This window comes from Ciconia boyciana, chromosome 26 (assembly GCF_034638445.1).
Source record: "Ciconia boyciana chromosome 26, ASM3463844v1, whole genome shotgun sequence".
Taxonomy (NCBI): domain Eukaryota; kingdom Metazoa; phylum Chordata; class Aves; order Ciconiiformes; family Ciconiidae; genus Ciconia; species Ciconia boyciana.
The window spans coordinates 17,524-78,471 of NC_132959.1; the positions used below are offsets into that span (position 1 = coordinate 17,524).

Genomic DNA, 60,948 nt, shown 5'->3' on the forward strand with positions numbered 1-60,948 from the left:
GCTCGAAGGGTTTAGGATAACAACAGGTTTGATTGGAATGTGCTAGATTGAATTTATAGCTGTTATTGCTGTTTAGCTATTCATCGCCAGGCTCCTGTGTTTGCCATGGGGCTTGCTTGCCTTACTGTCTAGTGCTCGTTAGTGGCTGCTTTTTGCTTACGCTGCTTGCTGTGCTGCTGATCATCTGACTCTGCTGTGCCTGGGAACATTGTGATAACAGCAATGGCGATGTGCCTGGGCTGGCAGATGGCCATGGTATCGCTGCTGTTTCTGTGCTGCTGCACTGGACAGGCTGGAACTCCAGTGTGAACTCAAGTTGAAGGGACTGTGACGTGGATGAGTCTACACAGGAGCAGGACACCTCGAAGCATCTGTGGCCATGGTTATGTCTGTGCCGCAGCATGTTTCTCTGAAGGGATTGTGGCCCCTGGAGGAGGCCATGCTGGAACAGGTGCACCTCAAAGCAACTGTGGCTGTGGATAAGACTATGCTCCAGCAGGTATACCCCTGGAGAGACTGTGGTTCATAGCTAAGGCTCCACTTGGAGCAGGTACACCCCTAAGGGACTGCAGTCTGTGGATAAGTCCAAGCCAGAGGAGGGGCAAGGGGAAGAGTTCATTGCAATGTTAAACCTGATGGTCTGGTCCAAAGGGAGCAGGGGTGGAGACTGTAATGGAAATACCTTTAAATTGTTGTAACCCGGGATTTAGGTTGCATGTTATAGGAGTTTACTATAGCAGGAACCACCTGAAACAGAGGAGGACAGGTCTTACAAGAAGCAGTACAAATGCAGCAGTGACCTGACCTGAGCTGGCTTTGATGCCAAATAACTCCATGCAACACACCATCTCTCCTGTCCTGAGTGACCACCATAACAGATGGAGCCCAAAGTCGTGGACTAAATGAACTCAGTGGACATTTTGTGGACATTTGTGGACATCTTATGGGCATTAACGGACATTTCACAGGGGTGGTCCATAGACTAAGGGAATGATATCTGTGTATTAGATCAAAGCATCGGAAGGGGGGTGGTGGTTAATGAGGATGTATTGGATAGTGCAGGACCTGAGCATGACATAAATGGTATGGAATAAGGGGTGGAGAACATGCTGGTTTTGGCTGGGGTAGAGTTAATTTTCTTCACAGTCACTGCTATGGGGCTGTGCTTTGGATTTGTGCTGGAAACAGTGTCGATAACCCAGGGATGTTTTCGTTCCTGCTGAGCAGTGCTTACACAGCGTCAAGGCCTTTTCTCTTCTCACCCCACCCCACCAGTGAGCGGGCTGGGGGTGCACAAGAAGCTGGGAGGGGGCACAGCTGGGACAGCTGACCCCAACTGACCCAAGGGCTATCCCACACCATATAGCATCATGCTCAGCATATAAAGCTGGGGAAGAAGAAGGAAGGGGGGGACATTTGGAGTGATGGCGTTTGTTTTCCCAAGCAACCATTACACGTGATGGAGCCCTGCTTTCCTGGAGGTGGCTGCCTGCCCATGGGAAGGAGGAATTAATTCCTTGTTTTGCTTTGCTTTCGTGTGTGGCTTTTGCTTTCCCTATTAAACTGTCTTTATCTCAACCCACGAGTTTTCTCACTTTTACTCTTTCGATTCTCTTCCCCCATCCCACCAGGGGGGAGTGAGCGAGCGGCTGGGTGGGGCTTAGTTGCTAGCTGGGGTTAAACCACGACAGAGATAAAAACAGTTTAATAATTAAAAAGAAACAACAACAAAGTGTAAGGAAAAGAGAAGGAAAAAAAAAGAGAGAAAAATAAAATCCAAGAAAGACAAGTGATACAAATGAAAACAATTGCTCACCACCAACCGACCAACGCTCAGCCAGTCCCTGAGCAGTGATCCCCCCATCAACCTCCCCCCCCAGTTTTATTGGGGTCCCAGCTGTGTGCCCTCCCAGCTTTCTGTGCACCTCGGTGCTGAATAGGGGGAGCTGGAAGGGGGGCAGAGGGGAGAGAGGAGGGAGGGGGGAGTGGGCGCAGGAGATAGGAGGGCAGGGGATGTGGGGGGTGTCACGTGGGAAAAAAAAACTCACATGGGGAAGACTCACACTTGCATGGGGAAAAGACTCGCATGAGGCAAAGACTCGTGTGGGGTACGTTTCAGTAGAAAGGGGGACAGAGAGACACGCGGAGGGGGACAGGGAGACAGGGACAGGACAGGGAGACAGACACAGGGGGGGAACGGACACGGATGGGGGGAGAGATGGGGAGACGGGCAGGGAAACGGGGTGTTGCGAATGAGTGATTTAGATTGCTTAAAAAATCACCGTCAAAGGTATTAGCAAAAGTGGGTTTGATATGATGTTATAAAAGTGCGACTTAACACAGCTCAATGGCAAGGTTCACTCTATTAATTACTGCATGGAAGAAACACACAAAGGAAAATAGGGTTACACTCGAGTTAGAATTATTCACAGAGAGACCAGGGGTACAAAAGGTACGGAGGACAACTCCTGTTGAGTCACAAGGTTCAGAGTAGACCCCCTTGCTTTCTAAACCCCTGATGGAGCTTAGGTGTGGCTAGGTCCAATCTTAGTTTCAGACTTGGACAACGGTTTATGTCTAAGGGATCACATATGCAAAATTTATCAATTCAGCATGGAATCAAAGTTACCAAGACAAAATCAAAGTTACCATACTACAAGGTTATACATGATATCAGTCACTTACCAAAGATCTGCTGTTGGTAAAAGGCCTCTCTGCCTCAAGGAGCAGCCTTGAGAGCTGTCCCAGCTCAAGGGGAAATCACCGCCATGCAGCCACGCTGCCTAGCAGGGAGAGCTCAAAGGTTCCCTTAGGCTGTCATATTTATAGGATAAAGTGGTTGGCTCGTAGTCAAATTACATGCGATAGGAAAGATATGCATGAAGCTCCTTGTACCCACAACTTACTTTGTTCCTCGATAAATGAGTCTTGGAAAAGCCACCCGCTATTCGTGCATGATCGGTGTTCCAAGCTCATATGGACCGATGCTCACTGTGCCACTCGGTGTCTTTGTGGGTTCTCAGAGAACAGATCGGAACCAGAGGAGTTCTTGGCCCAGCCACGGCTCAGGCCTTTACCTCTTTCGGAGCCTGTACCAAACTATTGCTAGTTTGGTTAAGAGGTCGAGTGCATCCATCACACAGGGGGAGAAATGGGGGGAGGAAATGGGGGCAGGGGGAACAGGGTGGGGGAGACAGGGCACATCTTATCGGATGGACCTTCTGGAGCTGCATCACCTCTCAAGACGCTGGAGGGAAGGGACAATCATCCCACCCCACCAAAGCTGTGCAGGGCCAAGACCCCGAGATGGCTGCAGGGAGTGTCCTAGAGCCAGGCTGGGGGCTGTGACCGGGCAGGTCTTTTTCTGGTGGTGGGCAGGTGCCAGGTTTCCTGCACTGGCATTGGTAGGACAGACCCAGCTCAGACATCATACAGACCCTCTCACCCTCTCTGTCCTGCAGCTCCCACCAGATGAGACCCTGGGAAGACAGAGGGCCCAAAGACACAGGAATTTCTTACCTTCAGTGGAAACGTATAAAACCCAAGACTGCCTTTTAGTTAGTGATGAAAAGGAGCAGTGGTACCTGCCAATGTGGTGGGTCTCAGGTCAGGAGATGGAATGCTGCTCTGCCGGGGCGTATCGCATAATGATGCCAGCTCCATCTCTGTAATACCGCACCGAAGATGTGTCCCCCCATCCCATCCCTACCACTGCATGGGCAGCAGTTCCCCCTTGAACACCGTGTACAACAGGACCCAGAGGATTAGCCAGTCTGAAAGAGACCCCGAGAGCAGCAGCTGAAAGGGGCCCTGGAAAGAGGGATGCATTTTGCAGAGGAAGGGAGGAAAAAAAGCCCCCATAGCCCAGCTTGCAGCACCCCAAACCCAACAGCATTGCCGTCGTTAACCCCACAGGAGCTGCATTTGTCCCAGGGCAGGACAAGTAGGTCCACAGCGAAGCCCAGGAGTCTTGGGCAGGGGATAACAGGGCTCATCCCTAGGTCATGTCACTCACCACAGGAGGCAGGGTGACGTGGTTGCTGTGTGTGGAGCCAGGGCTCTGGCATTCATTCTGTGCATTTGTTTTTGCCTGACATTTCTGATCCTGTAGGTGTCCATGTCTGTGGGTGCCAAGAGCTTGCCATTGTACCAAGCCATGGGGTGCTACTGCAGCAAGTGGGAGCCCCAGCACCTAAGGGTCATGCTCTCTCCTGGAAGTATCATGCTCCAGGGCAGGTCCAGGGTCAGCAGGGCTGCCTCTGCAGCCGTGAAGGTCCAGGCAGGAGGGAAGAGCAGGACAGAGCAGAGACGCAGTGCAACAGCATGCATGGTGGGGAGCCCTCAACCCTGAACACATAGGCTGGGATGGGGGAAGAGGGCAGAACCCCAATGCTCACTGGGGTTTCTAGGACATTGGTGGGATTTTGGGGGACTGTCTAATCTTTCAGAGGGACGGCAGAGCTGGTGCCCAGTGCCCAGTGCTGCCTGGCATCTTTTAAGCCAGGCGGCATGTGGAGGGACAGCAGAGTCACACCATGCCCTGCTGCTGCTCGAGGGGGCACCAGGGCCTATTGCCTTGTTCAGCAAGAACTGTCCAGTGCCCCAAGGGCTGTCATCATAAATCTGCAAGCAAAGAGACTCACCAGCAAGGACAAGGGCTGGAGCTGAAAGGACGAAAAGAAGAAGGGATGAGGACTCCTGGGATGTGCCTGCCAGGTCTCCTGCAGTGTCCCTGGCATAGAGAGGAGTGATACTGGCCTTGGACATGAACCGTCCTGTGCAGGGTAGGGTTTGGCAAGGCCTGCTAGGTCCCCGAGACACCCACCACCAACTCCTCACCGCCCCAGAGCATGGCATCCCCATCCTCACCACGCTTATACCCACCAGCCTTGCTGGACCCCAGTTTCCTTCCTCCTCAGCAAATGGGACCACCCCAAGGAGAAAGCTCTGAGCCTACATTGTGACAGGGACAACCACTGCTCCATCCAAATCTCCTCAGCCTGGCAGGATAAACGAAAAACTCCCTTTCCCTGGGCAGAGCAAAACCCCATCCAGACATGCCTCAAAGAGGTACAAGGGGCAAGTGCCCAGCAGAGCTTGTGCTGGAAATGGAGCTTCTGTCCTCCAGCCCCCAAAGCTCACTGGGTCACTGGGGCTCTTTGAGGACACGTTACCTCCTGGCATCCACATGGGCTGTCCATCCCCTGGGAAGACAGCAGGCACCAGACCTCGCCATGCTCCCCACCAGCCCCCTTTGCCACACTCACCCAGGAGGAGCAGAGCTCTGTTCCCTGCCATCCCAGGCTGGGGGTGCAGCACTTGGTGACTTTCCTGCAGAGAGCGACGGTGACGTCCATTACGCACAGAGAAAAAGAGGAAGGAAATGGCTTTCGTTATTGTTGTTGTGATGATGATGAGGCAAAGAAACAAGCCCAGCTAACCAGAAGTTTCTGTGTTGCCATAATGACTGTGCCTGAATGCACTTTTTTTTTTTCCTCACTTCATAGAGGATTCCAGGGCTCGCTCTGTCCCTGGAAACCACAGCCCCATAAAGCCTCTGCTTCATGCAACCCCTCTGAGATCCCTCCTCCACTCCCTTGGGAGACTCTGCTCCTCCTGGGTGGCTGTCGGCATTTGCTGGGTTTTTTCCACCCAGAGAAAAGGGGATTTGACAGATCCTTCCCTCATAAGACTTTTTGCTTTCCCTCCTTCCCCAGCGTCTTGGAGTCCGTCCACAAGCCAGCACCTGCCTATCCCTCAAGCAGCTGGAGTATCGGGCTCCTCTGGAGTCATAACTGTGATTTCTTTGGAGCTTTCTCCCTGCCTTCCCAGGAAAACTTTCCCTATGCTGGAGATCAGGCACCAAAGGGAAAGAAATAGGCTTGTTTCTGCTGCTTGTCCCCAACATGGATCAGGTTGGATGGGTTGTGACAGGCACAGGGCTAGTTATGGGACCCTGTGCACCATGCAACTTCTTGTAGAAACCACATTTCAGCAGAGCTGCCCTGAAACATGTAAGAGTGAAGCACAGACCAAGTCTGCCCCACGGTCTTTGCCTGCATCTGATTTATCATTTGAACATGTCCCATTGGCTTTGGGACAGACAGACTTGAAACACAACCAAAAGCATCAATGTAACCCCTGAACTTGAAGCTCATCTGCACTAAAGAAGCCAAGTCCTTGAATTTATCAACTTTCCAAGAACCAAGGTGTGCTACAGGGAGCTCCTCCACACCTCCAAGAGCCTTGCAGGAGGACACACAGTGCCATCACAGAAGGACAAAAAAAAAAGAAGAAAAGCTTATTCTAATTTTTGACACAGGCTGACTTCCTATGAGGAATTTGTAAGCTTGGATGGAAGGAAAAGATCCAGTATGCGTTCAGGTACTATACTGAGGGGAAATTCTATTACCGTTTTCTCTGTCCTTTTCTGAATTTGATTCTTGGGACATTGATTTTCCTTCTGCTTTTTGGATTCTTATTTTGCTTTCAGCCTGAAGTTCAATTCTTACCTTCTGTTGCAAGAGCTCTGAATGTGGCAACCAAGACTGCCCAACGGATGAAGCCCCAAGGATGAGAGGCCTGCCATGAAAGCGGCTCAAGACGCCCAAGCCCCATTACCTATGAAGCCCCTTATGCAATTACAGAGGTGGTCAGCTGATGGGAAAAACCACGATGGCATGACATGGCGACTCAAAGATCTAAAACAGACACCTTACAGCTACAGAAATGGGTGCTAAAAAACCACAATAGATAAACAAGGACAAGAGCGCATAATTGCCATGACTAATACTAAAGCAAGCCTTGTTGGAGAGTTAAGGGAAAAAAGCAAAACTGGGATAATAGAGAAGGCTTGCACGCCTAGGGACTGCGATAAAGAAAAGACTCCTGGACAGAGACCGTTACAAGCAGGGATAATGTACATACTCTTCTCCAAGAAATTCCAGGGAAGACTGTGCAAGAAATCTGCCATGGACATAAGCGCCTCATTGATGCCTCTAAGTAGCAGTGACCATGACAGCTGGATGGGTGGTGAAGGGACGGACGTGAAAATTAAGTCAGGGAATGTGGTGACTAAAAGGTACAAGGAGCAGAGACCTGAGTTCTGGACAGTATATTTTAATGTACAGCTCACATACCAAATGAGCAATGGATGCTATTCCCTCTGCAGCCTGCTTTGGTCGGCTGATCCTCCTACCTCTCTGGCCCTTGGTGTCTCTGAGCCATAGCTCTGACAAAGTTTCCTGTGCTCACACCTAAGCCATGATATGTCCCTGTTAAAATAGCCTTAAACCACCCTATCCCCTCCATTACCACTTAACTCCAAACAGCCCGTCATCCATTTCGGCTCTATCATCGCCAGAGCTTGTACTTCGGGGCCTCTTGCAGGGATGAGATCCATCTGATAGTCAGCCCCATGCACGGTGACGTAGAGGCTCCGATGGCTGACACTGCATTTCTTGTAACTTCATTGTACCTTAGTATTGGCTGCAGAGTGACTCAAACAGAACAGACCTCATCGACAGCTGAATCCAACTGCAAAACCAACCTGAGGACAACTGATGAACCCACTGCCTCCCTTTCCCAGCCATCCCTCAGTCCTGAAACTTTAGAAACCCCTTCTCTTCTTTTGAACTGTCAGGGAAGGAACCCCACTCCTTCCCAACAGTTCCTGCCCTATATTTGCACCCCTGAACCCCCTGCATCGGCTGCTCCTCAGGAGCTGCTCTTCCAAGCCCTGCCCTGCCTCCTGCAGGTACCTCCTATCCTCTGACATCCCACAGGCTTTGGGCTCTGCTACAGGCCCATATAGTCAGTGAATTTCAGACACCTACAGCCTGGAAGGGCCCTGCTGCAGGCTGCAAACGCTCTAGGGACAACACGGTACTTTATGGGTGATTGGGAAAGGCAACAAGCTGTCCCATGCCCTGAAAAAACACTATGCCCAGTATGCCTGCTGCTTTCTTGAGAAATGCTGAAACTCCGGATACAGAGGCATACAAGATGCTCACCCTAACCCCTGCTAGATAATCTCACCATCAGTCCTATAGAAAAAGATGATGTCAACAACTTTAACAATATCCAACAGAACCAGTGAAAAAAACAAGGTTCCTTCTACAGTGAACTCAGAAACGCCAAAAAAAAACGCAATGCACCTAAAATAAAAAAAAACCAAGAATGCAGAAGATTAAACCACCTTGCAGCTCCTGAACACCCCCTATACCATCACTGATCCAGGAACAAGCTGTGCACAACAAGTGTACTTTCTACTATAGACACTGCTCAACCTTGACTCACCCGGAAGCTCCTACCTCAGATGGACACCTCAGCCTCTCTGCACGTCAGAACGGAGCTGCCCAAACAGCTTGGCCAGCTCAGAGACGCAGTTGCCTGAAGGAAAAGAGCACCCACCCCAGAGCAGCCCAGGAGCAGACCCAGCTCCCTGCAGGGCAGCCGGTGGCTCCTGCCCCCCGGGCCCTGCCAACTGCCTTCGCACAATCCCCCGGGAAAGGGCGGGTAGCAGAGGCAGCGGGGCAGCCGGGGCGAGGCGGCAGGTGTTCTGCTCCGTGCAAAGCGCCGAACAAAGAAACGGACCATTACTGGAAATTGTGAAACCTGCTCTTTTGCTACAACTTTGTCTATCACACCAGCCGTGTGATCGGGTCAGTAGTTAAACTTAATTTGACTGGGACAAACACAAACTTGTATTTAAATAGATTAAAATAGCTTAAAGTCATACTAACCCATGTGGGAAAGTAGTTCATTAAATGCAGTATCAACATTATTAGCAGAAACGATGTGCTTTAGTTTTCTATTGAAGAAACCAAGCACTATGCGGTTACAATTCATTTCTAGCAAGAGCAGACATATTTCCTGACCTCTAGCAGAGCTACATTCTGGATAGGACTGAATGACAAAGCAGAACTAGATCCCACACAAATCCCTTAGCAAACATATCTCGGGTTGCCAAGTGAATTATTTACTGTAAATCACCAACAACTCTGAGTCACCAAGACTCCTCGATAGTCTCTCTACCTCCCTTAACAGAAAGAGACGAGGCCCAAAGGATAGAAAACACCCCAAAAAGCATGGAAATACAAGAAATGCATCTCGTAGGAGGACTACAAAGGCAAGAGAAGGCTCTCGCCTTCTCTGAAAAACCCAAGAGGAGATCTGAGCTGACCAGAGATATCTTCGGGGTACTAGGGACTGAATACAAAAGTACTATAAGCCACAGAAACAAGACGACTGCTCTGGAGCACAAAGATGGCTTCAGAAAAGGTTCTGACAGAACAGGAGACATCATCACAGGGATTAGAGAGGTCCTGAGGAGGCCAGAGAGACCAAGTAAGTCCTGGGGACACAATGAGGAACTCAAAAGGGAATTTAACAAAGTACTGATGCCCTCAGGGGGCCAGGGACCACATGGAGGCATGCCAAATGGATGAGAGGACAAAAAGACTGACCTGGTTAACAGACATGGACTCAGGAGGGGTTCTGAGGAAACAAAGGGGTGAAAAAGTGCCCTCCCAGGCTAAAATAGGGCTCTGGGGATGCCTCAGGAGACCTCAGCAAAGGGAGCAGAGGGGTCTTGAGGGGGGCAGAGAGACCAAAGAAGCCTCAGAGACAACAATGAGGAACTCTGAAGGGGATTTCAACGAAGTACAGATGTGGGCACGGGCTGAACGGAGGTACCCTAAATGGCAAAGAGGGGACTGAACAGAGGAATCCTAGATAGCGTAGAGGACAAAATGCATGTTCTGGGCCTCAAAGAAGGCATTAGGATTGGTTCTGAGGGAGCAAGACGGGTCCAAAGCGCACTACAGAGATAAAAGAGGGCTGTGGTGCCCAAGGAAGGTCTCAGGAGGCATTGTGAAACACGTTCCCTATGGCTTTTGCCAAGCTTTGCCAAAGCCCGCAAGAGGCCCTGCTGCCTTCCAGAGTCTTCCACAGCCAGGCTTTGCAGACACCTATGCAGGGCTCTTCTGCCTTTCAGAGCATCTGACAGCTTTTGCCGGCTTTGCCGAGGCCCACAAGGGGCCATGCTTCTCTCCAGAGTGCCCCAGGGCTTTTGCTGGCTTTGCCACGGCCCATGTAGGGCCCTACTCCTCTCCAGTGCCTGATGCCTTTTGCCTTTGGCTTTGCCAGAGCCCACGAGGGGCCCTGCTTCTCTCCAGGGTGCCCCAGGGCTTTTACCACACTTTGCCGATGTCCAGACAGGGCTTTGCTTCATTTCAGAGTGTGTGATGGCTTTACCCAGGCTTTGCCGAAGCCTGCAAGGGACCCTCCTGCCTTCCAGAGTCTCCAACGGCTTTTGCCAGGCTTTCCTGAGGCCCTTGTGGGGCTCTTCTGCCCTTCCAGAGCGTCTTGATGTTTTTTCCCAGGCTTTCCCGACCCACAAGGAGCCCTGCTTCCCTCCAGAGTGCCCCAGGGCTTTCACTGGTCTTTGCCAGTGTCCACAAGGGTCCTGCTGCGTTCCAGAGTGCCCCAGGGCTGTTGCTGGGCTTTGCAGACACCCAGGCTGGGTGTGGGGTGCTCAGGGGGGTTGTGTGGCTGGGTGCAGGGGGCTGGAGGCCAGATTTGGGGCTGGGCGTGAGTTGGTGCTGGGTGTAGGTAGGTGCAAGGGGAGTGGAGGGGGTGCAGGGTGGGCGCAGGGTGGGTGTAGCGTGGCTGTGGGGATCGAGGGTGGGAACAGGAGCTTAGCTGTCCCGGTGCCCTGCAGTGCTCGGTCGAGTGCAGGCCAGGGGTGCAGCACAGGGTAGTGGTGTGCCTGGCCAGGGATGCTGAAGGGACACTGGCAGGGACACCAGAGTGGATGAATGCAGCCCCCTGGAGCGGCCCCCAGCCCTACAGCCCTACGCCACCTCCATGACCTCTCCCACTGGTTCATCGCTGCCTGGAGCCCCCAAGTCCCCATGCCTGGCCGTGGAGTGCCCTGTGTCCCGTCCCACAGGTGCCTGACTGTGACGTGCCCTGTGTCGCCCCTCACCATGGATCCCTGGCCATGGGGTCCCCTCCGTGTCCCCTATCCCCATACATCCCAAGCTATCGGGTGCCCCCAATGTTCCCAGCCCCACTGTTCCCTGGCTATGGGGTGCTCCATGCCTTCTCACCCCGCCCCATCCTCAGCACAGTCCCCATGTCCCCACAATGCTCCCAAGCGTGCCGGAGGGCACCCAGGCATGGGATACGCAGTGCCTGACCCCCAAGAAGACCCTCAGCACCCTCTGTGCCCCCCACCTCAAACCCAGCACCAAGCACTCCTGCAACACCCACCCCTGCGCCCTGGAGCTCAGTAAGGGGCTGGGTCAAGGGAGGAGAGGGGCTGGGGTGCCAGGACACCAGGGTCCCCAGTGCCCCGTCCCTCAATTTCCCCCACCAGCAGACAAGAGTTGCAGGGAGACATACCCCAGCTATGCAGTGGTGGTCCAGACCCAGCTCTGCATCTGCTGTGCCACCTGCGCCCACAACCCACCACTGCCACCCCCGGCCCATAGCTCCCCAGGACCCCACGGCCACCCCCGTCCCACAGGACACCTCCAGAGGGACAGCAGCCACGTGGGGCAAACTAATTTGGCATCTCATCTGCTTCCCACAGAGACGTGGGGGGATGGGGCATGCGTCACCCATGCCCCCACTGGGGGCTGTGCTGCTCCACAGCCCGCCCCCACTGTCCCCGCAGGCACTGTCCTGCTCGGGGACACCCCAGTGTCCTGCCTGTTCCCTGCTCCACTCCCAGGCACCCCACGGGATGCGTGTATCAGTGGGGTGTGGGACTGGAGGTGAGCCAAGTGGGATAGGGCTATTCAGGGGTGCTGGCCACGGGGCTGTCAGCAGCATGCCAGATGCAGGGCTGGGGACCTGGTGCTGGCCATGGGCATGGGTGCTGCCAGAACATCGTGTCCTGCCAGCGCATTCCTGCCTGAGTCACTGCCGATTCCTGCCTGGGCAGGTCCACGGCCACAGCCCCACAGCAGCCCCATGCTGGCGCCACACAAGGCCCACACCAGCCCCACTCCACCCCACACCCTGCAGCTGGGCTAGCCCCACACACACGCACTCAAACCCTGCCCCCCCCCCCGCAATCAGTGCACATACACATGTATAAGTGCCCATACCCCCACTCACCCCATGCCCCCCGCACCTTATAAACCCTATAGCTGCCGATCCCCACCCACAACCTGTACACCCCCTCTGCCCTATACGCCTTATAACCCCTGTAGCCTGTACTCCCTAAAGCCACACAAACACCCCTGTATCCCAGACTCACTGTTTACACCCCCATACCTCAATACACACACCCTACAACCCTCAAAACTCCCATGCCGGGGGGCAGGGGGGATGGGGACTGAGGCATCCACGCAAGGAGGAGAAGGAGGGGGCCAAGGCCTGGGCCCCAGGGCCAGGCTTGTGAGCTGGGGGAAGCCGGGAGGGGTGTCTGCTACCACCTCAGTGTCACCCCAGGGCCTGGGAGGGGGATGGGCCGCACCGGACGCCTGGGTTCCTGGAAGAGGCCCACGTGACTTCCCCATATGCTATTAGCAGCCCTTGTTGCTGGGCAGAGCTTTGCGGGATGGGCCAGAAGCCAAGGGTGCACCCTGACACCCGGCCCTAGCACCCTGAGAGGGGCCGGAGTGGGTGGGGGCAGTGGGGCCCAACCACTGGGCTCAGCCCAGGGAAGGAAGGGGATGGGACCCCAGGCGAGCGCCCAGCCGGCCTGGCCGCACACCCTTCCACTGGGAGCTGGGGGGATGAGTCCTGACAGGCTCATGACAGGAGTGCAGTGACATCCCCCGCCTGCCGAAACCGACAACCAAATTATTTGTCATCTCAGCCCAAATGAGTCACCCACCCCCACACCCGGCAGCCTCCCCCCGCAGGGACAATCCCAGTGAACTTGGCGCGGGGGGGCAAAATGGTCCCCAGCACCCACCCAGATAACCGCAGAGCCATTTCTCTGCTGGGGGCGGGGGGGGACGGACGGGGGGACAGGGACAGGACACAACAGTTGCTGCTCCAAAAATCCCCTCTCCCCCCAGAGCCTCCTGTTTCAAGGACCTGTCCCCAGTGTGTGTGTGTGTGTGTAGGGAGGGTGTCCTGTCCCTGCCCAGTCCCCCTGGCTCAGCTCCCAGGGGCTCCTCATGGACCCAGCTCCACAGTGCACACACAACCCTCCCCCCCCCCCCCAGACACCGGCTCTGGAAGGGGGCTGCACCACCTTGCCCCACAGATGGGGGGGTGGTGTCCTCCCTAGGGCAGGTTGCAAGGGGAAGCACTGTACCAGCAAGATAGGGGGGAAGCTACCAAGCAGCTCCCCAACCGCCTGAAACCCCCCCAGAAAAAAAAGACACATTTGGGGAAAAAGCAGCCCAGGCTCCTGTCACGAGAAATAACATGAAATATTAACCGAGCCCTCAATGCAGGATTGGGGCCACCAAGGCAGAAATAGGTAGGAGTTAGGTTTTTTGCCCAGCCAGGGGATTTTCTGCATTTGCATGTGCCCCCACCACCACCCACGAGCAACGTCAACGCGAGCTTTCGAACTGAACTGACGACAGAGGCAGCAGGGCCAGATCCTGGTTCAGCCCCGTTTGGTGCAGAGGAGGCAGGAGGAGGGGAGGGTGCTGCTTTTCCAACACTTCCCCTCCTACCACTGGGCAGCACCCAAAAGCCCAGCTGATGGTGAGAAATACCCACCTGCCCTCTTTCCCAGGAGTACCAGGCAAAGGGGGACCTCAAGTCAGCCAGGCCACGTGCTGAAGATGCCCCTAACCTGCAACTCCCCCACACAACCATCAGACAGCGGCCGCTTTAATTCCCCCACCCCACCCCCCACCCTCTTATTTACACAAGAAGTTCAGAGAAGTCAAAGCCAGCTTCTGCGAAAAGCCCTCACTGGAGCGGAAGAGGAAGCCCCGGTTTATCGGCACTGAGCCAGGCATTATCAGAGCGCTGCGGCCTCCAGGAAGTGCTAGCAGCCCCTACCCCCTCCGCACCCGCCAGCACCTTTGCATATTTCCATGGCAAAGGCCCAGCTTTGCATGAGGGCCCCACCACAGCCCAGGGGACTGAACAGGCCCAAAATAGCCCACAAAGACACAGCATTAAAAAAAAAAAAACAAACAGACAACAAAAAACCCACACCAAAAAAACATTTTGCAATATCCACATAGCAGGGCTGAGCCACCAGCTTGTTTTCGGTAGCAAGGGCCTCGCCAGCTCTGCAGGAAACTGTCACCTCTCCCCTGCCTCACCCCATTTGCAGTAAGGCTCGACGGCCCATGGGGCTGGAGCCACCTGCACAGTTTTTGGGGTAGGGAAGTGCTTTGCCCCTCAGGAGAGGGATTTCCCAGCCAAGGCTCCCACAGCAAAGCTGGCCCCAGCAGGAGGAAGCTGTTCATCAAACCACTGCCTGAACGAGGTCTGCCCATAACCGGGCTGCACCCTCCAGCCCCAGGCAGGCCACATGCTTCCTCCATCCCCGACCAGGCAGAGAAAGGACAAGACTAATGCTGGACGACCAAAGCCACACAGTGTCTCCCCCGCCCTGGAAGGGGTGAGGAACACAGCTCACCCCCAGGCCCCAGGAAGAGTCCCCCTCTCCTTGAGGCTGCAGGCCCCTGCCTTGCTGACGCAGAGGGTGACAAGCCCCAGCTGCCAAGCACAGGCACCCAGGGGGCCACAGCACACTTCGTGGCGCCGCAAGAAAAGCTGTTTCTGAGCGTGCAGGCACTGAGCACAAGGTGCCTCACAGACTTTCCCCACCCACGTACACAGTGAAGGAGAAGAGCGTCTCAGCACGGAGCAGCTCCGGGGAACCCCAACGGGTGACACAAGACACCCAGAGCAGTTTTCCACAGCGGCTTTCTAATAACCAAGAGGCTGTGGGGCAGCATCCATGCTAATAGGCCCACATCAGCAAAGCAGAGCAGGAACATTTAGCACATCAGCATCTCATTACAGGAAATGGGAAGTTTTATACTAGAGGATTGAGAACAAAAGACATTTGTTGACAAAACTAAGTGCTTGTTCAGCAAACAAGCAGGCCTGACAATATATTTCAGCTCTCCACTTGGGTTTCCATCAGGCATCACTCAGGCTGCCGGTCAAGCACCATGGACGAGGATGTTCCTCACTGTGCCTCTGTCCCACAGAGTAGAGCTCCCCAAGAACCAACCGATCCACGGTCTGAGGGCACCAGGCAGGTGAGCGCTGCAAGCCCACCAAGAAGCAATGCTACCAGCTGGGGACCAGGGCCAGAGCCGGCACCAATGGACTCACACAGTTGCAGTCCATTGCCGACAAGTTTTATTCTGCTCCAGAATGTTTACATTCAAACATCAGCTTCGTTTGACTCGTGGCTCATCAAAATGAAAGGAAGACAAGGAAGCAACTGATACAGACTTCCACAGCTCCCCACCCACTAGAAGGGCTAGAATAACCAAAAAGATTAAAATAAACAGAAACATCAACTGTTGCCAGCAAGCCGTGTGCACAATGAGAGTCCACCAGGCCACTGATCCTTGCTATGCTCCTTGGCAATGTGGCTCAAGTACATCAGAGAAAGTCTCGCTTGGAGTCAAGGCAGGAGAAGGCTTTGCCACAAAAATGCTACTTCACATGAGGAATGAAGTACAGTGCACCCATAAGCAGTTCTACCACATTCAAAATTCACCCTTTTTGTATCATTAGCTCTGTAAAAATGTACATATCCTACAGATTTATATTTACAGGTTCTCTACAGCCTCCCCCCTGCATGTGGGGTTTTACATACTTACAAATGCACTCCCTATTTTTAAACTGCCTGTGTGTGGTGAGTCGCATCAGTGTAGCCAAGATCAGCCAGACAGGCCAATGCGGCCGCGCTGCAGCTGGCTGTGGTTACTGCCCTGAGCCACGCCGAGCCCGCCCCCAACACTCCTCTGCCTGCTCAGTGACCTGTCTGAAGCCCTGCTGGGAGCAAAGGGGCCATGCAGGGCTGCAGCATCCCATGTTCTGGCAGCGAGCTGCATGTCTCTGCTGCTGGCGTGGCTCTACTACTTCCAGAGGGCGAACGTGTGCAGAGCCGGCAGTGGCCGAAGGCCCGCTCACCAGCACACCTGGGGGCAGGCACAGGCTCGCACAATGCCCAGCATTCAATGCTTCTGCTCCAGCAGAAAAGCCACAAGTTTAGGCAGGACTCCAGCAGCAGAAGATGCTATTTCCAGAAGCCCACAACCACAGCCCTGAAACATCTGCTCCACGCACAGCTGCTGTGCCAAGCCCAGGAGGCTTCAGTCCAGACAAGAGCTGCTGGTGCTCACTGGCTTGCTGCTAAGCAGATCGGTTCCCTCCGGGATAAAACTGAAGCAGTCCACTTGAGCTTTCTGTCATCATCCTCTTGAAGGAAGCAGAATATCAATTCTTCCACTTTCTGTTCCCAAAGCAATAATTCCTCATGGGTACCCACAATCTGACCGGATCACACCTTCCTTCTTAGGAAAGGATTGCTCAGGGAACACCTAGATATTCTCCTCAGGTCACTCAAGTCCAGCTTCATAAGTACTCACAGGAGGAAGTGATCAGCTCGCCAGCCCCAAACAGAGCCAGTCCACCCAGAGTTTTGTCCCTCTGCTGCATACCCTGGCTCACCGGAACATGTAGGCCAAGCTCGCTCCCAGTCCAGCCACGCCTGCAAACGCCATCAGTACATTTCTGATGCTGCCTTCTAGGTCCTCGACTCGAAAGAAGTCAACAAAGCCCTCCTAGGAGAAAGAAGGGAAAGTCATTTCCCCGCCAGCCACCCTTCTTTGGCAGGAAGGCATGGAAAGCCTTTTTCCTTGGCAGAGCAGGCTGGGGCGCAGCCTGCCCAGCACATCCACCGAGTGCGCTCCCCCAGACTCATTACAGCCACAGCCTGTCCCACAGAGGCGGCAATCAGGAGACAGCACCAAAGCAGCTGTGGACCAGCTTCAAGCAAGCTCAGGGCACCCGGGATTGACTTGGCTGTGGGAATGCTGCCCCTCTGCGCTGGGCAGGGGCACATTTTTAGGTCAAGACTGCTTCAGGCAGCTCATTGTAAAGAGCTCCTGGAACATCAGAACTCCGGCTAGATGTTTCAGACTGTGGTTTTAACTGGAGCAGTGAGTCATCTCTGTGCTTTGCTGACACACGTGGTTGTCAGTGAGCAGGTCACAGAAATAGGAAAATACTGGATTGTTCTGAAAAGCTCGCAGCGTTTGGGACAGGCAGTGACTCACCCAGCCTCCCTGGCTCACTAGCCACTCGCGCTTAGATGAGACGAGCGCATCCGTGATGATTCCTGCCAGCGAGCTGATGCACTTCTCCTGGTTTATGCTTTTCAGGTGTTTCGCAACAAAGGCACCAAACGAGATGAGCGTCACCACTCGACCCCAGTTTGTTACTCCATCACTGAACATGTGGGCAGCCACTTCACACACCAACTGCAGATCTTCCTCTTTCTGGACTTCCAGCTTCCGAAACATTCCTGCAAGAGATGCTGGTTTAGAGGCAGGCACACACATGACACTGAATACCCCGCAAGGCCACCAGTGAGAAGATGCAGTCCCCATGCTCTACGTCCAAAAGCTGTTAAGAGTCACTGCTGACTGTCAGTGACAGAGAGCAAGTACCTGCCTGCTTCTGCAGAGGGCTCTGCTGCTCACACTTGCCTGGGCCAGACAAAAAACAGCCCGTAACCCATTTCTAGTTCCTTCCTCCCCACCTGAGGCACAGCTTCCATCTCTGTGCACGTCACATTCCCCTATGTCACAAGGGCTTTAAAGCCCCACCACGTCAGAACCACAGCACAGAAGTCGGTTTCCAGCCTGGCGCAAGCCCTGCCCCTCCAGCTGAAATGAAGGAGTCACCTACAACCAGGCAGATGCATTGCCATTTTATTAATGTGGTTTTATTGACTGCATCAACAGAATTCCCCAGTTTGGCCTGCAGTGCTGCCTCATGAATAAGCAAACAAGACAAGCCTTTACAAAACTGAAAGGCATTGCTTGTTATTGCTCAAACTAACAGGAAGCCTTCCTGAATCCAGTTCCTCTTCTGCACACACAAAGGTAACCATCCCTACAGAAGCCTCAGATACCAACGCCAGCCCACGCTGGTCTGAACATTCCTCCCAAGTGTGGCTCATTCAACAAGCACGTCCATGAATTTGGCCAGGGTAACTGAACCCACAGTCAGCACAGCTAAGGATGCGAGGAAGAAACTGAAGCCCTTTGCATTAAAAACAAAAAACTAGAACATCCTCCTGCAAGAAGGCAGGCATTTCACTGTCTCAGGAGGAAACACAGACACTACCCTTCTGTGTCAGGCACCATCCTGATCTGAGATCAGATGTCGTACAGTGTGCCAAAAGCAGTCCCAGCACGAGCCCACAGGCCAGCAGCTCAGCCCCGCTACCCATGGCTCAGGCTAGCCTCAAAAGAGCTCGTTGCCGAGTTACATGAAACCAGTCAAAATGGTCAGTTCTCACTTCTAGTACATTCCCAGGACACTCTGCAGTGAGAACACCTGCTCATCCAAGCCCAGGCACTGGGGTTCAAGTTTCTACGGCTATTCTAGGACTCATCAGAAATGAGCAAAATGCATTAAAACAGCTATAACCCAAGCACATTGTCCAGGAGAATTTCTCCCCCAGAAACCTCATTCCACCTGAGCCAGGGGTGTGAGGAGTTTAAACTCCTGAGTTAACTAATCTTGGGGCACTTGGGATTATTTGCATATAGTTATGCTGAACAAAGCAGGATGCAAGGAGGAACTGGGGCTAATCTGTAACTAAATTATCTCCTCTGCACACGTTACCAGCGGTTTTTCTGCCTCCCAATAGAACAAAGTTCAGTTTCATTTTTCATCACTTCTCAGCTGTTTTAACTCCCTCGAAACCAGGGCCACATCCCATCCAGTAAATGACCGGACCGAGAGCTCAAGCACCACCACCCCCCCTTCCCCTGGCTGGGGGGGTGGGGGTGGCACAGAGGCCTTGCTCCAGCCCCAAGGGCCAGCTCCAGCCTAGGCCTCTCCCAGCCGCTGCTATGCAGCCCCCACACACGCACATGGGGCAAAGGGAGCAGACATGGGGGCAGGATCTCCCGGCGACCCACATCCCTGTACCCCTCTCTTCTAGGAACAAGCCCCCAGAGACCCCCACGACTCCACACTGGGAAGGGACAGGACCGGAGCCCATAGCTCGCCTCCAAAGGAGGGGAACTGGGTCCCAGGCACCCCCGTAGCCTCACGCCCTCCTGCCCAGGCGGGCCCACAGCAGGGCCCGAGGCGCCCCCACCCCACACACCGCCCGTTCCCCGCCCCTCGCAGAGGAGCTGGCCGCCAGTCACCCTGGAAGGCGAGCTCGTGTTTCTGCATGACGCCGTCGCCGACTCTCCGCAGCGTCTCCAACGCCTTCTCCATCACGGCATCGCCCGACCTGCCAGGCCCGCTTAGCAGCCCCGGGAAGAACTTCTTCACGCCGGGCTCGACCTCGCCGGCCACCTCCCGCAGGTACCGACTGATGATCTCCAGCGAGTCCTGCCGCAGCCCATCGGGCGGCTCCAGCAGCCCGGGCGGCGTGCCGGGCAGCGAGTCCCCCGCCGGGCCGCGCTCGTCCTCGGGCTCGCAGCCGTCCAGCTCCTCCTCGGGGGTCCACAGCGCGCCCGGCCGCGCCGCGGGGGGCAGCGCCGCGCAGGGGGCCGCGCCGCAGCCAATGAGCGCGCGGGGGACCTCAGGGCGGCCGGCGGCTGCCCAGGACCCCGCGGAGCCAATCAGGCCCCGCGGTACCTCAGCGGCGGCCGCCGCGCCGGGGGCTGCGGCGGCGGGCGGCGGGGCGGGGCCCCCCCCCGGCGAGGCGGGCGCCGAGGCGGGCGCCAAGGCCGGGCCGCTGCCGCCGCCGCAGCAGAGGTTGAAGCCGATGACGGCGTTCCGCTTCACTGCGAACATGGCGCCCAACCCTCCACGGCAGCGGAGGCAGTGTCGCTGCCGCTTATATGGCGGCGGTGACGCCACGCGGGGTGCGGCGGGGCGGGGCGAGGCCGCGCCGGTTCCACTTCCGGCGGGGCCCCGTCGAGGGAACGGTACCAGGGGGGTGGGGGCCACGCCTCGCCTGGCCGCGGCTTTTTGGGGGGGAAAAGGGGCGAAATGGTCCCCGCCTCCGCGGAGGTGCGCTCCCTCCGCCGGGTCTTGCTTCGGCCCCACGACACCGACGCCCTCCCCCTCCCCCAGGCCCTGCCAGGCCCCACACCGAGTACCCTCCCACCCCGGTGCAGCCGGGCCCCGCTGTGGGCCCACGGCCCTTCTTGGTCCCCTGCAACAGCCCCGCAGTAGTGCAGGGTACCTCCGTGCTGGTACCCCGCCCCCCCCAGCACCACCAGGCCCTGCCACAGCCTCCTCCGGCCCTACCAGGCCCTGCCATGTCCCCCCGCCCCAGCACCACGGGGTGCTGCAGTGCCCCAAGTCCCCCTGGCAAAGCTGAGCCCCACCGTAGCCCCCCATGGCATGGGGCACGCAGTCCTTGCAGCCTGCACCATTTGCTGAGGGGCCGTGTGTCCCTCCCCTGCCTCAGACCTTGCTTTCTTTCTGGTTTTTGCAATACAAAGCATCCCCCGGCAAGGCCGTGAGCACGCAGCCAGCAGGACTGAAGCCCTGGCACACGCGGGGAGCCAGGATGCCCTTGCTGGTGTACACCAAAAGGGCTGCTTGGAAGTGGGGAGCGTGATGTGCTCTGGTGAGACCTCCCCCAGGGCACTGCGTCCAGCTCGGGGGTCCTCAGCACAGGAAGGACACGGACCTGTTGGAGCGGATCCAGAGGAGGCCACAAAAATGATCAGAGGGCTGGAACACCTCTGCTGTGAGGAGAGGCTGAGAGAGTTGGGGTTGCTCAGCCTGGAGAAGAGAAGGCTCCGGGGAGACCTTACTGCAACCTTTCAATACTTATAAGAAAAATGGAGATGGACTTTTTAGTAGGGCCTGTAGCGACAGGACAAGGGGTGATGGTTTTAAACTAAATGAGGGGAAATTCAGACTAGATATAAGGAAGAAATTGTTTACACTGAGGGCGGTGAGACACTGGCCCAGGTTGCCCAAAGAAGTGCTAGATGCCCCATCCCTGGAAACATTCAAGGTCGGGTTGGACGGGGCTCTGGGCAACCTGATCTAGTGGAAGATGTCCCTGCTCATGGCCGGTGGGGTAGAATAGATGACATTTAAAGGTCCCTTCCAACCCAAACTATTCAATGATTCTATGTTGCTTCCCACCCACTCAGCATTTTACCTGGATCTGGTTAAAGCCCTCTCTGACTTTGGCTTGCTTAGCTGGATGCTCATGGGGAAGTGCACCATTTCTTCCAGTCATCGGTGGGTTGCCTCACATCTCTCCCGTTATTTGCAACCTCCTTGCATCCGCTGGCTCCGTGAGGGCTGTGGTGTCACGAAGTAGGGCAGTGCCCTGTGACCCCGGGGCTGCGGGCAGGATCCAGCCATCTGTGAAATGGCTGGTGGGTGTCCCCAGAGGCCAGACCTGCTCTGCTGTCACCCATCGCCTGGGACACCCCAGGGGCACTTTGGCCAGTCTCAGCATCGCTGGGGCACCGGCTCTCAATTGTGGTCTTCCCTGGCCACAGGCCCCTCCTTCACGTCCAGGACTCTGCCTGATGCCCTCAAAATCTGCACCGGTTTGGGCAAAATTTAGCTGGGGAAGAAGCCTGTGCCAATGCAGGTGGCTTTGCTCTGGGCCGTGAGGAAGGAAAGGAGGTCTCCCAAGCACCCCTTTGCCAGACCCCTTGCCAGGACTGTGTCCCGGGCGCTGCACTCTACTCCATCCCTGCCTCTCAGAAAGGCCAGGATGGAGGGAGAGGCATGGGGGCAAAGGCGGCTGCTGTCCTGCAGAGCTCACTCAGCTGCAGGGATTTCTGCCTGCGGAGCCAAGCACCAGTGCAGCTCAACCCTCGCCAGCCTTGGGGCCTTTTTGTGCCTAACAAGACCCCACACACTGGAAATTGGCGTTTGGGGCCCCCAGAAATCACATCCCCAGTTACCCCCTCTGAAAGCAGGAAAGAGTTTCTCTGCAGGCCCAGATGGCAGACAGGTGACCAGGCCAGCAACGCCAGGGACACGTGCCAGGGCCTCTCTGAACCACTGCTCTGTCCAAAGGCCACCCAAATACCCTGCGGCAGCAGAGCTTCAGCCCCCACCTAGGAAGGTGACATCAGCCCCAAGTCATCCAGCTGAGGCACTGCAGCGTCACCAAACCAAGACGTGATAAGAACGAGATGCTGGGCCAGGGGCCGCAGCATGGGAGGGTTTCTGGTTTCCCCTGCACAGGCAGGTGGGCTCACTGCTGAACCCCAACAGCCCTGCGAAAGGGAATCGGGAAACTCCCACCCACCCTGACAGCAGGGCCTTGGGGGCAGGGGATCCTTGGGATTTGGGGGGGGGGGGGCAGGGAGGGAACCCCAGATGTGGGGATAAAGTGCCAGATGTGGGGAGAGAACGCCAGCACAGCTCCTCAAATGCGTCTTTCCGCTCCAGGGAGGCAGTGAGGAAACAGGGAGCTGCCACTGTTAAGAAGCCCCTGTCTGGTCAGCATTTTTGGGGACAGAAAATGCAGCAAACCCAAGCCTCTGTCACTGTCCTGAGCATCACCATGCACCAGCAGGAACAGCAGAGGAGAAAGCTGCAGTGAGCACAGGGAACAGCCCCATCCTGAATGCCCCAAAGTGCTCTTGCCCCAGATCTTGCAAGAAGCAGGGACGTGCATCCACCCCAGGTGCCCCTTCACCCCCTCACCAGCTCCTTTCCCAGCTGCTGCCCCCACAAACCAGGGCAAGAGCGCAACCGGGTCGCACTGGGGTCCAGCAAGACAAAACCCAGCCCCCTCAAAATCCTTGCCGTGGCCCCAAGGAATGCGTCCTTGTTGGGAAGTGAATTCTTGGCACCCGGAGCAATAACAGAGGCGAGGTCGGCTTGCTCTGGCAGCTTGGGGCAGCGCCCGGCACATATTTCCCCGGCAGTTCCAAGCTTTAAAGCACAAACAAACACCAGCACATACTCGGCACCAGGCTGGAACAGTGCGTCCCTGTGCAAACACCCAGCCCTGGCCCCTGCTGTGAGGTGGGCTTGAGGGGCTGCAAAATGGCCAACTGGGGGTGGAAGATGCAGCGCAGAGGCTTCAGGCAGCTCTAGGGAAGGTCAGTGGGTTTGTCTGAACAGCGGCCCACCCCGGTGACGCCATCGGCTGGGCTGTTAAACTCTAGAAAGGAAAGGTGTGACAGCAAGGCTGAAACCCCAGAGTTAAAGCCTCCGGGATGGCTGCCAATGGAGACACAGAGGGAGCCACAGTGGGGCAGCCCTGACCTCTGGGGAGGGCACCAGGAGCCCCTGCCCCACAGCATGGAGGGGGGGCAGGGATTTGTTTAGAAGGCAGGAGGATAAAAAACACCTCCCCCTGTGCTCCCTCCCCCAAGTCTCTCAGCTGTGAGCCAAGGTGGCGGGTGGCCCCGCTTGGCCCCTGGCCCCTGTGGCTGCAGAATGGGATGGACCCCATGCCCCTCCCCCCAGCCCATTGGCCCCGTGGCCCCATTGCTGCGTACCCACACACCCCATACCCACCCAAAACACACCTTCTTGCCCCATGCACACCCCAGAGCCCTATGTATACCCCATGGCCATGTCGCTGGGGGACAGCCCCATGGAGACGCCAGGGCCCAGCACATATAACCCCACAGCCCCACACACACCCCATAGGCCCCATCACCAGGGGACAGTCCTACAAACACCCCACAGCCCCACTGCCAAGGGCTGGCCGCCTGCACAGCCCATAGCCCCATTGCTAGGGGACAGTCCCATGCAAATCCGACAACCCCACTGCTGGGGGTCAGCTCTCCCTACACCCTATAGCTGGGGATGAACACCCCATGGCTCCATTCCTGGGGGACAGCCCCACACACACTCCATAGCTGCCACACAGCCCACAGAGAAGGGTACCACACTGCTCACATATCCAGGGGGTGGGGGAGACGTTGCACAGTGTTAGCTGAAGTGAGCCCTGAAAGAGGAGGAGGAAGAAAGGGCAGAGACTTTAAGCAATTTTGCCATCGGGGTCTCTCCATGTGCCCTCTCCCACCCAGTGCCCATCCCTGGGGTGCAGGAGCATGGCCACACCTGCCTTCCCCACCTCAACAAAACCCCGCATGGGCTCAGCCAGCCAAAGCCCTCCCTCTGTGCCCCATCCCACCCCACGGCTGCACTTTGATGGCCTTGCTCAAGCTGCACAAGTCCCTCAGCACCCCAACAGTTGGTGCTAAATGTGTCTTTCCTCCTGCTGGCTCACCCCAACAGCCCTGGGGGCATCGAGCCTCCCACCACTACCAGCCTCATCCTTGTAGTAATATTTTATGAGGAGCAGAGGATGAGAATGCGAAGGCCTCTGAGATGCAGGGCGGTTCCCACTGCACCCCTTCCCATGAGAGGTGGGCAGTGGGGCTGACAGTATCATCACCCCCTTGCTGCCTGCCTGGCTCTGGGGGCGGAATGGAAATAACTCTGCTCCACAGCTACCACCCTTGTATGGAATTGCTCTTGCTGGTTCTCATCCTGTGTTGTCACAATCGCTTCCCCTCCTGTGCAAGCACGCCTGGCATTTCCGGAAAACCAGGAAAGCTGTGGTTCGAGAGCTGTCCCCTCCCTCTGCCCCCCCTCAGCACACAGGCAGCTCCCAAGCTGCAATGCCTCTTGCATTCTTCACTATATTTCCTTTTTTTTTTTTTTTTTAAAAAAAAAAGCAAGCATAGCACTTTAGAAGAGAGGAGAGATGAACATGTAAAAAATTATATATATTTTTTATATATATGATTCATATCTATTTACAACATGGCTGGGACAACAGAACATCCAAGGAGGTTGCACAGCCACTGCCAGCGCCACCCTGGCCAGGTCACTCAGGGTCTGGAAAGGTGACGGAGACCAAAGCACGGACCCACAGTACCAAGTGGGCAGCCCTCAATCCCACTACACTCCTTGCCCGCTCCACAAAGAGAAAACTGTCCTGCGTGGCCATGGGGCCGGCAACGGAGCCCCTTGCTCAGAGTGCCCTGATGAGTAGAGCTCTGGCTAGCTTACTCCAAACTACCTGAAGGCAGACACAAGCATTTGAGCACACCCTTAGCAGACACTCTCCTGGGAAGCAATACCGCGTTCCTTGCTCCAGCCAGCAGGAGGAAAGCGTGAAACAGGTTCTCAAGAAAGCCTGAGTCAGCCAGCCAAGAACATACGTAAGGAAAGCCATGCCCTGCCTTGGTTTCTCCTGACCTGATGGGAATCCCTAAAGAAAAAAAAAAAAAGAAGAAAAAGTCCACTCAACTTCTCGACTTCCTTTTGCCCACATGCCTTCAAAACTGGGCCTAAACCGGGCAGGTTTAGCACTGCCCTGGCACAGGTATGCCAAGACCTTCTGCTGCACAGGATAGGAGGCCACTTCATCTCCGCTGCGTGAGGAGCGGACAGTATACGCACTGAGCATGCACATTGTTCTACAGGCTGGAGCCATCACACCAACTTTTTGTTTTGTTGTGGTTCCCGCCTCCCCCACCCCCGGCCTGGAACAAATTAAAGGCAAGAAGAAAAAAAAAAAGGGGGAGAAAAAAAGAAAGAAATCAAAGCTTGGGGTGCCTGATGTCAACACAGGTTTGCCTCTATGCTCCTCTCTTCCTAATCTCTACGCTCTCTGTCTCTGGTGGCTTTTTTCCCCTTCTGGGGTGGTTATTCCCAGTCCTGCCTCTCTCCCTCCAGAGATCAGCTCCAACAGCTCACATCTGTCTCACTGACTGCTGCTGGCCCCTGCTTTGTAAGCACTGAAGTCTGGGCATGAGGCAGGGGCTGCATGTGACGAGGCAGGGGCTGCATGTGACCAGACAGGGCTCTGACCGCCTGCTTGGCCACATTCTCACAGTGTCCCAAGCACCCTGCTGCTGGTGGGATTCCGCTCACCACCTTTTGCCGCCTACCCAGCAGCCGGGAGAGGAACTGTCCCTCACCTCTGCCAAGGCAGACAGCCTTGCTGGCCAGAACTGACCAGGGAGAAAGAAACCGTCCCCAAACCCTCTGGGGCAGCTGTGAGCCTCACACTGTGCCCCTCCATCACAGCCACACTTGGATGCAGCTGTGGTGGGGCTCTACCCCCGAAACAGCAAACGCCTCATAGCAGCTCCAAGCCACGAGGACTGTTTCAAACACTGCCCGTCCCCCCCCCCCCTCCTACAGCCATCGGACACATCCTCCCCTCCTGTGAGCTCAGCTGCTTTGTCCAAGCAGGGGACAGATCCCAGGCAGTTCAGCCCAACAACACAGCCACGTAATTTTTTGTGTATCAGCTAATTTCTTCACTTAGCAGCTCTAACGCACACACCTAACTAAACTTCCAGATCATGTAGTACACCTTTTGCCCAGCCAGTTCTTCTGCAGACACCCAACACCTGAAAAGCATTCACACACCACAGCTCCAAGCTCTCCCCTCCTACCCGGTCCCAAGCAAACAGCAAGCGACACCTCTGAGCACTTTCCTGCTTCTCCTGGGGCCGCTCGACTCTCCCAGCGAGGAGGCAGCGCTTCAGTGGCTCTGCAAGCGAGGATGGTTTCAAACAGCATGAAAATTAAGGCAGCAAACCCACTTGCTAAAAAGGAACGGCCCAATCAAATCTGCCTGTGCCTTCCAGGCTACTGACACCTCTTGCTCGCCTTCTCGTTTTTGGTGTGTGTTCGCTGTAAATACTCAAATAACTATGTGGATTCTGGTGCTCCCGTCCCTATGGTACAGTGAAGTTCAATCCATTTAGCCAAAAGAAAAAAAGAAAATAGGAAAAAACCCAGCCTGTGAGTGCAGGCTACCCTGCCAGCTTGCTGGTTACAAGCGAGGATTTTCTCTGCGGGAGGTCCTGAGGCGTTGGGATGTGATCTCCTGTCACCAGGTTCTTGTCTGGCCCCGCACTTGGCAACTGCTTGTTCTTCATCTTTGCCTTGGCCATGTTGTAGTCACCAGAATCAAAGTATTTTTGCTGGAAGAGGGAGAGGAATTTGGGTTACTCTGATTTGCAGGAGTGTGGGGACACAGCAGAGATACAGACACCTGACCACAAATACAATCCTTTAAGGAGCTGCTGGGGTTGCTCAAAACCAAGTCACCAAAACATCATGCAAGGGGAAAATCCAAGCAAGGGAGCCTGGCCAGATTTAAAAGACCTTTAGCACTCACCCACAAACCCCAGAGGGACTCTGACCTGCCCCAGCTGGAAGCTTTGCCCCATCGCAGCTGCCTGTCTGACTCAAGACACCAGGGTGCATTTTCCTCCTTTCACCCAACTTTGGATGTTTGTAGCCTGTGAACTTTCACTGCTTGGCGTGGCGCTTGCTGGGTAAAGACCAGATTTGTCCTGCTCTGCCCTTGCACCACACTCAGGGTCACAGGGATTCAATCCTGGTCCAGAGACCCCAGACAGCCAAACACAGGCACAGCCACATCAGCAGATGCCTCCAGGCAGAGGCTCAGCTACAGTGGCAAACCCAGGGGACGTTTGCCAATACAGTTCATTCTGGTTTGGTAAGCTGATGAGCCGGTGTGACAGAGGCAGGATTTTCTCCCCAGGGAGCACAGCCTGGTCGGTGCCAAGGCCTTCGCCAGACTGTCCAGGCTCCCAACAGGCGAAATGACGCAGGGAAATGCCTGTGAAGACGTGGCCAGAGGACACCTCCCTGCTGCACAGCGCCACCAACCCGGGGTTCAAAGGGCATTTTGCTCCCTTATCACATACATCACCATGGGACTCTGTGCTCCTTCACGGTACTGCTTCACCCCCCGCAGCAGCATAGGAAAGGCTGAACACCAAAGCAGAGCTTGCACTGATGCTACAGACAGGGCTTTGCTGGGAAAAAGGAGCTCTGAAGAACCCAGTTCTGCCTCAATGCACCATCAGCCCCAATGAGCCCAGTCCCAACCAAAAGCCCTTCCCCACTTCCACACCAAGGCATTAAACAACCCTCGTTTCTGTGCTTGCTTTAGGACCTGGTACCTAAAACAGTCCTGGTGATCACATCAACAGTGAGAGCGAGTGTGCACAGCAGCTGCTCAGGCAGAGGGGACAGCTGTCAATACAAGCTGAAAGGGAAGCGGCAGGACAGAGCCAAACGCTGCGCAGTGTGACACAGAGACACCATGTGTTCAGAGCTGGGGAAGGCACGCAGCCACTGGCTGCCAGCAGCTCAGGAGGGATTTGTTTTCTGCACCAGCCTCTGCAAGGAGGAGAGCCAGCAGTGACAACCCAAGCAGGCTACAGATGGCTCTTCTACAAGATGGAGAAGATTTAATTACTTTTACAGGGAGCACAGTCAGACAGTTGGCTTTTTACACTGGTGCCAGCAATGGAGATGCTGCCAGCTGACTCACTGGCATTCTCAGTGCCCTTTGCACCAGCCCAGAACAAGGCAAAGTGCAGACCAGAGAGAAAAACTCAGGCCAGCAGCATCTCAGTGGCCCACTGAACCCCAGGGAGCACAGCAGCAGGGGGGGGGGAGGAATTTATGCACTTGTTTCACCTCTAGACCCCAGGTTTCAGGCCAGGGTTTGGAGGACAGGTTGGGATCCACTGCTGGGGGAGACACATAGAGCAAAACCACCTGAGAAGCGGCAGCTTTTGGGTTCTGAGCAACAAGACCTTCTCACTTGACCACAGCAGCCCTCGCTTTGGGCTTTTGCCCACTGAGTGCCATGTCCAGCGCAGGCACTGAAAGGAGCCTGGCCCATGGGTTCAAGAGACTTTTTGACCTGGGGAATTTTGGTGTGACTCCTCTGTCCTGGTTGGAGCTTGACTGCCTGTGCCATTGAGGGAGGAGAGGACGCAGATGAGCAACGGCTAAGAAAAATACCCCTTTCTGCAGTCTCTTCATGAGGAAGTCGGAGCCTCCAGGCTTCTGGCCTAGGTTGGGGTATTTGGCCTTCAGTTTCGCCTCTTCTGCTCTCTCAGGGGTGACGGTTTCCTTCTCTTGTGTGTCCTGAAAAACAAAGAGGGGGGGCAGAAAGCCCTTCAGCCCCACAGAAAAACACACACCTGTGATGTCATAACACAATATTCAGCAGGGCGTCCAAACCCCAGCACCTGGCTCGCCAAGGAAGGTGTGATCCCCTGGAAAACCCAGACACACTCAGAGAATATTATAAACACCCTCCCAGCCAGAAACAGCTTTTGCCTCCAGTACCTGTGGAAATAGGCTGAGACCCTCTCCCTGCCTCCTTCCCAGATGGGAGCCCCTGCAGATGACATTTGGCTTTGCAAACTGGGCTTAAAACATCACTGCAAATCGCTACTGGACAAGCGTCTTCCCCTGACCAGCGACAGGTCAGACCAGCATCGACAAACACCAGTCCAGAGCTGCCCAGCATGACCGGCTCCAGCAGCGCACTGCAGTGCTGGGAGGGTTCAGCCTTGCTGCGCCCCGTTGCAGTACAGCTGAGATGGAAGAAACCCTTCTGCTCCAAAACCAATTTATTGGGAATGACAACAGGCACAGGCAGCAAAGCAGCGTTTCAGAGCCTCTTTCACAGCCACAGGAGTTTCAGGATGTTCCGGGAAGGCACCCAGCCCACTTGAAGCCTGGGACCCCTGGGGCCAATTGCAGCAGGAGGCACCAGGCCCTGGTTGTTGCCTGGTCCCTCTGCAGGGGCTTTGAGACACCCCCAGCCCCCCCACCCCCGACCCAGCTATTGAAGAAGCATCAGCTGAGCAACAATGCCTGAAAGGGGGGTTCCCAGTGCAGGGCTTGGGATCTGCTCCCAAGCAGATCTCTGGGAAATCTCTGGGAAGTGGGATCTCTGGGATCTGCAGGGAAGGGCTGCAGGCCTGGGGACAGGAGCTTCAGTCTGGGGTGGGAAGGAGTCAGGGTCCTAGCAGGGCCTGGAGAGCCTCACCCACAGCAAGGCTGAGTTCTGGCTGGCCACCAGCCCAGCTCCAACAGGAACACGTCACTGCTGGCCACCTCTACCAGCAGCCACCTGGGGCCAGGCCACCACGCAAGTGCAAGTTGCTGTTTCACGGGATGTTGGCAAGCGGTGTTTTTCATCCCTGTTCCCTTTCCAGCAGGGATGATGCTGGCAGACTTGGCAGCAGCAGCTCTGCTCCTGCCAGCCCAGCTGCACCGATGGATGCCATGTGCGTCTTCTCCCCAGTGCTGAGGCCCTGAACCTCTCCCAGCCCACCAGAGATGGCACACTCCATACAATAAGCATGGCAGAACACTGCCACCACAAGCCCCCGCCCCATCTGTGAAACAGGAAAGCCCTCGGCATCGGGCAGGACCAGCAAGCTGGCAGGATGAAGGTGGCAATCGTGCAAGGTGGAGGCAGGTGGGATGCGAGTCCCAGACTCCCCAAGGACGAGGCACTGAAGCTCGGCCTGGTGGTGTTAAGGGGACGTGCTCCTGTGCATTCGACTGCCGGGACTTCCCTTCCCAGGTGACCAAGAGCGGAGCTGGAGCCCGCAAGCCCCCAGGTTGGAAAGCATTGCTGGCACTGCAAGAGGTTTCCAATGTGATCTTCTACTGGGGCTGACCCGGGGGAGAAGCTTTTTGCAGCATGGCTTCTCCCCGCAGAAGCTGTGACAGCACGCACGCAAAGGCTGCCACAGAACAGCTCCTTGGCTGCATCGTGACAAGACAAAGCAAACCTGAGTTAATGGCAGCTCCCGACAGTCACAACTGGAGCTGGGAGCAGCAGCATGATGCGCAGGCTCGGCACATCCCACTCGGAGCCCCAGCCGCACAGGCTCCTCCTCACGCCCCCATCCATGGGGGTCCCCAGGGGATCGAAGGGGGGAGCAAAGGCGGGGGAAGGTGCCGAGAGTCTCGTCACGATCTTCAGCTCCTGCATGCTGCAGGGCTTCGCCCACACACAGCCTGAAGGAGCCTGGCTCTTCTTACCCATCTCCATGACAGCTCCAGGAATAAGAGCCGCGGCCAGTGCACGCCAGTCAGCCCTGCCACAGAGCCAGGCACCCCGCGAGCCCCAACATCAGATGGGTCGAGGGGGGGGTTGGCAGCAGGAGCCGAAGCTTTGCCCCCCACAACCCTTCCATCACCTCAGCCTGATGTCCTCAGTTCTTCATCTCCAAGTCTCCTTCCTCTCTGCCCGGCTGCAAACACCACTGGCTCCCATCACCCAGTCTCTCCCACACTGTCTGGGGTACGTCGCTGCACCCTGCTGCTTGCCCACCTCGTGGACACCACCTCTTCTGCAGCACCCAGCAGAGCCAACACCGCGCCGGTGTCCTTAACACCTGCCAGCAGATCCCGGGGCTGCCCACAGCAGTGCCTCCCATCATGTCCCTCCACCATGGAACAGCGCCCACCACCTTCCCTCAGTGCCTGAAAGGCAGCACAACTGCCTCCTTCCTACGCCCACCCTCACAGCTAAATTAACACCAGGGAAGTGGAAAAAGCTTCTCCTGCTGCGACGTCAAAGCAAGACCACGCTGGCCGCAGGGGGATGGCTGAAGGTGGCCGGCAGTGGGGGAAGGCAGCAGCTCTGCCTGCGCCCCGGAGCGCGTCCGACTGCCCCGTGGGGGCTCAGGCTCGCACCCGGGGATGCAGCAGCCGCTTGAGCCGCCTGGAACCATTGCCCAGCCCCGCTCTTCGACGCCAGCAGGCAGCTCTGCCCCACCGGGGCCGGCAACAAGCCGCAGCCAGGGCTCATCGCTCGTCCACTCAGTCCCCGCGGTGGTCCAAGGGGGGAACCCGGCGAGGCTGAAGCCAACGCCGGTTTTCGGGGGGCTGCGGCACCTCGGCGTGCCCCTGCCCCGAAAGGGCCTCACCCAGCTGCTGATGGGGCAGCCGGGTCCCCCCGAACCACACAGCCCTCCCCCAGCCCCAAGCCAGGCCCAGCCCCTCAGCAGCGGGGCGCACCCCAGGGCAGCCCCCGGCCCCCCGCCCGGACACTCCCGTGGGCCGCACCCGCCAGCTCCCCCTCCCGCCCCAGCACTCCCCAGGAACCCCCCAGCCCCCTCCCATCCCAGTAACCTCCATTCCAGTACTCCCCAGTACCCACAAGCCCCCCATGCCAGCGCTCCCCAGCACCCCCTCACCCCAAAGCCCCCTCCCACCAGTGCCCCCCAGTATCCCACAAGCCCCCACGCACCCCCCACGCCGCCATCGAGACCGAGCTATCCCACCACTCCTGCCGGAAGTCCAACCCCCACCAGCCCCACAGCCAATGAAACACCAGCATTCATCAGAAGGACAACAGAATAACCAATCCGCGCACAGGGCTGTGAAGACCGACGTGCGGCCGAGCCAATGGGAGCCGGCCGGGCCCGCCCCAGGGTTCCCCACCTGTTTCTCCTGCCCAGTCTCCTCCGCGCGGGTGCCGGTACCGAGCGGGGCTGCCATGGCGGGGGCTCCGCGCTCCCTCCGCGCCCCGCGCTCCCTCCGCTACCTCCGGCCCCGCGCTCTGCTCCAAAATGGCCACCGCCGCCCCCTAACGCCTCAGCTGACTGACAGACAGGCGCGCTGCCCAATGGGCATAGGGAGGCGTCCGCGGTGACATCATACCTGACCAACCAGCGCCCGCGGCGGGGGCGGGGAGAGTGGCGGGGCGGGGCCGCCCCGGCTGGCGCGGCCACTGGCCCGTGGGAAGTGAGGCAGCACAACGTGGGCGGGGCAGGGGGCCCGGGCTGCAGCACCCCCGGCCCCGCCCAGCGCGGCGCTTTCCCGCCGCAGAAGCGGGAGGCGGCGCCGGGGACACCCTCACACGGCCCGGCCCTCCTCGCCCTCCTCCTCCCGCCGGGGGGGCCGGGGCCTGGCAGCGGGGCCCCCACGGCCACCCCCAGTGCTGCCGGGGCTGGAGCAGCTGCTGGGGGGTCCGGCACCCACAGCAGCGCGAAACCTCCAGCGCAGGGCCCGGGGCGGGGGGAGATGGGGGGGGTTGGCGCGGCTCCTGCCCCCCTCCCCGGCTGCCTCACCTGCCCGCTCCCAGCCCCCACTGGCAGCGGGGACCCCTGCCCCGGCCGGGTGCGTGTGGGCTGGGGACCGCCGGGCCCCGGGAGCGCACCGCGCTGCAGCACCGGCCCCGCCCGAGGCGCGGCGGGGGAGAGGCGCCTGTGCGAGGAGGGGGCCGCCCCCACCCACGGATTTTGGGGACCCCCCTGGCAGCACCCACGTGGAAGGGGATGGGAGAGCCTTCGGGAACCCGAGGCAGATGGAGGGCTGGGAGGGGACAGGCCCGTGGGGAGGCGAGTGGATCCCGGGGTGATGCCACCTGCAGCCCGAGGTGCCCCCCACGCCTGGGCCACGCGGGAAGGGGGGCAGGAGATGGCACTCGGCCCCGCCGCCTGCAGGCACAGCACTCAGTGCAGGCAGGGAGCGGCAGCTGAGACCCAGCAAGTTCATGACACAAGTGCCACCAGCACCTCCGGGTACCCAGAGGACTCCCTCCGCCCCGCCAGAGCACTGCCAGCACCCCTTCAAATGCAAACCTCATTATTAGAAAGGGCAGCTGGACCCACCGCAGCTACAGACCACAGATTTCAATATCCAGGACTCCCTCAGGCTGCAGAGCAATACATTTAAATGAACTACAGGAGATTAAGGTAGTGGAGGAGGGGGGGGATTTAAAAAAAAAAAAAAAAAAAAGAGAGAAAAAAAAAAGAAAAAAGAAATCACAGTTTAACTCTTACTAGAAAGCAGGGGCACAGCCCGGGGGGGGCACAGCCCAGGGCAGGGCTCCACGGTCTTTGCAGAGCTGCTCCTCGACAGCAACACGTGCCAAGGGCTTTCAGCTGCCCCGTGCCAGCCAGCACATGGGGTGGTCCCAGCTGCCAGACACCCCCAAACCACCCCCCTGCCCACTCCACTGCCCCTACCCCGCCACAGGAGAACATTGCTGTGCTCCGTATGGGAATCTGCGTTGCCCAGGCAGCTCAGAGGCAAGACCTGTGCGTGGAAGAGGGGGCCACGGAGGCGCACCAGGAGCGCACAGGGAGCACAGGCTGTTCCGCAACCCCGTTTCTGCTGCGGTTTGGCCCATCTGAACAGCTCGGTTCCTGCACGCAGAGGCAGGGCTGGGTTCCGCCACCTCCCAGCTCTGCACTGGCCTGAGAAGAAAGCCCACGGGCCAGGAGCACTGGAAGGGGAGCAAAGAGCCACCGCCACCTCTCCCTGGAGGCACCAGCCTTTGGAAGAGTGTGCGACCTGCCCACACAGGTGTGGTCTCACCCTCCCACCCCTGCCTGGAGAGGGGAGAGCAAACCCCCCCCACCCCCATCTCCCCAAGCTGAGCCCACCCGCTGCTGCAAGAACTCCATGCCCAAATATCCCTGGCCTCACATCGAGGGGGTGAGGCTCCCCCACCTGGTTTGGGGAGGGGGGGTTCGGGAGCTTTTTAGGACTTATTGAAGGCTGCCAGGACGGCCCAGATCATCTCTGCGCCCCTGGCTTTGGCCGCTTCCACCTCAGGGTCCATATCAAGGAGGCCCTTGGTCCTGTTCATTGCCACATCGTACTTGTCATCTGCCAGGCTGGCAAAAACGTTCTCCAGCACGTCTGAGGAGTGGGCCAGCACCAGGAGAGCCAGAGTCCTGCGGTCCATGCGGTGGGGATCGTTCACCCACCGCTCCAGCATGCTCTCCTGGAGCTTCTTCACCAAGCGCTGCTTCTCGGTGGCATTGCTGATGGGGTGGGTGGTCATGTCAAAGAGCAGGAAGTTCTGCTTCTCCGTGGTGAGGATGCCCTTCTCCACCAGCGCCTTGGCAATGCGCTCGCGCACGTTCCTCAGCTGGTACTGCAGCTTGAAGGGGTTCCAGGTCTCCCCTGCAGGAGAGGAGACCCCGTTCAATGCTGGGGCAGTGACAGCTTTGCCACCCAACCCCAGCGCCCAGGCTGCTTCCAGCCCAGGATCATCTGTGCTTGCATGGACACCAGTCCCCACTGCAGGAACCCTCTTCCTCCCCTTGGCCTGACTCTGACCCACTTCTCCCATCAGTCCAAACTGGCAAAGCTCCCAGCAGCCACAGGGCGCAGCAGCCTGGGGCAGATCCCTTTGGAAAGCCCCTTCCACCCAGGACCTTGGGCATCAGACTCTGTGAAGACTCATGAAAAAAGAGGCAATGTGGAGCAAGGTCCAAGTCTTCCACTGAGCTCCCAACAAAAAAGACCTGGAAAACCATTCCCTGTCCTCACATTCAGTCTTCCCCTGTTCTGCTGTCAGTATTCTGCCTGTCTCCAGTGAAGCGAGGGGATGGCCAAGCCATGGAGAGGGGACAGGTGGCAGGGACAGGCCCCGAGGGAGCTGGGGAGATGGCGTCTCTAACTGGCCCTACCAGTGAGCAGCTCTATCCAGGTCTGCACCGTTTCCGCAGACTCTGTGGCCTTGATGTGTCGGAGGGTCTCATCCAGCAAAACGTCGCCAGTCGGCGCATCTGACTTCAAGAGCACCTGGAAGGACAAAGTGGAAACATGGCGTAAGGCTGGATGCAGACCTGAAAGAATGGCACCAGCCCCGGTGTGCAGCGCTGCTTTGGCAAAGCTTGCTGCCAGCAGGCTTGGTTGGGGTAGACAGAGCCCCAAAGCCTGTTGGGCCCCCAGCCCAGCTCCTGTGGCACCTTCACCTTCCTCTCCAGCAGCCTCTTCTTCCTGATGGAGAGCGGCTCCAGGCAGATCCGGCCGCGCAGAGCCAGCTCAATGAGGATGCCGCCCCGCAGGCCTGAAGAGATGCAGTCGTTCCAGAAGGAGGTGTAGCCCTGGGAGAGAGAAGATGGATGGAAAGGGGAGAAGAGAGATGGGAAGGGGAGCTCTGCTGAGCCCCCCACCCCTCCTGGCCTGCTCTGCCCCTGCCCAGACGACTCTCCCAACTCCCATTAACAGCTCTGCCTCCCAGGCCAAAGGGAGAAAGGTGCTTTCCCCACGAAGGGAAAAGCGCCCGGCAGCCCCAACTAACCCCATCCCTGCACAAAAGCTCCTTGTAAACATTGAGCAATTCAGGCCATGCCCATCACGCTGCACCCACAACCACCCGGCACACCCTAGCACTGGCCAGGCGGCTGCGCCCAACCCCGGATTGTTAAAAGTCCAAGGAAGAATAAGAAAAGCGGGGCCCTTTCCCCTGGCAAGCCCCTGGCCACAGAAGGACATTGCTGCTGCTGTGGGGCTGCAACCAGTGACGTGAGCTCTGCTCTGCCCTGCCTCAGCGCCTGCTGCAGACATGGCTGGGGGAAATGGGAGGTGAAATCTGCTCTTCTCCTTGAAGAAAGCCCCCACCAGCTCCAGGTATGCCCCGAGAGTAATTAGCTGTACGAATAAATTGCTCGTCAGGCCCGTGAAGAAGTTTCCTCACTACCCACAGCACCATTCCACGGGGCGCAGGCTGTAGCAAGCCCCAGCTCCCACCACAGGGCACAAAAGCTTCCCCAGCCCCTCACCCACCCCACCCTCATCACCCCCCCTCACTCAGATCCGCCCACAGACTTCTGCAAGGGAAGAGAAGATTTCCAGCCAGGGATAAAGGACGGGAAAATACATCCCACCTCTTCCCCCAGAGTGGGCACCTTGGGGCTGGGGTGCAGCAGTTCAGGGCCCAGCAGCGGGGCAGCGCTGGGGCTGCTGCTGACCAGATCTGCTCGGACGCAGCACGTTCCACACCTGGCCCCAAGCCCTGTTCTCTGAGCCCGCAACGGGATGTGGTCCTCACCCCAAGAAGCGCAAGCTCCAAAATCTTAAGGCATTTGGTAAAGCAACACGAAGGTGCAGAGGTCTGGAAAATACGACCCACAAGGAACCAGCAACTGAATCGGGGTTCTCAGTCCAGGGAAGAGAAGACGGAGGGAGAATAGGATAAGGGGGGGGCAGACACATAAAAGGCAGCAGCAAAAAGGAAGGGAATGGCCAGTTCCCACTTCCACTGTGCATGGGACAGAGTCCTGGGCTAAAATTGTAGCCAGAGAGATTGGAGCTGGCACCAGGAAGAAACAATTGTCCAGGCAAGAAAGCCCAGGAATGGTTCGCCCCTGGAGGGAGGGGGCAGGGAAAGGAAGACTCTGTCCCTCGAGGTTTAAGAACATTCAACTGATGCTTCTCAGGAGAGAGCTGATCCTGGTTTGAAGCAACGGGACAGCCTAGGCAACCTCTCCGTTCCCTTCTTCCACTCGTCTTTTATCCCCTGATAAGAACAAAGCCCGGTTGTTCCAGTCCGATGACTGCTGCGTCGTGGCACAGACGCAGGGTGGCAGTCCTTGGATTTCAGGGCAAGCAGACAGCAGGCAGGGCTGCAGGGAGAGGCTCGTCCAGGCAGGCAGCGGGGCTGGGAATGGGGCAGGCGCTGGTGTTTGAGATGGGCCCAAGGGAAGGGTGAGCCAAGTGGGATGCAAAGTCACAATGTGCTTATTTGCAGGGGGATGCCGATATACCAGAAACGCTACGGCCCGCTCGTAACTCCCTTTTTGTTGCTCTTTTTCTCTGGAGGGAATGGGGGGGGAGGAGAGAAAGAGCAGGTCTAAAAGCTACCAGGAGACTGCAGACAAAGCAACCTAACAAGCCCCTTTCCTAAGGAAAAGAGGCTGAGAACACGCAGCTCTCCGACATGGAAGGTTTTACAATCCGTATGGGTAAACTCTTGTGCCCAGCGTGTCTGTTTATACAGTGCATCTGCACACCAGGTTGCTCTGCTTGCATAGCACAGAGAACCATAAAAGAAATTAAAATCTTTATTTGCTTTCTTAATTTCCTTGTGAGGGAAGACAAAGCAATCTGTCATCCCTGCCCTGCTGATTTACGTCCATGGGAGACACACTGTTTTTCGCACGTGCCCTTTAGGAACAAGTTCTCCAGAAAAGGGTGTGGAGGCAACTGAAAGTTCCAATTCGCTGAGCTAGAAGGCATGTTACCCCTAGAAAATTTCAAGGGGTCTGAAATCAAACAAGCCAAAACCTTCTGGGTTACTTTCAGCTTCTGGAATCGGACTGGTTACAAATGCCAGATTGGTGTGCAGCCAGCTTCTCCTAGATGGACAGACTCATACTTAAAATAATGAAATTACACTGTGAGCTCATTTGATTTGGCTAAAATGGTCTTATTTTCTTCCAATCATTAAACCATGAGTGAACAACAGAGCTGGGAAAACCCAGTGCCTGGGAGCCCAGCTCACGGCCAGGCTATTGCTGCCTCTGGTCTTCCTTCTGAGATGGAGGAATGTGGAAGGGCAGGATGGGGGGGGAGAAAAAAAAAAGTGTGACAAGTTTTTTCCTTATCTGTTGTGCTCTCCTTACTTCCTGGTGGCTGAAGGACCATTCCCAGGAATACATTAACCAAGCCAAGAATGCTAAATGTAGCCCAGGAAGAAAGCAGACCATGCCATGCTCCTAGGCTGCTCTCAAATATTTGCTCCAAAATTATTTGCATGATGTTCTCTTTATAGCCCTGCTCTCCTGTTACTTCCTATTGGGCTCAGCAAGTCCTACATCTTATCTGGGTTCGTTAAACAGGACAGCTACAAGCCTCTGTCACTCACACAACCCACAGCTCTTCCCTGCTGGATCTGCAAGCGTGGCTCACGTCAGAAGCCGTGGCCTGAGCAAGTCTATGTGAGAGCAACACACCAGCTCAGACTAACTCAGCAGTAGCAGGGCCCTACGGAAAAAGAAGTTCAGGTACCTCACAAGGGCTTAATTTCAACCCAGAGAAACAGATGAAGAGAAGGTGGCCCATCTACCACAGCTTTGACAACCACAGTGTCTCCTTTCCTCAGGGTGGGAGACAGGCTCATAGGAAGAGTGCTCCTGGAGCTGAAAAACCTGTGTTTAAGGCTCTCCTCTGCCATTATCATCCCACGAAGCACTTTGGGCAACTGGCTAGCTTCCCCTGGTCTTGATTTCCCCATCTGCTTAACAGGAATAGCAGCATCAGATTCCCCCAAAGAGATCAAGATGATGCATGCACTAAAGAAGACAAGGCAGATAAGAGCCAAGCAGCTCAGAAAATTCAACACAAGATGTCTTCTCCTTTCCCCCACAGCTCATTCTAGGCAGAGTTGAGAAATGAGTTCCTACCAGCTGATAAGCACAAAACAATTCAGTTTGACCAGGGTCCCTTTCCAGCAGAGAACAACCCCCTGAAAATAACTGGCTGTGAAGTTCATCCACTGCTGCCAAGGAAAGCCATTAAACCGGCACACATGGGCAAGACAAAGCGCCCAGCAAAGAGATTCCCATCCAGCCCCACTCCCCACAAGCCTGGAGCTGCATGATGCCATTCCTGCCCAGCTGAGGAAATTACCAGCCTGAAAACAGAGACGTGGCTCCTACCTCCTTTGCCATTGCTGCGTTTAGACCCATCCTGCACCTGCTTTCAACTCCTGGCCCAGCTGCCTTCTCTCGCCTTGCCCTCTTCTCTCAAAACCTGCCCCTGCCATTTTTCACATCCATTTTTAACAAAGTGGAAACAGCACTCAGCGTGTCTCTGTGTTTCAGCTGATGGGAAAGTGCACTTGGGCCAGGGAAGAGGACATTTACCATCTGATGCACAAGGTGAGGCTCCTTTTACCCCATGCCTTTGGCCCTGGCAAAGAACAAGCCCACCTTTGCTCTGCAAATGGCAGTAGCACAATAGCAAAGGCACCCCTCACCTCCAGCCACTTCTTACAGTTCCTGTGGCAGAGCTGGTGGGACGGCACTCATAAGCAATCTCCACAGCTCAGTTTAAGCTACAGGTGAAGGTGGTTTGAGCTAAGCAGGCTGGCTTTGTTGAAGAGGATTCTCCTCTGAGTTCCTCTACTCATACAATCCCTTCACTGCTCACTGAGAACCTCACCTCCAGGTACACCAAGGCAGCGCTGCCACCGCTGCACACGCAGCCACTGGAGACGCCTGCCTTACCTCCTTGTCCTTCAGCCCCAGGAGCAGCACCTCCTCCATGAGCGTGAGGCGGATATCTTTGGAGTCATCGGGATCATCGTCATTCAGGTCTCTGTCCGCAGCCGCATCTTCCTCGCTGTCAGGTTTCTTGTCCGAGTTCCTTCCCGCCTCAGCACGCCGTCCTCGGTGCGTTAGTGTCGTCATCTCCACCTCCGGCTGGGCACACAGAGAACCAAGGTCTGCCCTGTTTTTCAACACGACAGACTACGACAACGCTAAGCCCCAAGACCCAAAACCCCGGCCCCAGGGAGGCACAGACAAGGAAAGGGACGCGCGTGCTTTCTACCCAGGAATTTTCGGCTCACCCTTCCCAGGATGGCTGCACAAGAGCCACTGATGGGGAGCGGCCGTCTGTCACCTAATGATGTGCTCGAGGAGACGACTGCACGTTCAGGGAGAGGATGGGAGATCTGAGCCACAGCCGAGTCCTTTCACCCAGGGGACCTCCCGGCTGCGCACTCACAACAGAGAAGAGGTCCCGCACCCAGACAAGACGTGGGACACCCAGCAGCGTCCCGGGGCGATGCATAGAGAGCACCTTCATTTGCACGTTCTCTTTCTCACCTTCCCCCTGTGCAACCCACCTGCCTGCAACCGACGCTCGCCTCGTCACGGGGGTTAACGAGCTGCGCCTTCAGGTTCGCAGCCCCAACCCGCCCACCAGCACCCTAAACCCCACGCAGCAGCAACGCGATCCGACAACTTTTCCCCTGCGAAATGCGCAAAACCAGCAAACGAGGGGGAGCGCAGCCGTGCCCCCCCCGCCCCCGAGTTTCAGGACTGAGAAACAAAACCCGGAATCGCGTCTCCCCCGGTTCCGCCGGTCTCACCCCTGCTCGCCGGGTCCTTCCCGAACCTCCCCCGCTCCTTCCCCTGCGATCAAACTTCGGGGCCGGGGGGCGGAAAAGCTTCCTGGTGGGGCCGGGAGGGCGGGAGCGGCCCGGCGCCTTCCTGGGCTCCGGTAACCCCGCCCACTGCGCCGCGCCGGCAAATGGCAGCGCGGGCGGGCGGCAGCCTCCAACGAGCGCGGCCGGGCCGGCGGGGGCGGGAGTCCCCTCCCCCTCCCCGGGAGGAAGGCGGCGCGTGCAGCCGGTGCTGGCCCCGCCCCGCCCGCGGCGGGTCCCGCTTTCCGGGCGGAGCCGGGCGAGGAGCCGGCTGCGGTGGCAGCAGGAGCGGGGGGCGGGAGCGGGCGGCTCTCGGCTGCGTTCCGAGCGCGTTCACGAACGACCTCGGCCCGAGGCAACGGCCGCGATCGCTGTGAACTCCCGGGATCCGGCGAGAAACGCGCGTCCCTCGGGCGGCGCCGGCCCCGCGCGGTCGCTTCCACTTCTTTGGCCACGTTCGCTCCCGCCTCGCCCTGGCCGCCCGCCCGCCCGCCCCCCGGACACCCAGAGCTGGGGCGAGACCGAGCAGCCACGGCCCGCGGGGCTCCCGAGTGTCACCCGCCTTTCAGTGAGGCCCCGCAGTGTACCCCAAGCCCCGCGGTAAAGAAACACACAGCAAGTAAATGTTAACATTGTTTTAATAGAGGAATGGTAAAAAGACATTCTTAAAAGTCAAAAAGTGGTCAGCCGTGTCCAGACCAGCTCCTCACCATGCCGAAACAGCTTCACTCAACGCATTTACAGCACAGGAAAAATTAACAAATTTTTGTTAGAAAAAGAAACAGCACCACGTCCAACTTCTGCAATTAATCATTTCACGTACATACAAGTTTCTTCTTCAAATAAGCTCACAGCATCACAATAGACACCTGCCACAGATCAATACTTTGTAATTACGTACGTAGGTCTCATCACAGCTGTACAGAAATTCTGCATTTTTGGCATGAACTAGGTAACTGAAGGTGTGAAGAATGCTTGTTTTTTATTCGAGTCTGGCGCCTTTAGTCTGGAAGAAATGCAAAGGATCAAGCCCCCCAGCTGTCCCAGTAGCAAAGGCAAAAGACATGATATTGCTGTAACAGCACAGCCCTCCTGGCCCTGCCCTGTAAAGCTCTGGAAATTGAGGGGTTGCGTGTCCTGTACTGCAGGTTCTGGACAAGGAGTTCCTCAGCTTTGAAACACAGCCCAAAGTTACCGGTGAAATCTTGTCTTGTGGGTAATGACCGTTACACAACCACCATCGGGATTTAAACATGTTATCAGCAGGAGTCAACTCCCCCAAATCACCTTCCTTACAGAAATTCTCTGTTACACCACTACTCAGGTATCATCTGTCTGATGGGGTACGACCTCCTACAAAAAATAAGTTCCGACTGCTTCAGCTGGGCTTCTTGACAAATTCTTTCCTTAAAATACACTCCATTTTGACTACAGATAGAACAGAAAAGATCCCTAAAAGGGATGTAAATATGAACATTCACATTAAACAACAAAATGGAAGTGGTGTGGAGAAGAACTTTGTAAACCAACAGCAGAGAGACGAGCATCTAAAACTGCTCCTTTGGCTCACTGATCTTCCTCCTTTTTGGCAGCACATCTTGACTAGACGAGAGTTCAAGGTGATGAACCTGCCAAGGGAAAATAAACATGGCATGACAGGCTGCCACACTTCCCAGACTGCACCCCGCTCCATGGCGACAGCAAGTTTAACATGGGAGAAGCCCACCCTGAAGAAGATACTGCCTGATACAGCGTGTGGAGCACCTGGCTCGACCTCGCTGTTACATGGTCCCAGCGCTGAGGTGCTAAGCCTGGAGCACTTTTCTGGGAGAATTGACCCTCCCTCCAAATGACTGAAGGAGGGCTGGGCTGTATTTATGCTGTAACAGCAAGACCTCCCGGGGATCACAGCTTCAAGAGAATGTAATGAAGGCTGTTCCCTCCGCAGAGGCAACACCTGAAGTCCAATTCTGTGAGCGGCTGGAGCCGACACGGTGGCCCCAGCTGCAGACAGAGCCAGGCGGCACCAGGAGGGCTTTGCACAACAGCAGAGCACCCCATACCAACAGAGGGGGCTCAGCACCACACAGGCTTGCCTTCCCGAGTTTAATCCAATTACTTCTGACTTACACACATGTGAAAAGATGAGAATTTAGCCTTCAGCTCTGCTGTGCTTGTGATTATTTAAAGCAACTGTGCTTTGTTTAAATTCTAGTATTAAGTTAATTGACAAAACCTTTTTTTGAAAGAAAGATACAGTGATAGTGAGCATACAGCATGATGATGGTTTTTTTTCTTCACATCAGTAAATAACAAAGAATACTGCATACAACCCTGGGGCTGGAAGTAAAAGAACCTCTATTCTGCAGTAAGCAGTACTTTACAAAAAGACTGAATCTACTTGTTCTATATTCTGAATTTAACATCTCCACTTCATGAATTTGTTGCAAACTGATAGCCCTTTTTGCATGCAGCTTTCATACACAGATATTTTTAAGACACAGACCAATTTCTCTTCTGGATTTCTTTAGAACATTCTGCTGAGGAATTAATTCTGCATGCTCTCAAGTTTGATTTCCATCAGCCTTTATAGAAATAAGGCAACTATTAGTTTAGGAGAAAACTACTGGCAATGATTAAGCTGCACATTATGAATCCTTACACAACTACTCTTCCCCAGCCTGCACTAAAAATTAATGAAGAGCTTTTCTGAGCGGAGACAGGAAGGGTACGATTTTCCTTGCCCCTGACACGTAATTTCCCCTCCTAACTGTAAATGAAGAGCACTTATTTCTAGAATGGTACTATTCACCCCACAGCTTCTTCTGAGAAGAACCTACCAGTAACCCTGAACATTCAACAAGAGAGATGTCAAGGTCTTGTGAAGGCCCCCCAGAGCCTCACAAAGCTGAAGCTACCCAGCTCAGGCGGTAAAGGCAGCAGCAGCAGACAGATGGTGGCCCCCAATGCCATCCCCAAAGGCCAAATTCCACCCTGAGGACAACTTCTGCTCCACTTGTGCAAGGCTGGAAGAATTTGGCTCCCCACAGGTAGCACTGACTACAAGACTCATCTGCTGCAATGTGATTAAGCAAAGAAATAACGGATTTTTCTTGGTATGAGTCATAGATTTGAGGTTATAATTTTGGCCTCATGTTTTCCAAGTCAAATCACTAGCAAGCATATGGTACACTGGGCTGGGGATCTCTCCTGGCACGCAGTCCTATCAACAATGGATTAAACCAGCAGGGAATTTGGCTAAATGCATTCTCAAGAAGATATAGATCAATCCTAATGAATCTCTCTCAGCCTGTGTTAACTGCATCAACGCTCAGCTTTTAACTCTTTGGAACAGACTCTTTTTTGACACTAAGAATCCAAATGTGTTGAAGTTAATGGGAATTTTAGAAGTGATGAGAATTTCATTCTGTCAACAGGAAATGTATTAAAGCTTAGGGTTTTATTCACTGTTTGGAACAGAGAAAGGCTTAAAGAAGAACAGAAATAGAAAGAACAGAAGTAGAGAAAAACAGATACTAACAGTGCTGGTTTGAAATATCCTTCCACTTCTTGTCCTGCTCTCTGACACATTAAGTTCAGACGTCTTACTTGCCAAATGATCAACCTAAAATCAGAAAATACATGTTGCCTTGTGACAGCAGTAAAAAATATGTATCAGAGGCTACAGAAGGGTTCAGCGCTGGAGCATGCAAAGAGCTCTGGCTCTGCTCACCACAGTGCTTGAGCTGAAATTTAGATACAGGAGGATACCCATTGAACTCAACAGCACTATTTACAGCTGAACATCTCGAAGGGCCCTGACAGATCAAAGCATCAGTTATCTTTATGCAGTAAGTCACTCACAGTTACCTAGAGCTATTCTGTTTTGAGAAATCTTAAGGACCCGTGTTTCAAGTAGTCCTCCACATTTAAATTACACCATTTTGCTATATGCAGGGAATATAGCCTGAGTAATAAACCTGCGTTTTAAGTTTTAATCAACCTTTAATCAAGTTTTGGACTGTCAGAATTAGTAGAGAAATTTCTATTAGGCAGAGCGTTTAGTTACAGCAGTTTATGCACATGGAAATTACATTCCCATTTATCTTAGTATCAGTCAGACCATCCGTTTTGTTTGAAAACCGTATCACAGAGGAACAGCAATATTCTATTGCTTTAGAATATTCTTTGGTTTTGTAAAACATTGGGAAGTAAAACGTAAATGCATTTTATTGCTGAAAGTACTGACTGTGGTAAATAAACCTTTAGCAGATTACCTATTAATCACTCAAAGTAGGAAAGAAGCTTCACAAAAGCTCTAGTAAAAGTTTAAGATGACAGAGTGCAGTTTTCATACCTGAGGATTAGAAACATACAGATTCTGGTTCCTTCCAGCCTTTGTAACTTCATCCTCTTCACAAGTTAAATTTGGTCCTATAAAAGAGTTGTTAAATAATAAAACACACTGTTGACAAGACACTAGTGACCTCTTAACACTGATGTTTTGCCACAAGGAACACCTGTGCATTTTAAATGCGGCAAACAGGTGCTTCAAAAGGGCTCCAACTCTCTATATGCAAGCAAGTCCTGAACTCCACCAAGCATTACACACTCTTCCATAATTAATTCAGCCATTTCCTCTCATCACTTCCTATCACAGGCACTTAAGAGATGCTTATGCCAAGTAGTACAGATTTACACACAGGATCTTTGGAAGAGTGGGCTTGATCCCCAAACTTGTTTATACACTGTACTGCTAAAGGCTTGTCTACCTTGGGATTTGCTTACAAGTAAAAAGCCTCAGGAGCCCGTTTTGCACCACAGAACGGGCAGACAGCACTGCAGGGCCACTCTGGCACAGGTCCTGCATATTCTGAACCCACTGTCAGCAGATGGCTCCCATTTTGTAACCCAACCACACACAACTGAGCAACTTTGGCTGCAGTTCCCGTAGCTACAGTTCCCCTTGTTGCTGCCTGCAGCTGCATGAACAGGCCACAAAGAATGAGCGGTCAGTTCTGGAGATTTTTTTGTTGTTTCTAATCCATGTTGGTTTTTTCTAGGATACAGATACAAGCATGAACTGGTTAAAGATGACTGTGCTTCAGCTGTGGAAATGACTGAAGAATTTCAGGTTGACAAATGCATTTTCCTGTGTCTTGTAGTTCCTGTAAATAAAGCATTATACCAACTCCGTAAGACTAGCGATTTGCTGCATTTTTGCATGGTTTTGGAATTTCTATGGATTTCTGAAAGCACCAAATACCGCTTTATGTGGTTATTCCAGTTCTGCAGCTGTGGGATAATTGCTGAGGTGACTTAGAAATTAGAACTTATATTCACACTTTTAGGTAAGGCACAGCATTGAAGAAGCTCCCCAGGTGGAATGCGGCTGACACGCAAGGAATCCATTCCATGGGAGTTCCCTAGGCCTGCAACCTTAGATGTTGGTAACACCAGGGGAACTTGGTGTGTTGGCTCTAAGAGGCGCTGCCCGGAGGGTGGAGCGGTGTGGAGATGCCGCGGCCAGGCTCTGTAATAATATGGGAACTGGAAGGTATCATGGAACTGATAAGCTGCATATTTACTACCCTGGGCCAACAGCCTGTCATGTTTTTGACAAGATGCTGTCCTTTCGGTGAACTTTGCTCATTATAGCATCATTGTAATACCAAAACACACCTCCATCCCAAAAGCTACCCGCCTGCAAGGTGCGACCACCCCTCACTGAGCTTGCGCTCTGAATTTTCCTAGCTTATACCTTTAAAAGCGAAGCGAGAAAACTTTACACCAATCCTAAACAAAGGTATGTATGACTAGAGTCACTCAAGCTCCACCTGAAAGGTGAAAAACAGTATGAAATAGCTTAAGAGAGAGAGAATGTTAGGGAAGACACCATCATGTACCACTCTGACGTTTGGGATCAGGCGACGGGCTGAGTGACGCCTTTGGGTAAGATTTGAACACTTGGTTATACCAAGTGCCTCCCTGGGAAACTTAGAAATCTCTCTAGAGTTGCTTTACTATCTTTTAACACATTTATAGCCGGCAGTGTTACTCATATTCTTGGTATTTGCATGTGCTTTGCAGACAGTGAATTTATCACCGGTAATCCAAAGAACCTGTGTGTCTGTTGCTCTAATAAACTGCACTCTCCATTGATCTCGCCGTGGTAGTTCTCATTGAACGCGACCAGACTCTTTATGTGTGGCCGTGGTAGTTCATACAACACGACTAGACTGGGGGTGTCAGCGCATTATTAGTGAATCCGTAATCGTGATGTTCAGTACGCTGGACACGACCGGACTTATAACATTGTAAATTAATGCTGTCGCCTTAGCGAAAGCCCTGAGAGGGCTCTGGTTCTGCTAAGTGGCTATACACACAGTCCTTAGAAAATAAACCATTGATCAAGTCTGAGACTAAGACTGGACCTAGCCGCACCTAGACTCCTCTCTGAGAAGGAGTTTAGAAAGCAAGGGGGTCCTGTCTGAACCTCGTGACTCAATGGGAGGGTTCCTCCCCCCAGCCACTCCTCAGACTCCTATTTGTATGTGACAGTGTAGCCTTAACGTGACAGCAGCCTACTAGCATCGTCAAGATAAAAACACTGATCTACACATGCCCTTTCCTACACACGTCCATGATTATTTTTGAACAGCACGGAAGCCTTAGCTGTTTTTGCAAAGCTGCGCATTTTATTTCTGAAAAAAAAAAAACATTAATGCCACTGTTTAAATACACAGTGCAGCCTGTTCAGTGTTGGGCTTGAATGACAAGATACTCCAACCCATTGTCAAAAAAGAAAATCTAGGCTCGACTTGCTTTGTCCAACTGCCTCCACAAGCACTTAAACACCATGGTAGCCCCAACAAGCTCCTAGTCTTGTTCAGGTTGGGACAACCAAAAGCCTCAGCACTGACACAGTCGCTGCTTTTACAGTTATGTGGAAAGCAACATGTCTGGAAGTTTTTATGGCAAATTGGTGTTTCTGAACTCTGCAGAACCAGAGTTATATTTCAAAGCAGATGCAACTTTAGGGAAATGCATTAAGAAGAGTGAACAGAGCAAGCAGCAGCACTAACGGGCATTTCTTCTAGGAGTGCCATATATTTATCATCTCCACAGAAGCCTCTACCTCTGCTACAGAAAAAAGCATTTTACACAGGCTTCTCATCCAAATAAAGGGACACCCTCCCACCCCCACCCCCCCAATTTTGGTCATAAAGTTTGGTTTACTTCAGTCTTGAGAACTGTGTTCCTTCAGCTATCCTATTTTACATGAGCGTATCACAGCAGTTCTGAGCATACCTGTCTACATCATCTCTACTTAATCTTCTTCCAAAAAGGGCACTTACTTCCTCTTTTGATCTTTCTTTGCTATGTTTGAAATGCTTTATGTACAGCAAATGGGTACTGGTATTGCCTGGACGCTTCCTGTATAGCCTCTCCAAGATGAGCAGATCAACAAGCAGCAATTCATTCTTCAGTTCATTTGGTAGCAAAGTTCAATCTTTGAGCCCCTGGGCTATCTTGGGGAATCTGAAGATAAGTCACTTCTACTTTTCCTCCTAGTTTCTCTAAAATCTTAAAGGGAAGCTTCTGCTTACAGAGATCCCTGAGGACAGAGTTTGCTGTCTCATGTTTTGAATTGGAGACAGTCTGGGTCCACATCTTGGAGCACCAATTTAAAAAAAACCAAAACCTAGTAGAGTGCTTCCAGGGCATGTTTCTGGTAGCAGCTGCGGTCAGGCTGGTGTAGGCAGGACAGTTATTTTATTGGCACTTCTGCATTCAGAGCTTACAGTGGAGGACATTTATATGATTGTAAGCAAACAGCACAGAAACTATCTATTTATAAAGGGTAAGAAAAATCCAACAAGACAGGCACTGCTGTTTTTCATCAGAAAGGATGAGCAGGTACTTCCTGATGTCCTGCATAGCAGGAAGGGCATAATCATTTATTTGGTAGCAAGGGAGAAGGCAGCTTTGCCTTGCAGTGTTGAGAGTCCTCAGAGTGCTTCCAAAAATGTAAGATTTCATTCATATTCGCTGCAGCATTCTCAGTTCAATTGCTAATTGAACTTATATGAAACTTTTTAAAAATAAAACAGAAGTAAATGTTTTGGTACCTTCTTGAGCAGTGCTGCTTCCACCTGAAATTTGCTTTTTGCTGCTACTCACATTGTTTGCATAGTTTTACATTGACAGATTTCACGGTGTTAGAATTTTACTTGAGGAAACTCAGTTTGCTGAGATTCATACTAACAAAAACGCCCCGCTAGAACTTGTACCTATTAAAACTGAAGTTAAAAAAGTTCACTTGCAATTATCAAAATACTCCATGTACACAGTAACAGAAAAGGGCACACAGGTCCAGAGCAAGCTGTGAAACCAAGCAGCTAGAAAAGGCATTAAAATAGCCAGCAGCACAGACAATCATACAATCATTCATAAAACAAAACATATTTTGAGATTAAGTTACTGATTGTATCAGGAACAGCAAGCCACAGTAATGAACAGCTTTCTTCGTACAAAAGAACATGCATCATACAGATAGGTATTTTTACATGCATATCATTCAGTCTACCACAACGTAAAAACGTGTACACAAGCCCTGATGGTCTCGATTCCTCCACAACCACACAGACTGAAGCCTGTATGGATTGCAGAATCAGACCATGGTCCTACTATAGTCAGACCTTAAGGAAAAAAGGTGGCTAAAAGTGGTATTTCTGCTAAACTTTAGTGTCTGAAGCTGTGAGGATACAGTCCAAACAGCTGTGATTTAAACAAAAATAGACCTGGACCATTTTTTGCACAGAGAATTCTACTTCCCAAGTCTGCAATATAAACTCAAGAGCACAATACTCTGGAGACTTAATGTGGAAATTAAATAATTAGTAAAAACATAGTAACAACAACAACAGAAAAAACCAACAAAATATACTTCTAAATACATAACCCATTAGATTTAGCTTATATGATAAAATGGAACAATCCGAATTTTATAACAGAAAGATGAAAACATGCGTGTGCTAACCAAGTGCTTTACAGAATAAAGCCACGATAGAAAATAAAGGCATAGTGATGTATGTGAAGAAAATAGAATGTAAATTTGAATATTGTGGTCTACATCATAAAATTGACTTTTCATTTTAGTAACACCAGGAAAGAGAGGCACACACTGAAGAGACTTTAAAAATATACATAAATGTTACCTTGAGCTTCTGAAATATTTATATTATTCCTATCTTCCACTTTATTAGCCAAGACAGGATCTTCCTAGATTAAGAAAAAGGCCTATCACTTACTGCAAACAAATAAGGAAGAGGGTTTTACTTAGAGGCTTAGGGCCAGAGCTTATTAGATGGATTCTCAGTGGAACAAACTGTATTGAAATAGTTGAATCTGACATGGAACGTACAGGCTAGCTCAGCATTACTTAATTATTAATGCAAGCACACATTTAGTTCAACTACCAAGAAAAACATCTGTACAAAATACTAAAATTGTTACAATAGATATTGAAAGAATACTATTGGTGCATCAATTACCACCTTCCCATTGCCTGTGAAACAGCAATTCAGAAGCACATGCAGACTTTGAGGGCCAAGCAGTTTATTTCCATCACATTACCCACAGGCCTCCTGAGCAATGCGAATTGACGGGAAGGGGCCAGAAGCCTTGAAGCTCCGCCTCCTTCTCACCTATGGCCAGTATAGATCAGCACACATTTGCACATTCTAACATGACCAAAGGTATTTGCTGCCTGCCTCAACTTCCCCCAGAAACATATGCCTCCAATTGCTGAAGCCTGCACAAGTGCAGTCCCGAGAGACATCTCAGGCGCTCCAGCATCAGCAGCAGGATGCACAAGTCTGTCACACACTTGTGCCTGCAGCAAGTTTCGCTTTGTGCTTTTGTCTAGGCAGATTCCCCCAAGGAAAAATCCCAATACAGAATCAAGTTTGTTTTAACTGTAGCTCTGGTATCACTAGCTGTACAACATTTCTTGCCAGTCAATACTGCCTGGCTGCAGCAGCTCGCTTGGGACCAGTATGGGACAGCTCCAGGGAGGTTTCACCTGCGTCCTGTGATTGGAGCTGAACAAACGGCACCCGTACCCACAGCAAGAAGCTGCTTCTCGCCCTGCTGCTCCTCTCCAGTCTCGCGGAGAGATGACTACCAACAGTGCTGCTGCTGACAGGCGTTATGCTGATGCACTTGTTCAACACTGCTTTAACAATGACAGATTGCTAACTGGAGCAGTAAATTAAAGCAAAAATGCATTGAAGACATATTGTCTTGCTTAAATATATCTGGAAACACAGAGTTTTTAATTAATGTTATAGTAAGACATGCAGTAAAACAATTAGTGGCCCTTTTCTAGACTATAAATCACAAAAAATTTCAACAAGCTACACAAAACATTGGCACTCTTACATTCATGTCCTGCTTTTCTTCTGGATCATCTCTGTCCACTCTGAGCACCTGGAGAGGCACATTAGTCTCTCTGTGCTTTAGGATGCTTTTGTCAACATTTTCCATTCGTTGTTTTTCAGTTGTAACTTTAACTTTTAGCATATGAAAAGGCGTTGGCACTTCACCCACATTAAGATACATAGGCTCCCCCTCAAATATCATCCCCTCACATTCACCCTCCTTAAAACCTGGAGGTTGGTAATCAGATGGTGTAACTGCAGAAAAGAATTCATTAAATGTGTCAGAATGAAACACATTCTTGTAAAATTAATTTTAACTTGTGTGGCTAAAAGACTCTTTTGCCCTTTAAATACAAATAGCTACTCAAAAACAATTGTGTATGTGGGGAGGGGAATAATCAATATTCAACTCATACTAAATGAAGTTCTTTTTCCCCTACACAACAGGCAAACCCCAATTAAAGCTATTTGAAACAGTTTATATATGCAAAGAGATGAGCTCGAAGCTCTGGGTTTTTTTGTTACAAAGCAGTAATACATTCTGAAAGCAGAGCTAGTGTCAGACATGTAAATAGTCATCCAAACTAGAACTAGTCTGGCAAACATGTCACATCCTAACATACTCAGGAAAACTCCCTTTGTTTTTAAAACACACTGAAATCCTTGCTCCAATGAAGTCAGTGACAAGATTGTGTTCCTACAGCAAGATCAAATCCGTTCCCCTTAGATTTTAGAAATTGTTGTGAGAAAGACACATGCAAAATAACATCATTTAACAAGTCCCAGCAACCACATACATTAAAATATTTCTTTGAATTGTTTTCCAGTGTCTGAACACCATGAATCAAGGTAATACAAAAATACTACCTTCATCATAATAAAACAGCTTCATAGTCAGGCAAACATCATTTGGTAACGGACTCAGGTTTTGCATCAGAACATAAATCTTGCGAATGAGGAGGATACTTGCTTTCTTGGTGTCTGCACAGGTGATTGTGGAATGATTCCTGTTATTCTTACTAAAAAATGACAAAGTATTCAGATTTTTTTATACAGAGTAAGCTGTTTCTAGTATTAAGATACACAACTGTTTAACAGACTCCATGAATGTCAGAAACAGACATCACATTTATTGCCTAAGGTCTGAGATTACAAGCACTGCAATTCCTAATACTAAGTGACCTGTGTATTCTCTGCCCCTTGGAAGATCAAATCCTGAGCCAGGGACAACATGAAAGCATTATGGCTCAGCAGCTGTGACCAACTACTGTGTTTTACATTACACAATGCTTAAATACCCAATCTGAAAGAAAGAAAGAAGTAGGTACTTCTGAAAGCCCCAATTCTGCAAAATCTTACGTACTTACTTTCCCTTAAATAAAACAAGTAACACTATTGCCTTTGACAAGGATGGTTACCGATTAGAAAGTGTGTGCCCAAGTGAATCTTGGCATCCAGCTCTGACATTTCCATACTCCTGTTCTACCAGCAGCTGACCCAAAGCCTACCTTACTGCCTAAAAATGCTTTCCGTCTGCTCCCCTGCTCCTCAGCACCACACAACATAGAAAGGCACCTGAGGACCTGAACAGCCAGCGCAAGGCAAGCAACTGTGAGTTACTTGACTGGGTAACCCTGGCTTTTGGATGCACACCCTTAACTGCAACGGTTTCAAATGTTTCACTCCTCTGCAGATGGTTATCCCCTTCCCTGCAGAGTGACAGAGAAGCAGGCTCATGCCTTGTATTTTCAAATTAGTCTGGTGTGAATATATGATAATACACTAAGGCAACCTGGTGTGGCTGAGATAGTCACATCCCCTTCCACCAGTCTTTTTACATGACTGACAACCTCTTTCAGAGGTAACTAACTAAACTCAGCCCAAAGGGCCCAGGTCTGCAGCACTGCAGCCTTTTTTTTTCTAATTTAAAAAGCATTTTATGCAGGAGGAAACCTAGGAGAAGTATGAACTTGCTACATTTCAATTACTTGTCTTAAAATAAGCCATTTCCTTGCAGCTGTGACTGACCAGTAAACCCCTACAATGGAAGAAGGCTCAGTGGAGACAGGCAAGGGTGATGTGCCCATGAAGCTCAGGGAATAATGCAGCATGTCACTGACCACAGCTGCTGCAAAGAAAGCTGACTATCTCAACACCCAGGGGACCCGAGTGTGGCCTTCGTTTTAGATAAACAGCTGTGTCAGTTGAGTAGATCAACTTGTGGTGTAAATGTTTCTCCCTGGCTTCATTAAAAGTGTGTGAATGTCTCCTTGAGTTAGCCAGCCCACTATGGGGGAAGTGAGTACATGGCTCAAGCCAAAGAGTACAAAAACTAAACAACTAACAAAAGAATTCTGAAGAGAGCAGTGGGCTGGAGCTGGCTTCAACCCATGTATTCCTTCCCCATGACTGGGGATGCCCAGCATCGTGACAGGGAGCATATTAGAGACCAGTAATGGGAATCACATTGATATTGTGATTGAACAGTGCATTGCAATAGCTACACTTTGCTAAGCATAGCTTACATTTGTATTGCATTTTCAGTGTATTTTGTATCATCTCTGCTAAATGAGAAATCCCATGCAACATCAAGTATCTTCAGATAAGTAAATCTGATATTAAACATTTCACCCTCCACGCATGGAATATCTTCCAAGAACCTCACCAAAGAGTATTGGACTCTGACACTAACAATCATCTTTTGAGTGGCTATTTAAAAATATGACCACAATCTGACAAAATTATTCATTGTATTTTAAGAAGAAGTCTAAGCTAATAGTACACACTGATAAAATTAGTCTTAAGATCCATAATTAAGAAGGAAACACCAAACAGATAAAATCCAAAGTTTTTACATTCAGGTGTATGCAATGGACTGTAAAACCACAGAGCAGAATAAAGTCACAGTGACAGTACCTGCTGAAATCCAGGAGTGGCCCATTGTGGGTATACTTGAATTTGAAGTGGTAACATTCTGTAATTGTCTGCAAACAAATCCAGTAATTATTAAACTATCAACTGTCAAGCAAACTACTACTGCTGCTTCTGTCTAGTAATCTATTAACTTTGCATTTAAAGAAAATGATAGCTCAACTCCTGTCTGATGCACTTATATGCACTGAATACAGCTTTCAAAAGCTGTAACAATTAATGGTATTCATGTATATAATTGTCATCAAATAAAAAATAAGATCTACATTATTTTCCAGGAATCACCGTGATATTTTGAAAAATCAGCTTAAGTTTTTAGAATTAAATATTCAAATTTTAATCACTATGAAAATGTTTCACACACGTAACAGACAGTGACACCCAGTGGTCAGTTAAAACACACTGTGTTTTCCCCAAAGAAGTTCCATAAATTTGTTTTGCAGAGTTAGGATGATGCATCTTTACAGGCATTTAACTCTGCAACAACACTCTGGGTTTCTTGTACTGGCCTGAGAACAACCTGACACTAGATATTCAAAGGCAATTCACTATGTGGCAATTCTGATTAGTTCTAGTGATTCTTAAGTTTGGTATTTTGTCTTTTTTTTTAATGTGCATTAATGTGAGTGTTAAGTACGATAGCTTGTATACACATTTCACTATATCCATACTATCATTAATCATCCAGTAAAATATTCTAGCAGATTTACCTGAGGATCTTCTGGATGGGTATAGACCTGTATTTTTAAAGTAAAGAGAGGAAACACTCAAGAAAGAACTGTACATATCTCTAAGCATCTACCTTAAAAAATGTGTACCTTACTTTTCAAAGATACTTACTGCTAGGACAATCATTCTTAGCTGTCAGAAATATAATAAAAGAAAAAGAACATTAAATGTATTCCATAGCCCATTTCTGCTTACCAAGCTGTTTTGTTTCTCTAGCTCTGGAAACCAATATAGACAACTATGGGCCTGTTTGAAGAGAAACCTCTTCATACGCTTACCTCCTTATCTGTTTAAGAAAGGACTTAACTGGCAGAAGAAAATTCCTAAGTATCCCTGCCTTTACGTGTTTGTTTACAAAGAATATTACCCTGAAATGTCTGTGCATCCCACATTGTACCTAACTGGTTTAACATATTAAAGCACAAGCTATTCCCTAACCAGAAAGTCCTATAACTACACTGGCAGCTAATGGACTTTATAAATTAATGTTTAAATACATTTAAAATAGCTAAAATGATACTGGAAGACTTACGTATTTCTTCTGCAAGGCATCATAGCATCCTAACATCCTGCAAAAATCAAATAATATTGTCCATCTACTACTAATTTCCATTTGCTTTGCTTCTGACTAAATAAAATAGTCCCAAAAAATGAAATTCTTGTGTTTAGCCTTCTTAATATTAGACCAATAAAGAACACTTATTCCATTACTGTCTTTTTATTAGTAGTGATACAAGCAATGACTATCTTTGTAACACCCCAAATCATCCTAACCTTTTTGCAGAGTAAGTAAAAATATAATCTGTAAGTAAATAATTTATAAGTAAAAACATAATGCAATTGTACAGCTACCATTTTCAAACGCCACCTAACACGTATTTATTAATTAGTTTATAAATAAGTACTTCAGCTGAACACTGACATCTCTGAAGCACAAAGGAGTTATTGCCTTTATTTAGATGTTGCAATTTGCTTTTCCTGTAACATGCAAACAACAGTCAAATAGTGAACCAAAACTTACCCCAATTTTTTTCTAACATTTCTTCTGAATACAGTCAACAAGCAAAAATTGGTTTTGGTGTGTACATGATGCTGACTTAAGAAAGACTACTCACCTGTCAACTCCAAACAGGTAGCACACACCCTTCACACAAAAACCAGGGAGCTTTTCCTTGTCAGCATCAACAGGCTGCCACGCCACTGCCCTCACTAATGTTTGATGCGTGAGAGTAAGGTAAAATGCACTCGGCACCACTTGAGTTTCCTCTACCACAGAGGATCGATTAAGAAATTCCAGGTTACAGTAAGCAAGTCTTTTTTCTCCCTCTCTGTCACTGACAGCACATGCACAAAGAGCGGATGACTAATTACACCTTTAACATCAGAACTCGGACCTACATCTCTGAGCACCTCAACACTGACAGCAGTTGCAAACCCCCTCTGCTGAATACAGCATCATTTCCGATGCCTTACCTTGCACTACAACTGGTAAAACAGTGAAAAGAACAAAGATGGCCTTTGTAGAGGTAACAAAAAACAAGGAGAGAAGCCATGAACAAATCTCGCGGTTATTGTGAACAGAAAAAATCAAAATAAATGCCTCTAGTCCCAAGTGACATACTTACACTCAACTGTGTGAATGTACAAGCGGACAGACTATCATTTGCAGATACAGTTGTGCCTTTGAACATAAAGGCCAACAGTATCACTTCCTGATACAAGTCTGGAGCAAGACCTTTAAATACGAGATGCAAAATGGTAACACTGCATCTCCTATTCAACCAGAGAGGAACTACTGGTTAGATTTTTGCAATTCTGTGCACCTTGAGCACTCATATACACCCACGGAAACAAAATGTATACTAAAATACATTAAAAATATACTAAAATGTTACTAAATAAAACTAAAGTATAATCACTCTGCAAACAAAGATTTGTGCTCTGTTAAGCACTGAGTCACAAGCCTTTCTAGAAACACAACTGTACAAGTCAATTGCATCTTTACCAAAACACACACAATTTGATTTTCCATTTCCAAAAAACCAAAAAATTATCAACATAGTAAATACCATGCACTAAAAGCACTGCCTGAGGAGCTGTTCACTCACAGCAAGGGAAATTTTTTCTTTGTATTTGCAAAAAAACAGAAAGGTATCTTTCAGAATTGACACACTATGGAAGTGTTATATATGCACTGTAATTAACATACCATTTCACCAGCTGAGTAGAGCCAGGACAGTTTTTGTCTTCCCTCAGAATTTTGACACAGACATCTCAAAAAAGAATATACACATGCATATTAGGACAAAATGCAACTACGTTGCTAAGAAAGTGAAGTTCATTCCCTAAAAGTATATATCAAAAGCAGACTAAAATTAACGTTACTGACAGATGTCAGCACAGCTTTAATTGTTGACTTAACATCACCTCATCTTTAACAAAATTCAATGATGATTACATTAGTGAAGTTTACATTACAGTCATTGAAAATGGCTATTAGCTTTAATCAAGAAGACCAAGTGGCTTTCAAAAACACTCATTAACTTCACAGCAATCCTATGACAATAGATATGGCAAAGAATCGTGAAAACAGCCTGTTACCATCCATGTATCTTGTTCCATAGGCACTTTCCGGAAAGATTCCTCTCAGATATGTAATGCAGGACACTGCTACTGCCAGGAGCCTCTTCACTAGCATCAGGGATTGCTGTTCAGTAGATATTTTGTTAGGAAATACAACTGCACTCTGAAAGTTAAGGAAAGAAAATAAATAATCTCTGTCCACAACAACAAACCTGTACAGTCTACAATCTGGTCCAATGCCTGCTTAACATTTTAACTTAATTGAAAAGTATGACTTTTGGCATTTATAAAGTTAAGCATATTCTTAACACTTGGTATTACTATGTTTTTAGGACATAGCTGATTTCTGGCAAGTGTACGACCACAAAGTTCAGACTCAAACTATTTAGCTACTAAGCATCTTTATTGATAGTTAAAAGATTGAATTAGCCTGTAATTGTCAAGTGAAGAAATATTAAAGAGCACCTGGGTGCACTACTTCAGCTAAAATTCACCGATTTTTCTGACTCAAATAATATACTGTGCTGAAATACACAAGAAAATCGCACCACGCAATTCCTTTGCTTCTGAGCAGTTGCCATTCTGCAGATCCTCTTCTGTCTGTTAATAAAACATCTGCATTAACACATGTATGACCACCATTCACAAGTGCATACAAGCCCAGACCACAGCTATTCAGCTTTAACTAGTCAGTACCTGAACCTACAAACATTTCCTATGCAATTCATCTGTATCGGTTCAAACCCTGTAATTTTAAGGAAACAGGACAGTTCATCTAATAATCACCAATATCAGATTCTTGACTTTCACACCAGCACAGACATCCTCCAAGGCTGCAGCATGCAGTAATTAAAATATTGTGTGCCTATTTATATGAAACATGAGCCTTTTGAAGTGATGCTCTGAAGTGCTAACGGGTACCTAGCCTCACAGATTTTCAAAGGACCCTGAGAAGAGGCTCCCCAACCTCCCACCAAAGTTGAGCCATCACCTTTGGCAAACACCTCCAGGCTTGGGTAGTTTTCATCTGTAATTTAAACAAGTATCATAGAAATATAGTACTTGTATTGTAGAAATACAACACTTGCATGTTGTTTATTGTAGAAATACAACACCCTCCAGCTATTCTTTTTGTTCACCCATGTTTTGATTAAGCCTTTAACCCTCAGCACTGTGAGCCTGACTCCACAAGACAAGCCTTCCCCCACCATCTCTAAAAATGAGATGCATCCACACCTAAGGACACGGAAAATGCCTTTCCCAAGTAGGAGGTGGGCCCTGGACCACGCAGGGAACTGAGCTCCCCCTTAGCTGAGCCTCCACAAACCCATCTGATCTTAGTTCATGGCTAAGCTCAGCGCTTCTGTGAGAAACGCAGAAACTGAGACACCCCTTCCCAAGATTAGCACCCCTAGAAAAGACAACCTGCTTCGTCAGGGTATAAAGGCCACCCACAACCCGAGGCGGAAGGCAAGAATAGCACGGGCAGCGCGTGTCAAAACCCCGCAGGAGGTGAGGGACCGGACACTACTCGAACGCCCGAGGGTAGCAGGGCTGCCCACCCCCACCGGCGGACGCCGCCTGACCACCCGCCGCTTCCTGTCCCCGCCCCCGCCTCTGCTTTTATAAGGCAAGGGGCCGTGTGCAAAAGCAGGGGCGGGGCTCGCCCTCCCAGCACGAGCCGCTGCGGGCCGTGCGCAGCGCCGCCGCGCAAAGCGCCACCCCCCCCCCCCCGCCCCCCAGCCGAAGCTGGCTTTTCATTTAACCGCCACACGGGGTTCAGGTAACGCGAGGGCACTGTCTTAGCTCTTCAGCCCAACTAAATACAAAAGTGATTCACCACCGCTGTTGTCCACTAAAACATTTTTTAAGCCAGCGTGTAGGCCTAATGTCAATGTAATCTATGCTTAAATGTAAAGAAAAGGTTTTGGTGAGATTGCAGCCTCAAACAACAGTTTATACACAAAGACCTTTTTCCTTCAGAATTGTTTTTACCTCCCCATTCAGTGCAAGCACTGTGCTTGATCCAAGGTTGTGTTGTGTGGGTGCGGCGGCAGCTGAAGGTGCCAGTGACAGCATCTATATCTCAGTGTTATCATCATGACAACTTATGTCAACGTGAAGCCACTGACAGTGGATAGTTTCCCTCCCCATGCTTTTGGCAGCGGTGGGATGGTCCATATCCTCCATTCCCAAATAACAAACAAAACAAAAATAAAGAGCTGGCCAGGCTGAGGGCCTCAGTGTAATGCTGGGAGGCCAGGACACTCGGCCTCTGGAGGCACTGCCTTCAAGAAGACCCGTTCCACCTGAAGCTCTTCTCCAAGCAGCAGGAGATGTGTGCACAGCTTTGTGACCCCTCTGTCAGCTCATGGGATCTGGGCCCTGCTTCTGGATAAAAGAAATATATTAAATAAAGAGTGTATACTCTTTATATACCTGAGCAGACACCCTGAGCCCCGCAGAGTCCGGTGCACGCAGCACCCGCCCCTTGCCTCCCCATGGGTGGAAGTCCCATGGACGGGTTTCCCTCAGCAGCGGGTCACACTCGGGGATCTGGCTCTGAAGGGAAAGATACCCTGTTGGAAGAAGGCTGAGGCCGGTCCAAGATTCGGCCCCTGTCACAGATGGATTTACCCTGTGAGGCGCGTTGGAGCACGCTTGCATCTGCCGTCTCCTGGTCTACAGGTGTGCTGACGGGCCGTGAGCAGGCTGACTTAGAGCCTGACATGTCTTTGCCTTGCTTTCCAGATGTCGTTACTATTTGGAGCAGTGTGTCTAAGCATGTTCGGCAACAGCTCCTGCAGACAAAGGTGGGATCCGACCCTACCCCTCCCCTCGCCCAGACGGCTTCAGGTGTCCCGGCAGCCCTGTGCCGGCAAGTGCCACTGTTCTCCCCAGAACTGCACGGCGATGTACAGATTTGCCACAAATGTGCCAAAGAGCAGCTTCTCCATAAATTGAGAGACATAAAATAAATTCAGGGGAAAAAAAGGAACATAAAAATCTATATTTTATATATATGCAATATAGAAATGCAGAAATAAAAATGTGGTTGAGGTGTGCAAAAGTGGTGTGCACCAGGCGTCGGCAGGGCACAAGGCCACCCCCCCCTTGCAAGCTCTCCCAAGTCCTCCCTCTGTTTTTCAACCTACAAATGCTTGCCCTTCTCTTCTTTTTGCAGCCTCAGGCTGTCAGCATAACAGGACTGGGGACATTTCATATTCAAAAATGGCGCTCTTTTGAAAACGGCGAGGTGCTCACGTTTCAGAGACCTCTGTTTTTGCTGTCCGCGACTCTTGCAGAGATCCGTGAGCTGCGACATGCTTCTGTACCTGTTCCTGGTAAGAAGAGCAATGAATGAAAGTCTGTGTTTTCCCTTACGTCCATATATTTGGGGTTTATGCTGGTTGCTGTTTAGAAGCGGTGATGGAC

At 52.1% G+C, this 60,948-nt stretch overlaps 4 protein-coding genes and 1 long non-coding RNA gene across 6 annotated transcripts in view; all 5 read right to left on the minus strand.

Annotated features, from left to right (window-relative positions):
- Positions 1-8,065, minus strand: part of LOC140644075 (uncharacterized) — a 9,878-nt gene extending 1,813 nt beyond the window's left edge. Inside the window, exons 1-2 of one of the 2 annotated variants that reach the window (XR_012039738.1) lie at positions 2,686-8,065; positions 1-747 (exon numbers count right to left, since the gene is read on the minus strand). The exon at positions 1-747 is cut by the window's left edge and continues 1,813 nt beyond it. This is a non-coding gene — a long non-coding RNA (uncharacterized lncRNA). The remainder of the gene's footprint in view (positions 748-2,685) is intronic. The other variant, XR_012039739.1, reaches the window with a different exon arrangement.
- Positions 8,066-15,251: 7,186 nt separating this feature from the next.
- On the minus strand, positions 15,252-19,965 carry MCL1 (MCL1 apoptosis regulator, BCL2 family member). The gene is made up of 3 exons (XM_072846747.1): positions 19,353-19,965; positions 17,241-17,488; positions 15,252-16,745 (listed from the first exon to the last, which is right to left on the minus strand). Exons 1-3 carry the CDS (start codon positions 19,948-19,950, stop codon positions 16,629-16,631), a joined length of 963 nt encoding a protein of 320 aa, XP_072702848.1. The 5' UTR covers positions 19,951-19,965; the 3' UTR covers positions 15,252-16,628.
- A 4,853-nt stretch (positions 19,966-24,818) lies between these two features.
- ENSA (endosulfine alpha) lies at positions 24,819-32,535 on the minus strand. The gene is made up of 3 exons (XM_072846758.1): positions 32,374-32,535; positions 28,921-29,046; positions 24,819-27,056 (listed from the first exon to the last, which is right to left on the minus strand). Exons 1-3 carry the CDS (start codon positions 32,428-32,430, stop codon positions 26,886-26,888), a joined length of 354 nt encoding a protein of 117 aa, XP_072702859.1. The 5' UTR covers positions 32,431-32,535; the 3' UTR covers positions 24,819-26,885.
- Positions 32,536-33,609: 1,074 nt separating this feature from the next.
- Positions 33,610-40,956, minus strand: GOLPH3L (golgi phosphoprotein 3 like). The gene is made up of 5 exons (XM_072846975.1): positions 40,772-40,956; positions 39,903-40,097; positions 35,646-35,777; positions 35,358-35,472; positions 33,610-34,848 (listed from the first exon to the last, which is right to left on the minus strand). Exons 2-5 carry the CDS (start codon positions 40,083-40,085, stop codon positions 34,421-34,423), a joined length of 858 nt encoding a protein of 285 aa, XP_072703076.1. The 5' UTR covers positions 40,086-40,097; positions 40,772-40,956; the 3' UTR covers positions 33,610-34,420.
- A 518-nt stretch (positions 40,957-41,474) lies between these two features.
- Positions 41,475-59,093, minus strand: HORMAD1 (HORMA domain containing 1). The gene is made up of 14 exons (XM_072846637.1): positions 58,939-59,093; positions 58,062-58,113; positions 57,532-57,676; positions 57,140-57,203; positions 55,463-55,499; positions 55,042-55,062; positions 54,912-54,938; positions 54,187-54,254; positions 52,138-52,289; positions 51,272-51,525; positions 50,047-50,110; positions 45,183-45,259; positions 44,367-44,450; positions 41,475-42,453 (listed from the first exon to the last, which is right to left on the minus strand). Exons 2-14 carry the CDS (start codon positions 58,092-58,094, stop codon positions 42,373-42,375), a joined length of 1,107 nt encoding a protein of 368 aa, XP_072702738.1. The 5' UTR covers positions 58,095-58,113; positions 58,939-59,093; the 3' UTR covers positions 41,475-42,372.
- Positions 59,094-60,948: the final 1,855 nt, after the last annotated feature.

Coding starts and splice junctions, on each gene's coding strand:
- MCL1 (XM_072846747.1), bottom strand. CDS start 19,950: ATGTTCGCAGTGAAGCGGAACGCCGTCATCGGCTTCAACCTCTGCTGC. Junction 17,489..19,352: donor ACACGAGCTCGCCTTCCAGG/GTGACTGGCGGC, acceptor CATCTCTTGCAG/GAATGTTTCGGAAGCTGGAA. Junction 16,746..17,240: donor TAGTGAGCCAGGGAGGCTGG/GTGAGTCACTGC, acceptor TCTTTCTCCTAG/GAGGGCTTTGTTGACTTCTT.
- ENSA (XM_072846758.1), bottom strand. CDS start 32,430: ATGGCAGCCCCGCTCGGTACCGGCACCCGCGCGGAGGAGACTGGGCAG. Junction 29,047..32,373: donor AGACTGGGCAGGAGAAACAG/GTGGGGAACCCT, acceptor TTTGTTTTTCAG/GACACACAAGAGAAGGAAAC. Junction 27,057..28,920: donor TGAAGAGACTGCAGAAAGGG/GTATTTTTCTTA, acceptor TCCCTCTTCCAG/CAAAAATACTTTGATTCTGG.
- GOLPH3L (XM_072846975.1), bottom strand. CDS start 40,085: ATGACGACACTAACGCACCGAGGACGGCGTGCTGAGGCGGGAAGGAAC. Junction 35,778..39,902: donor TGGGGCTGAAGGACAAGGAG/GTAAGGCAGGCG, acceptor TCTCTCTCCCAG/GGCTACACCTCCTTCTGGAA. Junction 34,849..35,357: donor CTGGATAGAGCTGCTCACTG/GTAGGGCCAGTT, acceptor CCTCTCCTGCAG/GGGAGACCTGGAACCCCTTC.
- HORMAD1 (XM_072846637.1), bottom strand. CDS start 58,094: ATGGCAACTGCTCAGAAGCAAAGGAATTGCGTG. Junction 44,451..45,182: donor TGTATGTTTCTAATCCTCAG/GTATGAAAACTG, acceptor TTCTGATTTTAG/GTTGATCATTTGGCAAGTAA. Junction 42,454..44,366: donor GGATATTTCAAACCAGCACT/GTTAGTATCTGT, acceptor TTCCCTTGGCAG/GTTCATCACCTTGAACTCTC.